At 32.3% G+C, this 59282-nt stretch overlaps 3 protein-coding genes across 4 annotated transcripts; 1 reads left to right on the top strand and 2 right to left on the bottom strand.

Moving 5' to 3' along the window:
* The first annotated feature begins 1078 nt into the window (after nt 1–1078).
* On the top strand, nt 1079–30439 carry Syn1 (Syntrophin-like 1). 2 transcript variants are annotated; one of them, XM_067265683.1, is made up of 6 exons: nt 1079–1552; nt 18074–18477; nt 20995–21137; nt 21207–21418; nt 26838–27016; nt 27100–30439. In XM_067265683.1, the coding sequence occupies exons 1-6, from the start codon at nt 1108–1110 to the stop codon at nt 27190–27192; spliced, it is 1476 nt and encodes a 491-aa protein (XP_067121784.1). In that variant the 5' UTR covers nt 1079–1107; the 3' UTR covers nt 27193–30439. The 2 variants fall into 2 exon arrangements, with proteins under 2 accessions (XP_067121784.1, XP_067121783.1); XM_067265682.1 differs by having other exon boundaries at nt 18050–18477.
* Nucleotides 30440–46135: 15696 nt separating this feature from the next.
* beg (malonyl-CoA-acyl carrier protein transacylase beg) lies at nt 46136–55901 on the bottom strand. The gene is given in 6 exon segments (XM_067265680.1): nt 46136–46763; nt 46842–46978; nt 46981–47058; nt 52111–52198; nt 52421–52633; nt 55522–55901. Coding segments are annotated over 6 exon segments (1272 nt in total). The 5' UTR covers nt 55882–55901; the 3' UTR covers nt 46136–46367.
* On the bottom strand, nt 49188–50116 carry LOC136971209 (large ribosomal subunit protein uL4m-like). The gene is given in 2 exon segments (XM_067265681.1): nt 49188–49804; nt 49807–50116. Coding segments are annotated over 2 exon segments (738 nt in total). The 5' UTR covers nt 50015–50116; the 3' UTR covers nt 49188–49274.
* Nucleotides 55902–59282: the final 3381 nt, after the last annotated feature.

Here is a 59282-nt window from a genome sequence, read left to right as displayed (position 1 = left end):
CCACTTATTTCTTTAAAAGTTTATGCAAGCATTGCACTTTTATTGCATTAATTACATTTATTGATGTTTAGTTTAATACAAAACTCTTTTATAATCATACCTTCTTTATTATTTTGCTATCTGTAAAATACAATGCTACTAATAATCAGGAGACGTCAAGGTATTTTTTGTTGGTTGTAACTTACACTCTTATTCAAAGTTTTTGTGTGTTCTGGTACTTCAATGATAACGATTAGGAGTTTCCAGAAGATATTTTTAGTTCTAAAGATAAGACATTTATTTTTGCTTTCACAATGTCCCCTCCAAAGCAAACTGTTTGCTTCAGAGGGGACATTGTGAAAGCAAAAATAAATTAGGTAAGTCAGAACCAAAGCACTTATACTCTTTGCTCAGGGAACAATTTCATACAGACTTTAATATAAACCACATTATTTCTTAGACGGGTTAATGTTACCCTTGGTGCTAAGATGGCGGCTCGTCTCTGATTCCAGCAAGGAAACGCACGTAGGATGCACGTTCTAACCTAACCTATTCTAATAAATTACCATAATTATTAGCAACCAAATTATTAGAGTAGGTTAGGTTAGAACGTACATGTACATCCCACTGTTTCCTTGCTGGAATCAGAGACGAGCCGTCATCTTGGCACCAAAGGTAACATTAACCCCTATAGAACGTATATTTCACTTCACTGCCATTTGACTTCAAAATATCAATATAACCCTTTCTATTCATTCTAAATAATCATATAATTTCTCATTCACATCATCTTACAGGCCAATACAAAGTACAAATGTTTACTTCGCAAGCCAAATTCGCGAATAATCAAAATAAACAAATCAGACAGCGGTAAACACATCGCACCCCAACAACCGCCATCTAACGTGTCAAATTTTTTAAGTGTTGCCAAATACCAAAATCTCTCACAAATAATACCATTGTAATTATATTTATACGAAATACGTAACAAAAGTAAATACTAAATTAATAACTCCGAAACATATTTAACATAATCGACGAGACAGAAAAATCACACGGTGTAAGTAGTAGCACTGATTACTCGAAGTAGTCACGTGATTTGAGTGCTGCTTTAGAGTAGAGATCGCAATGGCGGTTCCCGGTTTCTCGCGAACGGGAATGCTAGAAGTGTTTACGCGGCAGCAATGGTACAAAGTGCTAGTTACCTTAGAGGAAGACTGTCTATGCATTAATTTAGACGAGAGCTACGACGCTTCGTCGACAAACGGTCCGAGTAACGGCTTATCGGATACGGAACCTCCGGATATACCGGAGAGTATTACAAACCAGAAACGTGTGGTACGTGTTGTGAAGCAAGACAACAACGGTTTGGGAATCAGCATCAAAGGCGGAAAAGAAAACAAGATGCCAATCCTCATCAGTAAGATATTCAAGGGTATGGCAGCCGATCAAACAGAGCAGTTGTATGTGGGTGATGCTATCCTGTCAGTCAATGGAGAGGACCTGAGGGAAGCAACACACGACGAAGCCGTCAGGGCCCTTAAAAGGGCCGGTAAGATCGTAGATTTAGAAGGTGAGCATTACTTTATAATAAGTTAAACCACTGATGAAACTTCTGTATGAGATTTGCAACTAAATCTTCTTAATTATTCCATTCATTTGGTTCTTGTTTTATAACTATAAACAAAATCAGTTTCAATAAATAATATACAGGTTTTGTTATTTACAAGATGATAAAGAGTTATGGAACGGTTGTTAAGATTTATTTACACTTACAACACCATTGATCTTGTACAAATATTTGTTCCTATATCTGATGTTTCGGACTGGTGCTACAAAGTAGCAATATAACAGTAGTAAATCATATTTGCATTGTTATAATACAGACAAATCTTTATTCCTTAAGCGAGGGAAGAGAATTTGAGATTTACTTTGTAAACGGTATTATAACTGTAGAGCGTATAAGAATAATGAAGCGCGATTGTTTTTTTTCTCTTATAGAAATATAGCGGCGTAATTATCAAATTCTTATTTTCGCGGATTATAATTCCAATATTGAATCTAAGAAACTTTATTCTTTCAATTGCATTACCTACACTGTTACGTTTTACAAACGTATTGATGTTATTAACCTTTCGTTTGGAAAGTATCGATACACAGATATTGAAAATAACTTATCTCCTTTTCATATCTTTTTATTATTGAATAAAAAAAACAAATATTCATGATAAAAAAAAATTATAAAATAATTGCAGATACTTATATTATTAGGAATTAAACAGATAAATTCAAATGTTTTTGATTTATATGATCCTATCATTTTATTCATAAAATAATCAGTATTTGCATAGTAGTACAGTTCGTCGTTTATCTTATAAATAAGATTTAATTGAATAACGATAAAAATACATTCTGTTTACGTGCTATAAATAGGATAATATGAATGAATAGACACATTTACATTTATAACAATTAGTAATTCCGAAGGAAGTATATAATTGCTTTGTAGAGATGATGATAATATCTTTCTAAAGAAAATATGACATTAATTATATCTATTATCAAGATTATTAATTAAGTGATTAGTGAAGTCTTTTATCAGCTGCATTTTATGATTAAATTCAATAATTATATAGACTTTTGGATTGTACGAAATGAAAGTTGTAATTTTAGATTATATCTGAAACTTAAGATAATTATATAACATAAAAAAATGAAATAAGATATAAGTCAGAATATTTCAAAAAATAAACATTATTTTATTCACCTCACACTATTAATAAAACATTTGTATTATATAGTTAAAATATATATAAATTCATAATGAAAAATTAATTCTGTGATGCTTATTGTATGTCAAAGTATTAAAGCAGCATATAAATATTGGAAAAAAAATTATTAAACTTATCATTTCTTCTTTTAGTCATATATTTTAAATTCAATATATCTGTTTAATAGTCATAACATCAAACTTGTATTTAATTACTGCCCGATAATGATGGAATTACTAAATAGCTATCACTGCTAAGTATTGGTATCGCCAGTTATGCAATTATATTGAATCACATATCGTTAATTTTTCCCTATTAGAAATTACAAAAACATGTACGGTAATTTTATTGGCATTTTAATTACAACTACTGTAATAAATTTTTTAATTCTTGAATCATTACTATTTTAATTATATTTTAAAAGGAATTGCTCTCCCTATTAAAAACCTATAAAAGACATTTTACTGGTTTGACTACATAGTTTGACTATGCACAATATCCTTACTTGATTTATAAAATTGTTTGATTGTGTAGAATAAATCTTGTTAAAAATATGAATTATTTTATTCATAAATTAACTGTGTTAATATAATTTTATAGTTTGAATTAACTGTTTGCAAGCTTCAATATTTCGACGAATTACTTTGTACGGATCTCGAGAAGGTTTAGCGTCTTAGATATTTTCAATGCAGTAGGAAATATAATCTTAGAAAGAAATAATATGAATCTACTGGTATAATATTTTATTATTCATAATGATTGGCTATTAATTAATAAGTAGAGAATTCACTATTTGATACATGAAGGAAGATGGATAGTTGAAAAGAGCTTGAGTAAGTTTTAAAGTTTTGTTCTGATAAACGTTAGCATTTTTTCTATTTTTGCATGAACGCTGTGCAGTTCTTTTCTGGAAGAATTGTACAGAAGATCGGTCGGACATCTGAGTAGAATAATCGGCAATGCATTTGTAAAGTGCAATTCTTTTTTTTATTCTCAGCACACCCTCTTTTTCCGAGATGACATCTGACTTTTGATCCATTTGTGTACAATAAAGACACGCACAATGTAAATTAAGCTTATCCCTACATAATCCTCTCTTATAATCTTCTCTAGCAACACTTTATTGGCTAATGCAGTATCAATTAGTATTCTTGCTATATTGAATATATGGAGCTGTATATCTGCTAAACGTGTCATTTTAGTTAATTGGCTGAGATACTTAGGGGCCAGATCATCTGTATAAATAGCCGAAAAATAAAAAATTAGCTAGTTAATAAAATGCAGTATCAGATTAAATGAGCGCAATTTTAGGTATTTGACGAGCTTTCCCGACGAGTACCGTTAATATTACAATTTGAACTTGTATACAGTTAACTCAAGATCTTATGCATTTTTAAAAATAATTTAATGATTAAAATATTTTTAAAATAGTTAATATTTAATTATATTAAATAAAAAATATATGTTGTTGCATTTTTATTATATCAAGCCTTTAAAATCATAATTTGAATACTTTTACCATTTAACATTTATTTTTATGATTGATTAAATACATATTAATATACAAGTACTATACAACATATTCAGAGATGATATATAATATTAATATAAAGTATTCAGAAGTATGATAATTGATTTTGAAAAACAGGTGATTTGTTATTATATATATTAATATATATATATAAATATTATCTTTATATTATAATAATAAAAACCAAAATGTTTTACTTAAATGTAGCATATTATAATTTGAATTAAGCATAATTATATGTTAACTTTTTTATTACTGTTAAATTATGTAAGTGATTATGAATGTAGGTATTCACTTTGTTTCCAATTGTTGACTATTAAAGTATAATATTCTAAAGATATACAGTAATAGCGATAATATTTTTTTGTAATTTTTAATAGTTTTAACTTATAAAGAGATGCTTATCTTAAAAAGCAGACGTGATAGATGATCCCTTCTAAAAATCTTAAGGTTTCTACGGAATGTAAGAACAGTGGCATACTTAGACGGGTGATACGGATGTTGGATCTCCCCACAGGTTTTATAACACACTTAATTTTTCTTCATTCTGATTATACTTTTTACATCATCCCTCAGATTGCTCCTAGAGCAAAATCTTAGATATGCCATCGTGTATTTGAATATTTTAATTTTAGACCAATATATTATCGTCGTTAAAGGTTCTTACCATTCCACCGCCATTGCTAGAAAAATCATGTCGATAATGAAATTGGCGTTATATTTTTTGTCAATATATAATTAAAACGGTCCTTATTAACTTAAAATTTTTTATGGTAATTATGCATTAAGCGGTAAAACCGAATAACTAAATCATTTTCCGAATGATAAATAATAATGGTTTGACGTTGACGGAAGTAAACGGATCAATAAATATGTTTATAAGTGAATTGCTACTCGTAATAAGATAGAATACAAAAGCTTGAATTTCATCATTTGTAATTAATGTTGAATAGTGAGAATTGTGGAACATGAACAGATTTCTGTTCGTGCTATATGATATTCAGAAATGCACCGATACATACTCTTTCAATTATATTTCTCGGCTGTTACAACTACTAATATGTCGAATTTCCATATTACGATATAAATTAATTTGTGTCAGCCGTCTAAGAGATTCTCGATAAGAATTAAATAAAAATGATAATAGTTTATGTAATAAAATAATTTTTACTTTTGATTAAATTTCTTGAAATATAAATTAGATTTTAAAAAAAAATTTAATGCAGAGTATTGATTTTTTTTAAACTGTTTACGTATAAATTATAACAAAATCTTCTAAACTATTAAGAAAAAGTTTTTTTAAATGTTTGTTTTTTATCCAGAAGGTTTTCATACCTTTTCCTTAAAGCTGATGGAAATATCTATTAAAATTGCTGGAGAGATTGTTGTTATTTATAACGGTAATTCAACAAAATTTATTAAAAATGGATATAATTTTTAATAAAATCTTTTAAATGCTTTCTAACCTTATTTATATAACCGACGACCTTAAGATAAACTTTTAAATTTTAAATATTTCGTCTCGAACTGTTCAGTCGTGTCTGACTTTCACAGACTTTACAAGCTCTTTCCATTTCTTGTAATTTCTTACAGCTTCCCTTAAAACTTTCCGGGTTAATCCACCATCTTGTTTGATGGTGTCCAAGTTGAATTCGTCCCGTGTTTCTTCTGCATTATTTTAAATTTAAGACAATTTCTTTTTTCCGAAAATCTCTTTTTAAAAATAGTGGCGTATCTTATATTTAAAGAAATGGTATTATTTTCTTCGTATTTTTATCATTAATTTAATAAATATATATTTTTTTCATTATATATATATATATATTACTTTATAAATTTATTGAACGGTAATATAAAGTTAATATATAACATACTGTAAACATAAACAATTTATCAAACTTAACTGTCTGATTCTTATGCCAAAATTCTATTATGTCTTTATAAAATATATATATTTTTTTTAATTGCTAAAAATATGTTTTTTAAAGTACTCTAATTGATTTTGGATTAAAATTTCATATATTAATTTTAAAAACATCGTTTTTCCTTCGGTTTTTTTTTTTGCACTAAAATAAAAAAAGTTATAATATATATAATTATATCAACTAATGGTTTTTTTATGGCTCCTATTTTATGCGAAATTATTTAACCGAAACTACGTATTTTCGAAAAATTAATGTGCTTTTTACTCGACGTCCGGTTATCGGAGACAAGATATCGGCCATTTAAGAAGAAGGAATGTTTAAAAGAAATTTCTATTTTAATTTCTTTATCAACTTAAATATTTTCCAGAGATTTATTCTAAAACACGAATAACAGAAAATCATTTTGTCGAAAGTTTCAATCATTTCCTATTCACTGTCTTCGTGCTTCATCTGCCGTAAATATTGATTTTAATTTTACGGTATGGCATTGTGACAGCAGACTGCATTGTATTAAAACTACAAATTGATGTTTGACTGTTCAAATCTGCAATCATTTACTTTGCCAATAAAAAGTGTTTTATATATATATATATATAAATCTAACTGATAAAATAAAATATAAAGTACAGACCTTCCGTGTATTATCATTCGTCATTTAATATATCTTTATTGATATTAATGTTATCAAACTTTGAGAAAATACATTAAATATTTAATTTTATAATAAAACAGTAAGTAAAATTATAATATATTTTGGTTAAATTTATGAAAAATTTCATTAAAAAATTACAGAATAAAGGAATTATTATCTGTTCCGCGCGCTCGGTATTTTATTTTGATTATGCAAAATGAATAGGTTAAATACTTTGAATGTCTGATTTCTCTTTACAGAAAGGAAAAAAAGAAAACTGTATTTATCATCATAAAATTTTAAATCATGCAGAATAGAAATTGATTTTGTAATTTAAATTTATTTGCATATACAATTTAGATAAAAATAATAACAATAAAAGAAAAAAAAAATATGATTTTTAATGAATCTGCTTTTGAAATATGATTTTTCTTTAACGAGAAAATTCCACTTTTAACTATGAAAAAATAGAAGAGAGTAGCTTAAATCATATCTTCACTGTAATGGAAGAGTACACATCTTTTTATTATTATTATTTTTTTTATTTTTCAAGTGAATGTCTTCTGGATGCCCTTCTGTTCCTGTCATTGGAGACTCATGAGAAATAGAAAGAATGATAAATATATCTTGAACCGATTCTGTTATTTTGATTAACTTTTCCTTTTCATACGCTTAAAAGGAAATAAAAGAAAATTAAATTATCATGTTTTAATTCATCGTAAGATTATATATTCTTACATTTTTTAAGCAGTAATGTAACATTTCTACATCAATTTTTGCAGAAGAGACACCATATATTTAATTTCTACGCATTTTTTTAAATAGTCGAAAGAGCTAATATTTATATATATATTTTTTTATTGAAGAAAATAGTTTTTGTATAGGATTTTGCTAGAACTTCTTAAGAGAAGACTGCTTTATTACATTCTTAATTAGATCATAATAGTTTCTATAAGTTTTACAAATAATAAGTTGGAAAAATTATGGACCTCATTCATTATAATATCATTTTCTAAATATGAAGATAATTTTACCAGAAGGTCACTCAGTATGGTGTACACTTCCTAATGTTATTGTCTATTAACTTTTGGTCAAGTTGCCTATTGTTCAGTAATTGAACTTAAGAATAAAAGCATATTAAAAAAAATTAAATATCTACAATTTATTATTGGATAATCTTAATATATGATGAAGTAATATTTTTCTTCCCTTTGCCATATAAGGTATGAATATTTCATGAAGATTACGGTTCTCATCAGAACCTGTTCTTTTTTTTTTTCTTTTTTCCTTAAACCCTCTTCATGTTTGTTACGTCATCGATGAGGGAATTTTGCCTCCCGGTAATACTCTGCCGCACGATTACACGTTAAGTTTATAGGGAAGTACAAAGTTTTGATTTTTTTTTTAGGTGAGGAGATTTAAGAGAAAAGGTGTAACACGATACACTGTACGTATTTACAAGCTTCGGTTGGTTTATAGCGAAATTCTGCATGTAGTTTACGATCAGAAAACTTTACGATCGGAAGTAGAAACGGGGATTTTTGACTTAATCCCTACAATAAATCTAAAAGCGAAAGCGGTTGTGCAGTGATTTCAAGGTGAAACGTCCCTTATATAGGAGGGTGCTTAGACAGAATTTCAATTTTCTGTACGAGAGGCGCTTTAGGAGTAACATTCTCCGCTCCTATCGCTGAAGGAAATAGCATAATTTTGGCTACATATATTACTTTTTTACATACAGAAAGTTATATTATAATAAATCCCAGTATATACGAAAATAATAAAAACCCGAATTTCACAAAATACACGCGTTTTGGGGTGTTTAAACCGAATTTTTTATTGCGCTTTTGTGATGTTCTTGTTAATATTCTGAACGTTAATGGATTTGCGAAGGAATTAATAAAAGTACCCAAGTAATTCACACCTTTTTACAAAAAATCCGGGGAAAATAAATCTGTCTGTAGAGTTATTGACTGATAGAAGTCGTATTTTTTTAAAAAAAACACGCTGGTTTTTTTAATAATAATAACGAGTTTCTGTATGAAGTAAGTTGACGAAGGAAACATAAATCATGCACTTAAAACGATCAAAACTTTTAATGTATCATTTATTTTCTGTGATAAAGGTTAATAATTGTGAATTCTGTTAATGTGTTTAGAGATATCAGCTGGAACATTCTATAAATTAATATAATGTGTTAGAAAAAAAAGCATTTAAATATTCTAGGTATCAGTTTTTGGTTACTCTCCCCCCTAAAAATAAGTCCAGCCTTTTTACTGATATTGTATACACTTGCAAAGTTAACTACAAGTGTATCGTGTTACTCCGAGATGTAAAAAAATGCATTTGTTCCCGTACTTTACCTAAAAAAAAAAAAATGTTAAAAACTTTGTCTAGATAAGAAGCAGAACGTTGACAGGTGACAGATTCACTGTACTCTACATTCGTTGCACCCTACTGGACTTCATTCCTTTGGGTGTACGTGTTCTACAAAATTACTTTCTTTCTGTTTTAAATCGGAAATTTTGCTTGGAAGGTTCAGAAATAAATTTTTATCGTACTAAACATGTATATTATTTTATCTACTGTAAATAGATCGTTCGTTATTATCACGTAATCGAATGATAGTAAAACACCCATAACAGATGTTTATCGTCCAAAGTTAAATAGCTGAATTTTAAAGTATTATTTATAATTTATTTTTAATTATTTTACCGCACAAACTTAGAAATTGACGAACTTTACGAGCCGCCATTTACTTGGCTGATTAAGTAGAAATTTACATTAAAAAATGGCTCCTTTCAAATATAATAATCCTGTATATATATTTTATCATTGTGATGACAGATACTACTCGTGTTTACTGTAGACACGGTTATAAATACAGTGTTTAGTCAGATGTTTAACAAATTAACAGGCGAAACGTGGGATGACCCACATCCTCCCCCCCCCCAAAAAAACCCCTAATTGATATACTGAGTATAGGAAATGAATTTAAAGGAGTAGAAATTAAAAAGAAAAGAAAAAAAAAAAGGATGTAGTTTGTGGCCAGTCGTGTTCGATTTACAAACTGTAAATATCGTTGGGTTGAATTAAGAGCTTTTAACTGATCCAACCAGATGGATGTAAGTTGGAAAAGTGCCAAGGGCAAACACGTGTATTTTCTCCAAAAAATGGCATCCTGCCAAAATTGGCCGCATTGCAGCCTCCACTATTATGTTTTGTCTTTTTAAATATATATAGATTTAATTAGAATTCTTTTTATAAATTAAAATATATATATATAAATATATTAAAAAAAGTTTTGCTTCAATAGATTTAAGTAATAAATGTCACTGAACTATATTTATTGATGATTTGATGATAATAGGGTTGTGTTTTATGGTGAAAATTCTCTTGGTGCTATGAAATGTAATATTTTAATTTAGATTCTATAGAATTACATATACAAAATGAGTTTTTATAGAGTTGTCTGTTGTATATCTGTATGATTTTTTCAAATTTGAATGCGTGTAATAGTTATAGATGTAATTTTCTGGATCACTTACATACACAGAAATGCGTAAATTTATTTTTCGAAAAGAAATAAAATATAAAATTGCAACGCGTGGAAACATCTGCTGAAAGTTACTCGAGAAAATAAACTAAGGAAACTACATTCGTCTGCCGTGTGTTATATCTTATATAACTGCTTATCTAAAATATAAATATATATATAAAATGATTCCATTAAAAGAATAGAAGATAAATTTTTAATTTAACTTAAATTAAAGGGTAATAAAATATTGTTAAAGAAGTTCTCGGCTGTTGAATACGAAAAAAAAAAAAGTTGTTGTAAGCAGAAATTTATAACTTATTTGCATAAATGATTAAAATACCAATATAATATTCAATACGCATTTTTTTAAAGTTAAATTTACTACAAAAAATGTTCCAATTGAATACAAGAAGTAGATATAAGTCTAATCTGTTCTTAATTACGACTCTCTTATTTATTATCCATTGAATTTTAGGAAAGACATACGTACTTTAAAACCCTCATTCTGTATTGATGAATATAAAAGTAATAGAATTCGCAGTGCACGATGAGTTGTAATGCTGTAACTGTTAAGATTAGAAAAATAAGGAGCTTAGAATTAAAGTTTATCTCTCGACAAAGATTTTATAATTGTGGCTTCAACCGAAGAGGGGAGTATACCTGAAATGTATATCGGGAAGATAAAAGCTATTAATGTAAAAGAATATTAAAATGAATTCTGTGTCCAGTGTAATAAGTCTAGAAATAAAATCGCTATTGAATCAAGCGTTGTGAATTAATACGTGAAAAACTTAACCAGAGAAGAAGCGATACTAGGAAAATAAACATTGTAATGTAATTCTTAAATGAAAAAACAAACAGAAAATGATAGAATTTAAACATTTTGGTTAATGTTACCCTTGGTGCCAAGATGGCGGCTCATTTCTGGTTTTAGCAAGGAAACAGTGGGACGCACATTCTAACCTATTCTAATAAATTACCATAATTATTAGCAACCAAATTATTAGAATAGGTTAGAACGTGCGTCCCGCTGTTCCCTTGCTGGAATCAGAGACGAGCCGCCATCTTGGCACCAAGGGTAACATTAACCAATATTTTTAATAGCAATTTAAAGGAAAATGTAAATATGATTTTAGTTGAACTATTCCAAATTAAAAGCAATGCTCTTAATAAAAGATAATGTTTCATTCTTTAACATTATTAGTATTTTTTTTATCTTTGTTTCTTCAGTTAATTTCAATTTACAGAAAACTGTTCTTTTGTTATCAATAATAAAAATAGTATTCTGAATAAATGAATAATTTCACGATAAAAATCTTAAAATTTCGTATTGGATTTATTTGGGAGAATATCTAGAAGTCATCTTAATAATAACAATAAAATTTGAAATAAATTTCTTTCTTTTTATTACCAGATATTTTTGATTTGATAAATTTATAAATGAAAACGTATTTACTTATTTTAACGTCTGTGCAATAGGTTTATATATAGCGTTAATTTCTCGATAAAAGAAAATTATTGATTAAAATCAGAGTAAGAAAGCATGGAGTAATTTACCGTGAAATAAACGATAAGGAAAGATTGATAAAGAGTCAATAGAGTTAATCAATAGAGTTTGGGTTAGAACTTTCCAAAACAGATCAAACGGTATCGTCTGAGAAATCGAAAAACGATGCTTGCGTCCGACCTGCTTTTTACGAAATGTCTCTACGGTCAATGAGTGTAGTAAATGCAAGTTACAGTATTATAACAGATTTTAATTGTTTTTATGTAAAGATGTGAAAATAATTTTCAATTATGTTTTAATGATGATAGGAAAAAAAATCTCCTAATTTATTTATTAACTGTAGAATTAAGTTTTGTGTTAAGTAAGGAACGCCGCTAGTCTCTAATTTGGATTACAGGCGATCATTTTAAGATATTTATTATCTAGAAGGCTTATAAAAAACTTTCGACAGCGGTAATGCATTTTTATATAATTATTTTGAATTGTTTTATGTAAATAAACAATGAATTTCAAATTATTAATTAGCTTTATTTTCACTAAACTGCACTGGAGAACACTGGGATGTGTAAAATACTGCACACTTAGAACCTATAACCGGTGCGATATAATAATTGAACGAAATCTAATAACAGATAGCACCATACATAATGTCGGCTTTGAGCTAACATATCTAAGTGTTTTTTTAAACTTAAATACATCTTTAAATAGAGAAAATCGTAGTGTATTTGAAAATTATCGGACTTCCTAATGGTCTCATTAACCTCCCGTTTGAGTGCCAAAATAGTTGAGCCAGCTTTCATTTTGTATAGGGAATCAATAAGAAACGTAATTCAGTTTAAGTTCACTGAATTGAGCCAGTAGAACTTGGCTAGAAGGACTTCGGTTCTATTGAATTTGCCACCTTAAATATGGTAAACAAAGTAATTTTGTAGTTGGTATTGGGAACATAAATACATTTTATGTAGTCCAGACTACAAGTGACTTTTGATAGACATTAAATTCTATTTATAATTCTAAATTAACTTTTTCCTATTCAATGCCTTATCTTGCAGTTACTGCAGGTTATCTACTAGTATTATATAAGAGATATTTCATTTCCTATCATCTTATGACTAGTAGCAAAATATTGTTGGGCTTTAAAATATTTTAACGGATTAATTTCACGGACGTTAAAATTACTTGGCCATATTTGATAAAAATCCACCTTGTTCATAAAACAACAATTATGTATTTCGGCATTTCTCTATCATCTCTCTTCTGTTAAATATTCAATTATAATAATAATTAAATGTTAATTATTAATTTAATTTAATGAAAATACCTTTATTTGACTATTTAATAAAGTTACTTTTTATAATTTTAATGTATAAAATGCTAGAAATTCTTTATTAATTTGTGATTTTTGGTCAGATTTAAGAACTTACTTCATTTCGCTTACTCGTGCCGAAAAATAAAATATCTATATATTTATAAATAAGTTAATTAAACAATTTAAATAGATTACGAATGATAAATGTAAAAAAGTATATATTGCAGCAGACATATAATGGTTTGTAACGGCAAAACGTTGCAAGAAAAATGAATAAAATCAAATTTTCCGTACGTCTAAGCATTTGTTACTGTACCTTTTGCCATTAGAAAATTAGACAAAGAAATATATTAATATTATTATTTAATAATGTACCATATCTTCTATGACTTTAACAATTTATTACAACAGTTTGAGTGATTTAAATCTTTAAAATGGAAATTGACGGCATCTGGAAAATATTTAAATAGTCGAATGTTACTATGTTTATTGATGTAACAAAAATATATTTACTTGACAGCAGGAATTCGTACTGGATTCTGTTAGTATATAAATCAAACTTGTTTTTTCTTTCTCTTGTTTTGGCAGCATTAGCTTAGTTACACTAAATTATTATTCAGAGGAAGAGTTAAGGTGTCGGAAAAATATACGACGTTCTATTTTTAATTTTTTAAGGTGTTAACGTGTAGATCCACTCTTTGCTGCATATATCTGTCCTTTCGACGGCAGCCGGTTTACTGCTGTTTACAGTATAGGAATGTAATTATATTGCAAATATACACAAAGATACTGTAACTTTTTTCGGGTATAAGTAGTATAATCATATTGAAATGAAGTTAGCAAATTATAAATAGTCAAAATTGGAAACAAAGTGAAAATATTCGTGTAACGTGAATGTTTGAAGGATTTTATTGTGTCAGTGATGGTGATTTATTTACTTTTCTTAAAAATTGTCCGAAATTTAATTTCCATTAATTTTATTTTAGTGTTTTTTTTGTTGTTGTTGTTGTTATAATTAATTTTTAATTTATTCTGACATTTACTAATTATTATTAACATTTTTATTTTTTAATTTTATTTCTTGCATGAAATTAATTTATTAACCATTCAACAGAATTGTCCACTTCTTTTCAAAAAAAAAAAATTTCAGCGAATATGAAATTTTATAAAGAATTTATTAAAAACATATTTCATTTTATAATAATTTTAAAAAGAAATATGTATTTTTGTGAATAATTATATTATTTATAACAGTAATAATACTTTTATTCATTTGTTTTTCTCATTCCGTGACAAAATTCTCACTTTAAATTGTAAAGAAAAGTAAATGTAATTTGCTAATAAGCAACTTCTAACCAGATTACTGTATTGTTTCAAGACTATACAAGCAAATTCGGTGGCAGATTATCCTATGAGCAAAAAGAGCAATTGCCTGGGACCCTAACTAACAAGAGGCCCCAAACTAATCACTTATAAGAAAATATTCCCTCAAAGAAAATTATCCAAAGTCGACACTGTATATTGGACCCCCTAATTTGCCTGGGTCCCACGAAGCTATAATGTGATACCGAGCAAGCTACAAGATGCAGTTGTTCCAGATTTAGGGTTCCAACTAAATATACAGTAGAGCATCGATTAACTGACTGCGTTCTAGTTAGCAAATTCAAATGTCCGCTAGTGGTGTGGCGTTACAATATTTGGTTATGTCTCGGCTACTTTAATATTATTTTTGTTAAATTTTTGCATGTTTTAGCTGGCAGCACTGGCTCGACCATGAAAGGGAGGCAAATATTTAAACCAGGCCTAATACACTATACTAATAATGTATTTTTTCATACTTTTCGGTTATCTGACCAACCCCAGTCTCCATTTAAGTCGGATAATTGATGCTCTACTATACTTTCAATTATTGTCCAATTTTTCCAAAAAATTCTTTCTAACCTAGGACTGCATCTGAAAATTGATGTAAATGAAAGTTTTATTATTATTATTATTATTTATATGTACAGTACACGCACACACTCACATGTACATCATAATTTCGTGAATTTAATTTATTTAAATATTGGTTTATTATTATTATTATTAAACTCTTGTTTAACTTGCTTTGTAGTACATCCTCAGATCTTGCAACTCAAATTTAATCTACTTCTAATTAAGATAGAAGGCTGAAACTTTGAGGATACAATTAAGTCCGACGACAATGCATTTTAATGACGCTTAAAACATCAGTAAAATTATCCTCCTCATTCTAAGACCCACTAAACATAACTAAATGTAGAATTTAATTGCGTGTCATACGTGCATGTGTGTAATTGTAGATCAGTGCAATACATTTATGATGGAGTGGTCCCACTCTCATTCCTATCCCCCGCATTCAACAAAAGCACTTTATTTAGTGCATATTATTATTTATTTAATGTAAGGCTCAATTACGTTAAACTGCACCAGATGTCAGTAAAAAGATAAATAAATAAGTGTTCAACAAATAAATATAAATATTAGATGTAAAATAAAGTGCACGGGTTAACGACAAACAAGATACTAATACATGCACTGTACGTACAAGTGTACGAGGTTTGTACAGTACATATAATCTATTTATTTGTGTAAATAATTGAATATGGTTTACTGTTTATTTAAAAAGAAAACCTGCAGTTTTATTACGCACAGTTAAATGATGTCAGCAGCTTTCATATTTTATTTCAAATTAACTATGTCGTTTCTGTGACAGGTTTTTTTCCACGAGGCTTTGAGAAGGATTTCCTACTTGCCGCTTTCAAAAGCTGTAAATACGTATCACACAATCTGTTGCGTACATTGGCAAGAAGTGTTGCATGCATTTAATTTCTGCATTTACGTGTTCAGGGTCCATATTGGAGGATTATATTAACTGTTAAGAACCGATATTCATATATTATTATTTAGTAGTATTTTTTTGTCAGTGACTATGTATTTAATTTAAATAAAATATCGAACATCATGACATCATTTTGACTAACACTGTACATCTAAGAATGGAATATGACCTATCTAAAGGTTTATTTCGAGTAAAAGAAATTCAATATTTCAAATATACAAAATATATATATAAAATATTGATTATTTAACAAAAACTTTCAACATCTGTTATAAAAAAAAATAATTTAAATCATATAAAAAAAACTATAATTCATTCAACTTTTAATTATAAAGATGTAAGAAATATTAAAGTTTAATGCCAATTAAAAAATCGGGTCTTTCGTATTATAATTTTGATATTATTTACGCAATTTCCGCATTCAAATAATACGGAAATGTTATTCCGACATAACACCTATGTTAAGAACGTTTTTATATTATATTTGACAGATGAATCATTGATTCTACACGAAATTATATTTTCTCGACTTTAAATCGTTTCTTGATCTACTGAACTAGAAGGATTTTAAAATGCACAATAATTGAACATTTCCTGTTAATTTGCTTGTACGATATTATTATTAAAGTAGCCAGACTGGCTGGCTATAAAAATTAAACATAATGATTAATAAATTCCATTTCAGAAGTTCAAAGCAATTCTAATATCTACTTAGTAGTTTCATAAATTGGTAATTGAAAAGTAATACAGACGTATTTACATAAAAAAGAATATTTTCCTATTAAAAAACAGAAATTGGAATTTAAGGAAGTAGAACGTATATTATCTGCTTTTAAGTTTAAAGTACAGTATTTAAGAGCATTTTGTTTGGTTAAAGTTGAAATTTATATTTTGTTTTTTGAATTTTAAGCTTCTAATGAAACATTCGAGACCAGCTATAATATACTGACATTCGGTATGTATTATGGCTGGTCTTGTTTGGAACTTTTCATTTTAAATAAGTTTTAACTTCATTGTTTAAATGCTTTTTGATATTTATAGTCATACTTAAAAATTATTAATTATAAGAATAACACAAAATTCAGCACAAAGTAATAATAAACACTAAAGTAAACACCAAAGATTGATCACAACCAAAGTAATAATATTGTTTTGCATTATATAACACCACAATGTTATAGTTATGTTTCTATATTGCCTAGTTGTGATTGTTCTTATTTGTTTTACTTCTGTGTTGCGTAAATATGCTTTATAAGGAAGAAAATGTACTGTCTTTTGCTGCTAGATTGTTTTGTTTGATGAATTAAATATGTGCAAGTACTTTCGACATTTCAGAATTTTGAAATGTCGAAAGTACATGCATGTATTTAACTAATGCCAAAAGATGTACAGTTTCTTCCTTATGATATATTTGACATTGCAAGTGAGCTTATAATGTTTTATAAATGTTCTTATAACTCTATTATTTCACTGTCTCTAGTTGGCCAGCTTTTTACTATCATTTTGTTAGTGGATACATTCAGTAAATTAGTATTAATGTATCTGAAAATGATTGACAATTGATTTGATATTTGTAAACATTAGAAAAAACAATACCAATTGTGATTTATGAGTGACAATTTATCAATTTTTTTATAATCACATAATTAACAATACGTTTTCTAGTGTTATGTGTAAATACATTTAAATTGAGCACAAATTAAAAACAAATGAAAGACATCGACGTCAAGTGAGCTGAATATATTTACAAATTCACACGTTGTACGGAAAATTCTGAAAAATCACTCCGTTATATTCTGTTTTATAAAAAGTTTTTAATTTAAAAGAAGTGACAATCTGTTGAAATCTAGCTTTTGAATGCTTAACAAAATTTAAATGTGTGTTGCATGTGTCTTCCTTTTTCCCTTGCATGTCCCACCTCCACATGGGACTCTACTTACTTCATTCGCCATCGCAACATATTATTGCACCCATGTTCCTTCTACCATGATATCGAAGTCGTCTCGTCGTTTTATCTTACAGTGAAGTATTTACGAGAAGTGACTCCGTATTTTCGAAAAGCGTCGGTATTGTCAGAAGTCGGCTGGGATTTCCAGCAGGGTGGATTTCTATCCAGGGAATCGGCTCAGGGTCGGCACAAGATTCCCCGGTCGGACACACGTTACGTACCCCTACTTTTGTGTCATCTGGCAAGAAACTTTACGACTCCGGATGCAGAAAACAGAACCTTTGAAATTCATTCTCCGGATCGTCGTCATGCGTGTGTGCTTCGATGTACTGACAATGTGCAGTGTTCGGCTTGGTTCAATGCTGTTCATTCTGCAATTAGCAGTCTTATGGCACCTGCTGTGGTGGAGGCTAGCAATTTACTAATTGATGTGTTAGATAATGCAGAATTGAAACATATGGGATGGTTAGCAGAAAAGGTAAATGTTAACTAGATTTATTTTATTGTCAAACAAAAGTAAAATTATTAAAAAGTCATAAATATATACAAATGTTTAATGAGAAAATATATAAGTTAAACAAATCATTATTATTTAAAATTTAAGTAAAATCAATGCAATGTATCTAAAGTAGATTCAGACACATTTCTATAAATTAAAATACTTTGGTTTATTAATTTAAAAATATAAGCCTAAAAAGATGATGATAAAAACAGCAATCATCAAATTATAGATTCAAACTCTTACATTTGGAAACTCATCCTTTGCTTTATATCATTAGAATTTAGAAACTTGATTATTTAATTTATTGCTGATTAATAGCTTTTACATGTATTTTGAATAATTTGAATTAATATGATCTGAAAACACAAAAATATTGCTTTGCTGGATTCGAAATGGTTAAAAATTTAAACCATAAGTTCACTAGTTTGAATTTCTTAGGTCCAATTTTAAAGGACATAAGAAGTTTGAAAGCACTACTCATGGGCATCCACATGGAGTCAAATGGGACTCTTGCTTCTCCGGAATCAAGTAAAAAATTCCCCAAATTATAATTGTAAAGGTAACCTTACACTCTTGACCATGGATTGCTTAGTTGAAATGTTGTATTCTATAACCTAATTCTGGAGAAAAAAACAGAAAAATGTTAAATAATTACCGTACTTACTGGCGTATAAGACGACCCCCGACTTTTACAGTTAAAATATAGAGTTTGGGATATACTCACCATATAAGATTACCGTACTTTCCGGCATATAAGACGACCCCCTACTTTTGAGAAGATTTTCCTGGGTTAAAAAGTTGTCTTATACGCCAGAAAATACGGTAAATAGAAATTTATTGATGTAATTATTTGTCTCCAAGTTTTGCCTTATGGAAAATTTTCTATGATATCCATGGTACTAGTGAACTTTTTTATGTTTTAAATGTTTACCATTTATCAACAAAGCAATATTTTTATATTTACTTGAACTCGTGGCATGTTAATGAGTAATCTTGTTTCTAAATTCAAAGTTTTAGTCTTACGTATTTCTAATTTATTTTAGATCAGTTGCAGTTTTTATCTTAAATTGTTGATTTTACAGATATGAATGTGTGAATTGCTTAATTATTATATCACTATACAAATTTATTCAGTGCGAAGTTCTTAAGCAAATCGTGAATATCATCAGATTTTTTTGGGGTTAAAATAATCCAGAAAAATTTATAAATTAAAATATTACTTAAAAATTTGGACTAGAGATAGGTAATGTCATCTTCTCGTGTGTATTGTAATGATAAACTATAAAAGTTAATTCATTTTTAATTTAAATTTAAGGAATAATTCTTGAAATTTTAAGGAAAAATTTTATATTAATAATAGAAATTAAACTTGTAACTCTCACAAAATAGGCAGATATGTTACCAAGTTACACTAACAAAGCATTGAAATAACTTTTTCCATTAAATAACGTATAATTGTTATATCTTCTGTTGACTGTCACTGCTTTCTGGGGATATTTCTGATCACAGACACACTATAACAGTGATGAGCAATCTTTTCTATACACAAGCCACTAGTTTTTTTTGTAGAATTGCAGCTTTAAACCTATCAAGTGTCAACATACTTCATAACTGCCAGTACACTCAATACTAAAATAATATATGCTAACGATAAACGAGCTAATATTATTATGATTTCTAGCTCGCTTGTTTACTACAAGTATTATTATCATATTTTCATTGTAATTTGAACATTCTTCACAAATATCTGCTTAATTAGGGTTGCATAATGGCACGAAGCAAAAAAATAGGGAATGAAATTGTTACCGAAGTCTTGCGGCCGCTCGTTAGAATGTTACAGACCACAGATTGCTCGAGACTTCTCTGCATTGCTCATTTGGCCATAACGTTCACTCCATCTTATAAGAGTTACAAGTTTAAATCCTATTCTAAGTTATCGTTTTCTTCTAATGTTTATAGCCACACTTCTAACAGCCAAATTACTTTTCGACTAGAATTAAGCTGATTATTGATTAAACCAAATTCTATAGTTTAACCAAAGTTAAGTAGTTAAATCGGCCGTCTTGTGCCGAGATTCATAATTATAAGTTAATTTGGATTATAATTAAATGATTCAGGAAATTCAGAAAGAAAAGATAGAACAGAAGTGAGACGCTGCAGACGTCTTACTATTTATGGTACCTGTGTTAATTTAATTAAAATTCTAATTATTAAAGAATTTGAAATGATGCCTACGTCTAATGCAAATTTTTACGATTTTAACGTGAAATAATTTAATCAAAAATTGATTATATGTTTTCATTACTAGCTTGAAAATCCTAAGTATAATTTAGATTTGGAGATAGCAATTTATGTAGATAGAAAGATTTATCGATCAAGTAAAAGTTTAATAAGAGAAGCCGATAGTTCTTCCTTTAACTATTGTATTAGATCTTAGATTAAATTTTATTCATATTTTAATCGTTTATTTTTGAAAATAATCATCATTTTTAGGCAAATGATGAAGGAGGAAGTGTTCAATGGAGACCTGTATTTGTAGCAATAACAGATCGAGATTTATTATTCTATGATTTAGTTCCATGGACAAAGGAAGCCTGGGCAGTTCCTGTACACAGTTTCCCATTAGTACAAACAAGGTTTGAAAATTTTCTGAATAAATTCTTTATAAAATTCTTTATGATATTTATATGTGAAATTTCTTTCAGATTAGTACATTCTAGTAGTATTGGACGCCAACAGGGCGTTGTCGTTCCAGGAATTACAGACATCACAACTTTTACCGTCCGGCTAGGCACAAGGCAGGGTATCGAATCTCGAGTGATGAGGGTAGAGACTCATAGAGATTTGGCTACATGGGCACGGCATCTTGTACAGAGTGCACATGCAGCGGCCATTTCTATGAAAGAAGCTAGGTTTTGTAAGTAAATTCAGTCTGTTTAGTTGATTAGAATGATGATTATAAAACATATTTTTAATTAATGACTTGAAACCGTGTTGTGCTTGATTCTTGTTAACTATGAAACACAATATAGTGATCGTCAAAGCACTATATTGTGTTTCATAGTTAACAAACATATTTTTAGTGATTTTTCTTATGATTAATTTAATCTTCTGAAAAACGGTCTACACACACAAGATGTTGCATCAGGCTATATGTTGCTTCTGAAACATGTTAGTTAAGTACAAGTGCACAAGAATATATATAATCCAACCACTGCCGAATTATCGGGCTAGAAACGGCTATAGCAATATTAATAATTTTAAGATAATTTGGTACTAGAGTTAGGCGTTAGGTGCCATCTCTTGCTAAATTTAATAATTAGAATTTTAATTAAATAATTCTAAATAAATTTAGGCTTTAATGGAAGAAAAGAATCGGCCCAAAGCAGGACTCAAACCCTCAACTTCTGCTCACTGTGCAGATGTGTTGCCAATTACGCTACCTGGACCTCCACTCCGATCTCCTCTTCCAGTATATATGGGAGGACGTGGGCGCTTAATGTGTCCCCAGCCGGCATTGTAATGGCCGTCGATGGTCGTAACGTAAGCTTATATATACAGGTATACCTCGTCTTACGTCGGTAATTGGTTCCAGGAGAGGCGACGTAAGTCAAATTTACTTGTGTAGTTACAACATAAGTCGTAGTTTCGACTTACGTCATAACTAAACGCCAATAATGGAGGAAACACCAATAATGAGCACTTAAAGATCGCTAAATAAGACGACAACACAGAAACACAGATGTTTTCATGTTTTATTCTCTAGGATTTATGATGATTATATTAACATTTACTGTAAATGTACATATTTTAATATGATTTTATGTGCTTTTAACGCTTTTCTAGTGATATTACGACTTCAATGTTTGTGGCGGATGGATTTAAAGTCGAATAAACTGACTTAAACTTGATTTTTATTTTTCCATATATTTTTTTGACAAACGACGTATAATCGGGAACGACGTAACTCGAGGTATACCTGTACTGGAAGCGGAGATTGGACCGGAGGTCTGGGTAGTGTAATTGGCAACGCATCTGCACGGTGAGCAGAAGTTGGCGGGTTTGAGTCCCGCTTTGGGCCGATTCTTTTCTTCCATTAAGGCCTAAATTTATTTAAAATTATTTAACTAAAATTCTAATTATTGAATTTAGCAAGAGATGGCGCCTAACACCTAACTCTATTGCTATAGCCGTTTCTAGCCCAATAATTCGACAGTGGTTGGTGTCTTACTTTATGTATAACGGATTAGTTGTTGTTTATTTATATATAATCCAAAGTGGACTATTTGATGCAATTGACCCACCCTTCTCGTTGCACCAAATCCTATCTTGGCTCCCACAAAAGACAGCAGCACAATTTAAATTACAAAGTTATGACACATCTCAAGATCAGTACAAAATGTTTTTTGTCTGGTTAAAATACTCAAAGAGGAAGTGGATGGGGAAAAATCTGTGTAAAGCTTCTCTGTGTGGCTTTCCACACTCACTGCCACACAGTTTCTTATTTTATTTTGATGGCATCAAGTATAGCTACTTTCCATTTAAATATTTTAAGTGGACAAAAAACAATTTGTATTTATCATCAGAAGATTTTCAACTTTGTAATTGAAACTGTGCTGCTGTCTTTCGTAGGAGTTGAGATAGGATTTGGACCCATCAGGGTTCATGACAACTCATTATCAAATAATCTACTCAATATCAATTAACTATACTTTCAGACATTTGTATTTAACTAATACATAGTAGAAGCAAGGTATAGCCTGGTACAATGTTTTTTTGTCTACGCCCTGTATATCGAATAGTTACAGATTTAAGTATTTTGATATTGCTATATCAACTGAACAAATAATGGAAGTGTCTAGTAATCACCTGATATCTTGAGACTTTCTTTCCTAAGGGAGATTTTATTCAGAAAAGAATCGCAAAAGATTACCAGACAGTTATCTGCAGTTAATTATAATTTATGATCAAATTTATTTTGGATTTAACACAGTTTTGCTTTGCTTACATTTTTCTACTCTAGGTTTCTTGCTATTTTAAGTCAAAATTCATATTTGTTTCAACTGCTGTTCCACATTAAAACATCTTCATTTCTGTTCTGTCATCAATTTGAATGCTTTGTTGATTTTTTAAATAATTCACAAAAATATTAAAACAGTAACTTGTTGTAGAAGTCAAATTTAATAAATACATTTATTTCATGCATATCAACACTGTTTTCCTCAGTAGAATAACTGCATTTTGACAGAGAAATGCTCTTTTTTTAAGAATAAGAAATATACAGGGTGATTTTTTTTAAACTGACGGTACTCAGAGACATCTGTAAAGCAATCTAACAGCCGGACTGTCGCCAAATTTGGGAGAGTGACTTAAGTACGACATGGGAAAGAGATTCCGCAAAGAAAAAAGTAGTGCCCAAATTGGCCGGTAGGGGTGGATTTGGCGCTGTTGCAGTGAAACAGCAAGAAATGTCAGAGCAAATGTCAACCGTGTAGCATTGTCATTTGGTTTTAATTCTTGCAGGTGGCTTATCTTGTACGGGTAGAACTTGAGAACTTATCGCAGAACTTGCCATACCGTTGAAGGCGTCATTTCCAATTGTGGTGCCACTCCCCAGGCGCTGCTAACTACCAGCAACAGTCCCTTGTGAATCTTCAACAAGTGCAGTCTGTGAACCTTCAACAAATTCTTAGCTGTTTCGCTACAACAGTGCCAAATTCACCCCTACCGGCGAATTTGGGTACTACTATTTTTTTCTTCGCGGAATCTCTTTCCCATGTTGTCTTTAGTCACTCGCCCAAATTTGGCGACAGTCCGGCTGTTAGATTGCTCATATATGTCTCTGAGTACCGTCTGTTTAAAAAAAAACACCCTGTATATAATTACTTCTGTTCATACAGGGAAAATACATTTTCAGACATAAAATTACTTATTAATTGTTCTGTTTGTGAGCTAAAAACAAATAGATTTAGTAAAAATAAGACAATATGTTTCTAATGCATTAGAGCCTAAATTATCTTCGGGAATAAATGAATAGAACAAATACAGTTGTCGCAACAACGTAACAGCATGTTGTTGAAATTAGAAGCTGAATTTAACTTAATTAATTAACCAAATTTGCTAATTGAAAAAAAAAATTGGGTACTGGTTAATTTGATTAATTAATTAATTTAAATTTAAGTTTTTCTTTCAGTTTCTGAAACAACACATTGTTACATTGCCACAACAATACAGTATTTACTCTGTTCATTTATTCCTAAAGGTGAATGTAGACTTGAAAGCACTGAAATAATATAATTCTGTATTTTTTTTTTTTACTTAAAATCTTTTTACTTCTGGCTCGAAATAAAGCATTTTATAAGTCAAAAAGAAAGCTTCTCTGTCTCAATATGATTGTTTTCTATTAACAGACCTGAAGATAATTGTAATGGATGTTGATAACGTGTTTTACAAAATTTGTTTTTTGTAGCAAGATATAATTTTAATATCTTCATAATCAGTTTCATAATAATCAACTAGACACTGAAATTCTTTCTCTTTCTAAAGTTTTCATAGAGAATAATTTTGTAGGAGTTATTAAAAATGTTCAGGATTGAATTATTCTCTATCTCTCTACTATTTATATGGAGGTTTTAGCCTATTGGCATTCTCCTCCAATCCGGGAACCAGTATTATTTACACGAAATGACCTATTTGGCAGATGAACGTCTCCAGGGCTGTGGTGCATCTGCCAGAATTTGCAGTTGGCCAATATAGAGTAGACAGACTAGACATCAAAGTTCGGTTTATTGAAGTATAGAGCGCAGCTTGATGGGTCCGTTGGTAATGCGAGCAGACAAGCCAATAGTGTGCTGTCGTTTCTTCTTCCCACAATGCGGACGGTCAGGCAAAGAGGATTAATTAATGATTCAAGTTACTTATTACCAAAATTTTCTGTTATCGAACTTTGCATTTATACAATATTTTGTTGCGTCAATAACTTAGAAGGCACATTTCCATTTATTAAAATTTTATGGCAAAACTTCAGCATATTTAATAATAGAACGTTTGGTTTGTACTATAAATTTTTTAATTAAGAAAAGATTATCTATCTCATTCTAGCGCTTGTCAAATTAATGTAATTCTTTTATATATTTATATAAAATATATTATTAAGCAGGAGGACATTAATACATTGAATACGTTAATGACCTACTAATTTAACGCTAGCTATGAATTCATTTATAAATTGACTAGAACTCTTTGTTAACAATTAATAGAATCTTACATTGCGATAGGCAAGTTGCCATGTATTGCCTTCTTTAATAATTAGATAATTAAAAAAGTAAATTGAATTTTAGGAAAAAATTAATTAAATAATTATTTATATCATATTGATTTAAATTTCATTTAAAAGTTTAGCTTTCGTTTATTTAATTATAATTGTTTCCAAATCTACTTTAACAATTAGTTTAACCTCGTTTATAATTCGTAAAATTTTATTTCATTAACATTAGCGATTTTCAGTTTAAAAAATTAATATTTTATTACTATAACGTAAATTTATATGCAGTATTCATAGTTTAATTTAATTGCTATATTTTAACAATGTAACGCCAAAAAAAAAACAGTTATACTGTTAGTTTTTTCTGCTCTCTCCTTTTAATTAAAGGGGAGCTAGAAGAATGATAAAAAGAAAGATAAGTTAACTAATTAATTAGAATGCTTTTGCCAAACGTAAACCTAAATTGCCGCATTGTTTTCAAGGTTTATTATTAATACTAATTAAATTAATTTAATTGTGAGTTTGAATTCCTCTCTAGATCAGTCCTTTCCACCAAAATCTGTTATTTAATTAAGTAATTTGGAAATGATTTCATTTATTTGTTAAATTAAATAAGTCTTAATATATTCTGGAAGTAATCTACAATTTAGTCTCTTATATTCAGCTATTGATTTCAATTTAGACATCGATTGTGTTGTATATTAGAATGCTTTTCTTTTTATTATTCGTCTAATTTTGGTTAGTGAATTTAGTTTTCTAAAAGTTATGTTTTATATACGCTTAAAGGTCTTATTAGAAGATTTGTATTAAGATCCTTATGCATTTATTTCTAATCTTCTAAGATCTATCTATCCATGAAAAATTTTTCTTGTAATGTAGGAAATATGAAACAATATTATTATACATTACTAAGGTTTATACTACAAATTAAAGTAGTCTGAGCTGTGCGATTAAATTAAAATGTCAATAATATAGCACTTTAATTAATTTAGAATTGAAATTTTGTATAACACAAATTAATTTTTATCGTGGGATAATCTGTTTAAAACTATCTTATCGGTTTATTTTGCAGCATGTATTTATCAAGGTCAAGACTGTGTTCTGACTTTACATTATGAGAATGGCTTTATCCTCTTGGATTCTCGCCGACTTACCGTCATGTGGCAGTTGCCGTACGAGAAACTCCGAATGACAGCCGACGACGGCATGAGACTTGTTTGGTTAGATTTTGGAGGAGAAGATGGTGAAAAGGTACTATTTCGAAACTTATGACACCGTATAATTAAAAATTATATTTATTACAATATTTGTAGTCTTTTCTTTTGTTTTTTTAGGAACTTGATATGCTCCAATGTCCAAAACCTTTTGTCTTCACACTTCACACTTTTCTGTCTGCCAAAGTAACAAGACTGGGACTGTTGGCATGACAATTACAACAGGCTGAGGAAGCCAATCGAGGAGGAGGTATGACATGGCCTCTCTTGCAAAATAATCCTCCCAATTTCTCAGCCTTTGGCTGGCCCACTCATGGTTAAAATTTGCCAGCAACCCGATTTTTCCACTTTCATTTGTTACTTATTCCTATGAACTGAGAGGTTTACTAAGTGCTGTTATAAAAAAAAATAATAATAATAATAAGGAAAAGTTGCCGATAGAACTCGATGGTATTATCATAAGATGTATCCCCGTGATAATGGGATTTGTGCTGCGAATGCTCCTCTTAAATATAGACAAATACATTGATGTCTTTGGCCAGTAACCTGCATTTTCCCATAGTTCATTGCACATCAATCGGTCATTAGTCATCTCAGTTTTTTAAAAGAAGAAAATGGTAATCAAACTCATTACTCGGAATTTAAATAGTGTAATAATGTTTACCTGTAAATTTTTTATCTGTTTTTATTTAAAATTTTTATTAATTTGTACTAATTTGTGTTGTTTCTAGTCTATTCCAAGATATGTTTTTGCAGGTTAGGCTAATGAAGGTTTGCAAAATAAATAAAGTGTATAGGGATAAATAATTATTAATTTATAATAATTCAAGATTTATTACAATGAGAATATTTGTATATGTTTAAAAATATATAAAAGAAAATTATTCAGATCAGTTTAGTAACTTAAATTCCCTAATATTCTTTGATGTGGTCTCAGACGTTTCAAATTTATATCTAAAAAAATGGGCTGGTTCAGAAAAAGTCCTAGACCTAAACCACAATTTAGACCTGCCTCTATTCGTGTCTAGGCTACGGCTTTTGACACAATCAATAATAGTCGACAATGGTCAAGTATACAGTACTTGCCGAAGGATAAAGAGAAAGGATAGTCTAACTTGCGGTTTGGGTAAGACTTTGCTTCTGTCATCAGCTCAAATTGGTAAAATTTAGATAAAAAACTTCATAACTGTTTAACCAAGTACACAAATTAGTACAAAATGTTTTTTGATAAATTTATTGGATGTATTTTCCAAAGTATTATTCAGTACCGCATTTAAATTTATCTAGTTGACTTTCTAATCGGATCCAATCGAGTCTGTTTTTCCAAACTTCTAATGCATGAAATTATTGATTAAATAATGACAGAAGTGTGAAAAATAGTTTACGTTGGATAATATTTCTGTCCATTCATTCAGTATTTGAATTGTTAAATATGTGTGTTGTTATTTAGGTTGCCATTTAAAACATTTTATAAAAATGTTGCATTATAGCAAGGGTCTCAAACTTTTAACAGGTTGTGGACCACAAACGGTTGCAGAGCAAGATGCATGCCATTGATAACAATCTACCAATTCCAGATTGCTTTTTAAGATCTTTATTATACTGGGCGATCAAATGAGAGGTTTACTTGCAAGGAACAGGTGTGGCAATACTATTATTTTGCTACTCTTCTTATTGTTCTGTCATGCATCAATTTTGAGCGTTTAATTACAATAGATTTGAGGGATAACATTTGGAAGTGTGTGATGCGATAGTCAGTCGTCATCAAGTCTATTCTTTGCAAGTAAATTTTCATTTAATTGCTCTAGTTTTCTACTTATTGTTGTTCTTGTAAAAAGGTTTAACTTACCTCCAGATTCTGATGGAAATTTCATTGATTCATACAACAAAAATTAACATTTTCATAAATGCGAGTATTCGTATGGACGATCATAAATTAGTCTTCACAGTAGGTAAAAGTGAAATTGCTTCTAGATTTCACTAACATTATCATTGAGAAAAAAAATATAAGTACTATATCCATTTTTTAAATTGTTTTTTAACGAAATTTCTCCGAAGGATCGACAGAATCCAATTAGGCGGACTGCACGTTTGAGACCTTTGCATATAATTTAATTACATTAATTGTTTTTGAGGATTTATAGAAGAAGAAGAAGAAAAAAAAATCTTCAAATCTTTACTATAATTCATAAAAATTGCCTCCCATTTATTTTCAGTTTAAAATATTTTATCAAAAGATAAATATACAAAAAGTAATTATATATAAATAACTAAATAATGTAATTACTGAAGCTTGTTTTTAATATATGATTAGATATTATAGAAGATATTTAGTTACGATGAAAGATTTTTATAGCATATCAAAACTAATTTAACAAAGTTTTGAAGTTCGCAGCATGTCTGCATTACCGTTACAATAAAATCTTTCAAAATAAACATACATATCATCGATGGCAATATAATTCTGTTAACGGTTATAATTTTAGATCCTTCCATTAACAATAACTTTTTTTTTTAATGTAGTTATTCACTGTACAATTCTGTAACATATATAGGATGTTATTGCACTTACTATTTACAAAAAAAAAAACAAAAAAAAATGAAAATACTGCACATAAAAATGTGTAACGTCTTCCTGGATTTTATAAAGAAAGAGAATACTTTTCCTCAATAATTCGAAAGAATTATTTTACATTTGTAATTACACTTTTTTTAATTTATAACTTTCGGTATTTCCTAGTCTAGAAGTACAAAAAGAAATCTTTAAAAACATTTTTACCACATATCATTATTCAAAAGTAAGTCTTAGAGAATGAGCAAAGATGTCAACGCTTTCATTTCGGACTAAATTTCTGTTTGATAAAATTGAGAAGTGCAATATAATTTAATTCGTAATTAGCTTACGATTAATGGTTTATAATTTTCGGATTAATATCAAAATGCGTAGGAAATATTCTGAATTTTCTTCCGGTTTTATTTTTTATTTATGATTCTTAGAAAATATGTTTCTTATAAACAAAAATCAACTAAAATTTTGCAATATATTTATTCATTTTAATTGCCTTTGAGTTTATGCATCCAGTTGACCTTTTCAATAACTTAATATTAAAAGCTGCTTTATTACAGCCGAATGATGCAAAAATCCCACACGTTTTTGGAGCTGTAGACCATCGTCGGGGCAATCAATCTAAACCTGGCATATTTTAAATACCGAAAAACTTTAAAATTTAAAAACTAACGAAAAGAGCAATATTGTAATATCTCGTAAATATACTAATCGTCAAACTTAATCAGATTATAGTCTGCATAATTAAGTAAAGAAGAATATTTGCATTAGTGGAGTTTAGGGTCGATTTACACACAACAGTGACTGTTTAGTGCATAAACATCAATAAATATCACACATAGCCAATCAGAGTTTCATCTACGACACGTGATCTGTATTCTGTCAATCATACAAGTGTCGTACATCGATATTTATCGATGCTTACTTCACTGTGCCGGCATGTCACTGTTGTGTGTAAATCAACTCTTAAGATGTAAAACAGAACATAAAAACAAGGGTGCATTTCCTAGTAAAACTGTTTAACTTTTCCTTTGTCATTCATGATTTAAGGTGATTTTGGCCAATCTGTGTTTAACTTGCTCTATAAATTAGCCCATGCAGCTCTAGTACAGCGAAGTTCGAAAGTGCCGAACACGGAATTCAAGATGGCTTACCAAAAATGAAAAAGTATTTGAAAAAATCGTTATTGACCTTCGGTATTATAATTTTTCATTATTTCTGAGTGAAATTTGGTATATATAGAAACAGTATTTACAAACAGTGAAGCAGCAGTAGTGGAGCCGTTTTCTTTAAAACTATAAAAATCACTTAAACAAGTTTTACAAGGCAATATACCTGTGACTTCTAGCACTTTTGGACATATCAAAAATATTTAGTTATAGAATTAACATTCCTTGAAGTGTTCCGGAGGTGTTAGAATCTATATATTTTTGTTTTTTGAATGCCATTAAAGCAAATATTTTTCTGTATTTTAAATTTCTTTGGTCTTCTACAAATAATTGAACAGTTTAAATGTTAGATTTAAGTATTATCACATATTTTGTTACATTTTGATTTAATTGATTTTGGCAAGTAATTCGGTTTAATGTTTTTAAGTTGTTATGTTTAAGAAATAATAAAACATATTTTATTTTCTTTAAATTATGTAAAATATGATAAATGTATAATGGGATTGTTTATATGTGGATGTGTTTTGAAGTTTCGGTTCTTTACTAAAACAATTTCAACTCTTGTATTCTTGACAAATATCGATGTAAAATGGACCCAACATGTACAGTACATACATTTAAACAGCAACTTATGTTTCTAATATTTTAACTAACGTAAAGCATATTAGCGAGGTCAAGGCCGAAGTTTTAAACGCAAAACGTGTACGTCGGACATTTGGCGCCGCTTTCCTGTAAGCATAGAAGTTTGACAATGGTGTTTGGATAGTCAGTGGAATCATGCTAGACATTCCAAACACCATTGTCAAACTTCTAGGCTTACGGGAAAGTGGCGCCAAATGTCCGACGTACACATTTTTGCATTTTAAACTTCGGCCTCAACCTTACTATTGTTAACAAATTGAGATCCAAAATATTAATATTTTTATTTTTTATATTTTATGGATTTATTAAAATTATTTCTCTCAAATAAATAACAAGGAATGAAAACAAACTCTGCATTAGTTTTTATAAATTTGATTAAACTGCTCTCTTCGCGAGTGTAATTTCCACTCGAGAAGAGAACTTTTTAGAGAACTCGAGTGCTTTTGGGCTTTACGCATATCAGCAGGTATCGACAGATTTCGACGCGTGTCGAGCTTGAAAGTGGTTGAGATTTCTGAAGTATTTTCGAAAAGCATTTGAATTGAATTTGCGTTCGAGGAAGTCCTTAACGATCGACACTCGATTAGGGTGGTTCAAGAGTCAGTTAACTATTGAAGAAATAAATTTCTGCTTTATAAAATATTTCATTACTTTCATTTTACAGAAATTAGGAATCTGTCGACATGCCACTTTACAATGCTTTAACAGATTCAGTTTACAATTTATATTCACAGATATGCCCAGAACACCTAAAATAAAACACGGTTAACTGATTGTATTTATTTTTGAAAAATCTTATTGCTATATATATATATATATTTTTAATCAATTTAATTTTATATAAACGTTGGAATATTATTCATGTTTTATTGATAAATCCTAAATTATCCTATTGCAAAATAAAATGTCAAATTTAAATACGAACGACAGATTTCAATATAATTAAAAATCATGCTTATTTTTTTCCAAAGTATAATTACGCTGTATGATTTATTACAGTACGCTTTAAACTAGCGATGGCAAAATTTTGACCCACGTGTCAATTTCAAGGTACCTGCACTAAATGCTTAGAAAGTATTAAAAAAGATATTTGATAGATTTCAAAACTGCATGTGTAGTCTGAAAACAGAGCCCTAAGGCTGTCGTGAAAAGCCCAGAAATTATGGACCTAGATAAAAAATTATATATATATATATATATATATTAATAACTCGTAACCCGATTTAATTAATTAAATTCGAATTAATTACGGTAGATTTCTGAAAACTTGACATTCCATAAAGCGTACGGTTAGTTCTAAAAAAAGAATTTGTGTAATATAATTTCTACCTCTAATTTAACACCGGGATCAAATAAGTTATCATCGTTCTTCACTGGCGGCGCTTGATAATAGCATCAATTCCAAATGATAACAAAGAATATAACTTTTTTTTGTAAAATGCAATGATGTGAATCATGTACAGTACAATCACATATTCATTTTGAATTTATAATTGTAGAAGTGGCATATTAACATGTTGTCCTATTTAAAAGAGTTTGGATTCAAGTTGTATTTAGAGTAAGCTATAGATTTTATCTTCAAGCGTTGTCTTCTTAGTGCAGAAAGGGAATGAAACCAAAGAAAATCGCATTGTGCTTCACGAGAGAAATTTGTGAGTCTAAAAGTGAAAAATCTTTAACTTTGAAGGAGAATTATTGATATAAAAACAAGCGTTATTATAAATCAGAGTAATTAATTACATTTATTAACTTTAAAATGAACATAGTTTATGGTTATTTTTAAAACTGAATTTACTTTATTTTATATTTGAAAATATTTAAGTTATTCAAAATAAGGATATTTAGGATTTATAACATTAATAATATCTTATGTAAACTTTTATTTTGTAACTTAATACAAGTTCACAGCCATTTAACATTTTCTCTACTTGTTGGGAGTGTCAACGCTGCAACACCGCACGTGCTGAGCCCTCTTGCGAGGGTCATAAACATCTGCCGTTTCTCGCTCGGAAAATTTTATCATCTGTTTTTAAGAAAAAAGTTGTTTTTATTGTTTGTTGTACACTGCTAAAAGTATATTTTACATAAATTTTTTTGATATTTTTAACATGTGTATAAGTAAACAAAATGCAAAAAATAGTTTTTGGCACACAGCTAAAGTTATTGATCCCTACGGGTATGAACATGTTAAATTACAGTATTTGTAGCTTTAATAATTAGAGAGTAACTTATAATTTTTAATTTGGCTTATTTTTTTTATTATTTTTAAAGTTGATTATAATATACAAATAAATAAATAATGTACAGGTAGTTCATGGTTAACACATTTTCATTTTAATTAATTATGGACAGTTATTCGACTTTATGCCACTGTTTTGGTTCCAAAGACAGTAGGGAGGGTTCACTTAGTACATTGCTATCAAGAAATGTATTGTGTTAGCCAAGAACTGTGTATACAATGAACTCCCTTATAACGTGACGAAAAAATTGCAACTAGTACTCATACAAAATTCAGATTTTGTCATAATAACGAACAACTGCATACCGGAATTTACTAAACAAAACATACCTCAGAAACCTTTTGCGAATTAAGATTTAACAGTACAAACGTTTTCAAACCCCTTCTGGGTCCTTCCTCGAGTAAAAACCGTTTGAAACAATTTTAAAGATGAAAAAATAGTCGTTTAGAATGATTTTTAAATAGGAAAGATAGAACGGAATCATGCACTCAACAGTTCCGAACGTAAAAGTTTCTACATAATATCGAATGTCATTTAAAAGTTTTTCCCTTTTTATCCATATATTGGTCGTAGAACCTTGATGTCAAGCAAAAAACCACATCACATAAACACTGGCTCTAACCCCTTTACTCTCCTTCCTTTAGGTTTATAATGCACTTAATCCTCCTGCTGCATTAGGCCTGCCAAGCCAAAACGTTTGTACTGTTAAATTTTAATTCGCATTTGTTTAAAGGTTTCTGAGGTACGTTTTGTTCAGATTTTGTCATCCAGAGGTATATGTTTTCTTCTTTAACTGCTAGGCCTAGGTTTAAACTTGCATAAAATCATCTGATAATGCAATTTCCTATAACATAGAACCTATCCTTAACATTTACAGGACTCCACCGTATATCCCCAGAGTTGCGGCAGTGTTTTTAGCACCATAGGCAAACCTTTCACATTATTATCCACATAGCTCAATATAATTTGTACCTTGTCATTTGGCACTTCAGATATACGCCTACGTTGCCTCCCTATCACGACACCACTTACGTAACACGAAGGCGGATCAGTAAATAACCAGCCATGTTTCTTTTGTCTGGTTATTTATTGATCCATCCTTATGTAAATGACATTTATTTTTAAGAAACTGTTTCTGTATATATTTTAATTACTTCGTATAATGGCAGTTGTATGTAATAAGAAATATTTATTAATAACATATAAATTGTATATGCATATTGAAATTAACATTATGAAGTGCTAAAATATTTTTTTTTAAAAATGATTTATCTATTCACAGAGAAGCTTTTAATTTCAGTTTAATTCAATTAAATATTATAATATTGATGATAATATAATAATATAGTAAAGATCATATATTATTATTATTATTATTATTAATAATAATAATCTCCTTTTATTACAAATTTATTTCATTTTATGACTTACATTATCAGCGGAAAATTGTATATAATTTGGTCGTCATCGTGAACAATTTCTGTTTGGGTCCTAAGATTTAAACTAGAATTGTTTGCGATGATGACGAAGACATTTATTTTTTTATGTTATTTTATAAGAAATTATTTTATTACTTCCTACGTGGTTGTTAAGGCCGATGCATGCGGTCGGCAAATTAAGACAATGTCGAATGTTGACGACGGGTTAAACCAATTGCCCATTTTAATCGTGAAGGACGAGAAACGATCGGTAGGACCGGTCGTTGATGTTAGGAGATGAAATTAAAGTGATGCTAAACATCAATGACTGGTCCTACCGATCATCTCTTCCGTTTTTTGACAATTAAAATAGGCGATTGGTTTAACCTGTTGTTGACATTCAACGTCGCCTTAATTTCACCACCCACATTCGTCTGCTTTTAAACGAATGATGTATATATGATATTTAATCTATCGAGATTGCTTTTCTAATAAAAGAAACTTCAAAATTAGTTTATTAATTATAAAAAAAAAAAAAATGATACTTTTGTTTAATGATAAACTATATGAGGCTCACTACTAAATATATGTAAAATAAATGAATATTTAGTGTCTGGTGGTGATCAGATAACTTTGCACCTTTGAAGCAAAATATGAAAAGGTCAATTGGTGAATTTATATTTTGTACGTCGAATTTTATTTAAAAATTTTTCATTTTTTTAACATTTCTGCCCTTGATTTAATTTGTTTTTTATTATTTCATAAAAGTTAGTGTTGCAATAGAATAGTTAGTGTATTCAAAGTGCCAATGTGTCAACCGAAGAATCAAAAAATTAATAAAAATTCAGCTCACAGCATGCAAAAATAATCAATTAAAAAAAGTTATTTAAAATTAGCAGCACCAGAGAAATTATAATACAATAATAGACTTTATGGAAGCATTTCCCAAATTTATTTTTCTGTAACATAGCACGTAGCATCAAATACTATGTAGCTTATAGTATAAGCACAAAATTTGCCTTCTTGCTACAATATAATATGTATAGTATTTTATCATCTTATTTAGTGAGTTACACTGGATATGTGGTAATTATCACTCTCTCATCTAGTTGTAGAAGAGCTTGTACAGATAACGTAAGCGAGATTCTGCCACTCGGAACTCGCAAAAGTTAAAGAAACCTGCGTCGATAACTTTTACGTCGTCTACCGGTCTCGTTTACCGACTTTTCCGTGTCGTATAATTTAGCCGATCTTCCCCGAAGAGAGTTTTGATGTTTGAATTTTATATTATACGGATCCGCTCGCATCCCATTGCCACTTACGAAATATATTTATCTTTTATGCAAACATTATAAAGATTGTTTTAATGGTCTCATTGCTTGTTAATATTTTTATTTACCAGTCATGTGAAATTGTCAATATTGGAGTATTTTTGTTCATAGAATTTTTATTACTCAAAACTGTACATGTAAGATGAATGTTATACTCGATAAATGAGTGAAATGTACAGTCTGTATCAGTTTTGTAATAAACATATTCTGCTGTTTTTTTAGTACTGTCTCTGTGATTTATTTAAAGTATACACCGACTTTTACCATTAATTTGGTTTAATTGAAACAAGAATTGGCACACAAGTACTTTCAACGTTTCATAAATACATTCTTTGTGAAACGTTGAAAATACTTGTGTGTCTATTCTTGTTTGAATTAAACTAAATTAATGCCATGTGACTGCATCCATTGCACCTGTTTAACTACAGCATTGGGAAGCTACTTCTAAAGCAGAATTTTATTATCAGATACACAACAAAGAAGACATTAAGTAAATTATGTTAACCATGGCCATTTCACATACATATTACTGGGATCAAATGAACAACCAAATTAACCTGAAGTTTGTACTTGAATGCTCATAACAAGCACTAATCTGGAATTAATTGTGGAATTTCTTACATAATGGGGAAAAGTATAGCATATAGTCACAATGAATAATGAGTAACACCACCTTTGGCATTACAGCTGTGATGTGTCCACATATAGATTTACAGTAGTCTACTGAAATCTATGACCATAGCTGCAGATAACTGCTGTAGTTGTTAGAACATATCGCTTCACCTGTATCTTTGACCAAAAATTTTCAATTGGATTAAGGTTGGGATACTCTGAGACCAACTCAAAGTGGAGATGCACAACATCGTAATCTTCACAAGGCATGATTGGAGACAGGATGCATCGTCCTGAAACATGTTTTTGATATATGGTATGAGAAATCTATCCAGAATCTACATAAACAGCTTAGTCGCCTATTGTCTTCACAATGGCCACTTTTTCACACACTGTTTCCTGACATACAGCCCCATACAAGAAGTGGCATAGGATACTTGAATGTAGGTGTTATGTATCCCTTGTATTGTTCATTTCAGCGTCTCCAGATAAACATGGTCATTGTCACCACATTCAACATGTATACATGTCTCATCACTTAACACAAGTCATCCACTTCTCTAGAGTCTCTTTAGTCCACTTCATTCACATCTATTTTGTCTCTCTGTTAGTGTAGGTTCCTTTTTTCTTTCCTGTACCCATATCCTATTTTGTGAATTCTATTCCTGATGGATTTTGTGCACATAGCTGCTTCTGCAACATCCTGGTCAGTGTTGGCAAATCTGAAGGGGGTCAAAATGTAATTTTGAAATTTAGAAACTGTAAATTACAGGTCAAATATTTAATTTGAGTAATTTACTTTTACTTTATTTAACTTCTTAATCTGTATGAGAAAAATAAAACAATAAAAATATGGTGAAGTGTCAAAAATCATTACTACTGGTAATACGGCTGGGTTTCATCTGAATTTTCAAATGTAAGTGTAAATAAGCATTTTAAGCATTGTAAACTCCAATTACACTGTAAATCAAGTTTAGATGTTCAAAGCTCAATCCAGTATTTCATAAGAAATGTAAGAATATTTACAAAAATTCAAAATATAATTTACAGAATCACTATTGTGAGGACCAAATTGAGCCGGTCCGAGTTAATTTTTCATTATTTCAATCCCCTCGGGAGATAACGATCAAGCTTCGAAGGATGTACAGTCTTCCGCCATCAAAACCGCTTCCCTCCTTCTCCGGATCCCACCTGAGTCATGGAACTCAAGTCACCACCCTCCATCGCGATTGGTGATCGTTACGGAAGGGACCGGAGGTACATAAAGGGGGAAGATATCTAAGAAGGAGGTCGGAAGAAGGGGAACGACCCGCTGACCCGAGTCCTGTACGAAGGCCATTCCAGACGCCGGAGCCTCTGCCTCAAAGCCGATCTTGCCGCTCACCGCCAGGCAAGACGCTAGAAGAACCTTCAGCAGACCCGAAGAACCTTCTCGATCATTAGCAATAACCGAGAGGTATGAATCCCCTAACAATTGTGAGCTCTCTCTCTCCCGCGATTAGGGACGGAATGCGTCGCTGCGATGTAATCGATTCTCTGTTCTAATAAATCTTATCTGTGTTGTCCTGCTACTACGGATATTGCCATTTTCTTATCGACGACCCCACACTTCCTCCACTCGACCTGACTATTAAATTACCGATCCCGATAAAACGGGATATTGCGATAAATTTAGCCATCTTTGACAGTGGGGTGGGTCTTACCAACCTGAACGCCGAGAAAAAAAAGGGGATACGACTTCGTCTCCCCCCGGCGTTTCCACAAATTGGTTTTTCAGGAGTGGGGTTCGACTTTTTCGAACTATCAGTAAGAAAACCAAAAAGGCCATATCCGTACAACGAGGTCGATTTCAGGCGAGTTAGGGCCTTTCTTATAAGTACCAATCATGGAACCCAATCCTCAACCCGCGGCAGGGCCTGCTAATCCAGCGCGTCCAGGACCGAACCCCCTTACGTTAGGCGGTCTAGGCGGAATAATTCCATTGCTGCCCGTATTCTCAGGAGACCCGCAAGGCCCCCATGTAACGGACTTTTTCGATTCTTTGGCAGATATTATGAAGGTTGCCGCATGGTCGAAAGCGCAAATGCTGGCAGTAGCGAAGTTAAAACTAGCGGGGATAGCCCGGGAATTCGTACGAAAGGATCGGCGAATCAAGGAAGTCGACGATTTCGACGAATTCAAGCGACTTATGCTCCAACGCTTCGATCGAGTGCCTCTCACTTTTAGATTAAATAGATTTTATTCTTGCGTGCAACAAAGGGATGAAGATGTTCAAGCATATGCCGCCCGGTTGCAAGCGCTAGCGATAGAAATAGAAATCACGCCAGAACCCGGTGCGGATGCGGCGGAAACCGCTATCATCCAGAGAGTACAGAGAAAGGAATTGGACGAACGCCTAAAGGTCCAATTTTTAAACGGTATTACACCAAGGATACAACAAAGGGTAATGAGTCATGCCCCAAAAACCTTCGATGAGGCCTTAGATGCCACATTAATGAAGAAACGATTGAAGAACTCACCGCGCGTTCACGCGGGAACCTGCGGACAATTAACCTGCGATCAACCGATCATCCTCTATTAGACGATTTAACGCAATTAACAAAGACGCTGGAAGAACTTAAAGGTAGAGTGGACGGGCTCACTCGAGGTATAACTCCACGCAATTATTGGACCCCCTCAGGGAGACAAAACAATCGGGGAAGTTTTGCGAATCCCACCTATGTCAATCCCAACCGCAGACCCGACCGACCGAGCGACCAAAATCAACACCAGAACCGATATAATAACAATAACGACATAGGAAATGATAGAAATAGAGTTCGATTCAGATCCCAGTCTCCAGCAGAGGATCGAGATCGCTGGAGAGGCCAAGTGCGAAGTGTCAAAGGTCAACGACCTCGAATTAGACCTAAAAGAAATCCTATAGTTGAGCGGAACCGACGATATACTGATTCCTGCAGAACTTTTTCTCCCCCTTATACCGATTCGACAGGAGAGGAGAGCGACACGAAATGGAAAGGCAGGATCGGATTAACGAGAACCTCTTCCAGACCTAAACCTATCATTTTAGTTTACATTAATAATATTCCTGTGAAGATGCAAGTTGATCTCGGAGCTGAAGGCACGCTTATATCAACTAATCTAGCAAACAACTTGAAGGGTAAAGCGCCCGTTAAATTTGGTATCAAAAGGAAGATGGCAGGTTCACAGGGAAATTCCGTTCCGACCGTAGGCACGGCGGTTCCCATCTTTAAATTAAGGGGACACAAGTTCCCTCAGTTTTGCAGAATCGTTCGAGCAGAGATCACCTCTCCGTGTGACGGCATAATAGGGCGAGACATTCTCGAAACGGTGCGATTGAATCTCGATTTCCATAATAGCCAGGTGATTCTACCGGATGGAAAGGTCGTTCACTTTTGTTCACCTTCCAAACCCGTAAAACGGAAGATAAAAGGATCCAAGAGTCAGGAGAAACGTCCTCCCGAACCAGGGCAAATACGAACGCTCCGAGCGCCTTTCACCAGGGACGCTATAACAAATCGGAAAAAGAAACGACGAAGAAGTACGGCCCATAGGAAGATTAAGCGACCGAAAATACAGCGGAATGACGCTGACATGACCGTCGATCAATCGGAGGTATCACAAGGAGAAGACACATTAAGGATCACGCCACCACCTAGCGAACTACCCGACCCTTGGGATGAAACTATTCTGGCCTCCGTACTCCCTCCACTACCGAAAGAACCGTCAGAACCAGAAAGCGAAAGCGAGTTAGAGGAATCCGAGCTAGAAAGCGAAATGTGTGAAGCGGAAACGACTGGGGACCAAGAAATCATGCCCCCATATGCCCTTCGAAGTCGCGGCCCGGTGGAAGACCCACCATGGGTTATGCTTAGACATAACCGCATACCTCGATTAATTTCGCCTGCCACGAGTCGATCGTCCTCTCCTTAAACTTTAAATTGCCTATTGAAATTATCGATAACACTATAATCGCATGCGGAGCGTAGAAAAAGGTCGATCGAATTCTAGTAAACAACCCTTCTATATATATATATATATAGTCAATCATAACCTATCTCCCACCATTGGAGAACCATTACTCCCCAAAAGGAAACGGACGTTGATGCTAATACCCATATTTCCCTATTTTAGGGAGGAAAGAAGTTGACTCGGGAGAAGTGCCCTGATCAAAGCGACCATAGTCTACTCCCTAGACATCTTGTCAACTCCATCAGCCTTAAATTCAGAGATAGAAGCCATAAAACAAAGAGGGACTAATTCATTTATTACGATACAGTTATTACAATCTCTTCTAAACGGGGCCTTAACCATAATATATATCCACCAACTTCCGGAAGGTTACGCGATGTTCGAACCTATACATCCGATTTCGCTATTTAAATATTATCCAGGGTAGTCAAACGCGGTCGCCCTAACTGTCAATTTAAGCATCTTTGCAAGTCGAGACTAAACATCCAGGTATCGCGCTATCTAGGGACAGGCAATCCTATATGCTATGGCAACGTCACGACTTAACTACGTGTAAGACCACTTACTTCCCTATGTGCCCATTAGACTGCCCCATACAACGCGAGTCGCAGAAAAACTGTGAATATTCACTATTTAGTAGCAAGGAAACCAAGGTCAAAGCCAAAGCAAAATTTTGCGATAATTGTTAATCTCATTGAGGGTTCCTCCATAACCCCACTAACCCAAACAATTATCCATATATGTATATTTTTAGCGCTTCTCGTATTCATAGTTTATATCTTTCTAATTAACATAGATTAAAGTATTCGTATATTCAAAGGACTTATCGGAAATTGTCATTCGAATTATAAAAAATTTTACTTATTAGAATGTGTTTGAATGTTAGCGTTCAGAGAAATGTTTATATTTTGTTATCTAATAATTAGCTATAATTCTCCGAGAGAGAGAGTAGTAAACCCCACTTTACCTATATGTTATCATACCTCTACCTATAACAATGAACTTATTGCCATTACGTATATTTTAATCTTTATTTTTGGATACCAAGACAGTATCAGCTATCAGCCACGCCAACCGGATGTCGACTTATCCAACGTTACCACCATTCGCCATTCAGCCCACCAAAATCCAGCCATCTACTCCTCAATCGAGGACCGATTATTTCTTCCTCTTAGAAACTTTACCAAAATTCTATCAAGAACTTACCTGCGATTTTCATCAACCATCACCATCTAATATCCAGTAGTATCCCATCAGTGTACGAACCCACGAACGACCTTTGTCTTCGACCTCCAGACCTCCAGCCAATCAACGGTGTTCGTTACAACTCATCAACAGGCATCCGTCCACAGACATTGACGAATTACCATTGTATCAATCCGATACTACCAGACAACAGAACGACCCGTTTTAACTCAGCCTATATTTGTACTCATCCTATTACTGTATCGCGATCAACTCTGTACCGCTTAATAATAATGTATCTATAAAATGAGTACGAATTATTTCTCAGCTATCCGAGAGAGAGTAACCCTCCATAAAAGCGAACGCCCGAACAGTAAATAAAATCAAACTGGTCCCGTTTAGGACCAAGTTCGATTTCGAAAGTCCGAGGCAGTGTGAGGACCGAATTGAGCCGGTCCGAGTTTAATTTTTCATTATTTCAAATCCCCTCGGGAGATAACGATCGAGATCGCGATAACATCAAGCTTCGAAGGATGTACAGTCTTCCGCCGTCAAAACCGCTTCCCTCCTTCTCCGGATCCCACCTGAGTCATGGAACTCAAGTCACCACCCTCCATCGCGATTGGTGATCGTTACGGAAGGGACCGGGGGTATATAAAGGGGGAAGATATCTAAGAAAGAGGTCGGAAGAAGGGGAACGACCCGCTGACCCGAGTCCTGTACGAAGGCCATTCCAGACGCCGGAGCCTCCGCCTCGAAGCCGATCCTGCCGCTCACCGCCAGGGAAGACGCTAGAAGAACCTTCAGCCGACCCGAAGAACCTTCTCGATCATTAGCGATAACCGAGAGGTATGAATCCCCTAACAATTGTGAGCTCTCTCTCTCCCGCGATTAGGGACGGAATGCGTCGCTTCGATGTAATCGATTCTCTGTTCGAATAAATCTTATCTGTGTTGTCCTGCTACTACGGATATTGCCGTTTTTCTTATCGACGACCCCACACTTCCTCCACTCGACCTGACAATTAAATTACCGATCCGAAAGTCGGGATATCAAAATTTAGCCATCCTTGACAGTGGGGTGGGTCTTGCCGACCTAAAAGCCGAGAGAAGAAAGGGAGTACGACTTCGTCTCCCCCCCCCCGGCGTTCCCACACTATTAAACAAAAAAAATACACTAATTATAAATTTGGAATTTAAAAAATTCTGAATTCTGAATGAATGTTAAATATCAACAATTTGAGCCAGAGAACAACAATGAAGTTACTGTTGAAAGGGGTTAATATCCATTTTTCAATGGCTGAATCTGGATTTAAGACACTACCGTGTTCTAAACATTCATTACGAGTACCTTGAAATCGGCAAATGAGTCTGTGCATGACCTGTGGGTCATGGGTTTTGTGAAGATCCTAAAATTGCACTGGGATTTCAATTGTTTACAAGATTGCTACATCGGGAAATTTCGGAAGGTCAATCGGACCGAGAACGCGTGTTGGGCTACAAATCCAACCAATGTAAAGTATTTTTTCTAAAGCAAACGCAGCACGGTAATAAACAACGAAGGGGATGTCGTGGTGCTCGTATATAAGAGCCAGGATGCAAACAATCAACAGAAAAGTGGAGAAAGAAGAGAGACTTATGGTCAAAGACACCTGTTAGATCACATGAGCCTGGGACCGTCTCGAAAGGGGGGCGGCCACAGAATGTTTAGCTGATCGGCTCAGCCAGATGTCCGTGAGAGGGGGGGCAGTGTAAATTATGTGAGTAGCTGTCAACGTTCGGGCGCTGTCCCCGGCCAAACTTGGTTTTCGTCTTGCTTAGAAACAATAGACTGACCAATCGAGAAAAGGAAAAAGGGACCCAAGACCAATCAAGAGGGGAAGATTCGAGGGAAAATCGTATAAAAACCCCGAATCAAGGTCGGGGGAGGAGACGACTGAGCTTTCTACCAGGAAGTGAACGACAGGACTCCAAACCGCCACCTACTCTTTCACTGACGTCTGTCACTGATTCCTCGGACTCTTCTGCCTGAGTGCCCCGGGGCTTCACAGACGACTCCGACAGCACTCCCCGATTGTCGCCATCCGGAGCTCCTTCTGCCGCAGACGATCTAGATCGCAACACGTATTGTTCTTTTGTAAGTTTGCTTTGATGTTAAAATAAACGGTTATTGTAAGACACTTGTCATCTTTGCCTCTGCCGCCACCACCCATGTACGATCGGTCCCTGGGTTTTTCCTGACGGGCAATTAACTAATTGCCCCCATATGTCGGCAACTTACAGTTTTTCCATCGCTGCCAACATTAAATTTATTGTAAAGTTCATCTATGATGTGAAAAATCACTTTCAACTGTATCTGTCTTCTACCAGAATATTTCATTTTAACCACTTTTCCCATAATATATTTCTTTCACACTTTGGAAATGGTAGATGACGAACAACCACAATATGCTGCAACTTTCCATGTTGATTTCCCTTCCTCAAGGATCTTCCAAGATTCTGTATAATAGACATTTCGTTGTTTGCTTGCTAGAGCTACAGCTATCTTTTGTTATGTGCAGACATGCTGCAGCTTTATATGTATGATTCTTTCACTTGAGCTTACTTGCAAATTAAATAATTCTGTGGTTAGTGTAATAAACATTACATTTCCCCATTATGTATGCAATTCCACAATCATTCCCAGATTAGTGTTTGCAATGAGCATTAGTAGAAACTTCAGGTTAATTTGGTTGTTCATTTGAGCCCAGTAATGTGTGTAAAATAGTCATAACTAACATAATATACTTGATGTCTTCTTCATTACTTTGTCATTACTTATATTACATTACATTTTCAGTTGCTGTAGTTAGAAAATGTTTGTCTTATGGATGTTTTCTCAAACCTTTCTGTAACCTTAGTTTCAATTTTTTATTAAAATTATAAGGATAATGATTCGAAATTTATTATTATTAAAAGTGGAAAGCAGTGATTTAGATAAGATATGAAAAGGTGATAACAAGCAAGAAGTTCCCTATTTTAAAATGACAGCCAGTGGCTAAAATAAGGGCATCAGCCTACTGCTCTGGGGATCAAGATCCAACCCAGATAACTCTGTAACCATTTCAGGTAGGTCAATAAAATCTTTCAGCAATCAATTCCTTGTGAAATTACGACCCTAAATTACCATTTCACGTGACCCATCTTCTCATTTAGTTTCCGAGTTGCATTCAGTTTGGCCACCTTCAAGATGGCAGCCATGCATAACACATCAATCTGTTTCCCCTGTAGTCTAACGTGTTCCTGACATGAGCAAATTAATTTTGGGTACATTCTATATTCTGTAGCAGGGGTGTTAAGTGACTTTCTCACTCTATATTTTAAAACATTGCATAAATCATTAAATAAATATCAACTCCTCTTATATACAAAGTGGTGGTAAAGTTCTTGTGCTTAAGATTGTGTCCATTATTTAATTTTTGAAAGGATACCAAAGAGCATGAATTCAATGATGATTTTGCTTTGGCAGCATTGTGAAAGAAATTCTTCACCCAGCCTCATAATATCAATAGTTGATATCTAATGACAAATAATGGAGGCTGTTTGAATGACTCAATCAGCATACATAACCAGAACATGTATAAAAATTAAAATTTGTCAGAGAATAAATAAAGAAATACAGGTATTTTATAATTTATAGGAACTTTACTGAGGTGAGTATCCAGAGTAGCCATGTTTTTTTGAAGATTATTAGAAATTTAAAAGACATCATAAAACAGTTTTATCTAAAATTTCTTTACAGAATTTTCAAATATTTATAAATAACAACTAAATTCGGTTAATGTTACCCTAGGTATACAAAATGGCGGCTCGTCTCCGATTCCAGCAATCAGAAGACAGGGAACAGTGGGGACGCACGTTCTAACCTAACCTAACCTAACCTATTCTAATATTTTGGTTGCTAATAATTATGGTAATTTATTAGAATAGGTTAGGTTAGAACGTGCGTCCCCACTGTTCCGTCTTCTGATTGCTGGAATCGGAGACGAGCCACCATTTTGTATACCTAGGGTAACATTAAGCCTAAATTCTTTATTATGAGAAGTACAAATGAACTTTCTTACTGGTGAAACTATTGCAAATTCAGGTATTGTTATTAAAATATATCTTGTTATTCGGTTTCATGCTAAAAGCATTTATAGAATTTTTTTCAATGTCCTTCTGTTTTGGGAATGTTCAACATTATTATTAAAATTATGTTTCGACATGCTTTGAACTCTTCCAAGCTTTTAAATTCACCATCCTCAATAGTGTTTGAAGCGAACGATCGGGTCCACAAATAAAACTATTTGGAAATGGAGTATCTGCAGGTCTTGTGTATAAAATGTGCAGAGTCTGTTCCCATTTGACCGGCTTGCAGACGTGTTTGCAGAGATTTTTCCGAATGTCGCTTGCATCTTTGTATGGCTTTCCGTCGACATTCGAATGAACCGGTATTAGAGGAGAATTAAAATTTGTATTTTTTAATGCATTTTTCAAAACTTCTTCTGCAGGTTTCATGAGTAGTGTGTGGAAAGCACCACTAACAGGAAGATATTTTAATTTCTTTATTCCAAAATCAGAAGCATTTAATTCTATAAATTTCAAAGCCTGAAAGATAAATAGAAAAAAATAAACTAATCAGTAAAAAAAGTTCAATTAATTTAAATAAATGACTAAAGTTTTAACCTCCGTATTTCCGGCGATAACTTTACACTCCGGGTAAAGATAATTAGCAACTGTACAAACGGGATCTTCAATTCCTTGGCGTTTACACCACTGTTCAGCAGCTTGACATGCAAATTTAATTTTGGCATTGGGACGAAAAAAACTGTCATCATCCCGCTGGAAATCTGTTCGGATGCTTCCTGCATAGCTTGTCCTCTGATTTTTACTAATCTAACAGCTAAAGAAAATTTAGTATTATAATTTACCTTGGTACATATATACAGATTTGTAATTAAATGATGTAAAGGTACTGATACAAAACTCAAATCTATGATCTTGAAAATACTTAAAATTATGCAATATAAAGCATTTTTCATGACAGACAGAATTAAAACATCTTTGGCTTACTTTTTATAATTAAATACAAAGTCAATTTACATACAAAGTAAATGCAATAAGTGAAATATATCAACAGATTTCATTTGGATATCTCACTAGCACTATAGAATAGGTGACAAAGAACATGGTGGTTCTCTTTAGGAAATGTCGTACTGTTAAATAATGAGACTGCAGACGGATTTTATGATCACACTGTATAATGTCTTAACTACACAGTTTCTGACTGCACTCATATATCCAGAAATATGTCATGTTAAAGCTCTTTTTATATGTCTTATGTAGATGGTTTCAGGGAATTGTACTACATATATAGATTCTTTCGTATGCATCTATGTTTATTATTTCAAGAAAATAAAATAAATTTGTTATAATTTTCATTTATGTATAGTACCTGCTATTTAAATATTTATTTAAAATAATAGACTATACTTAGCCGAAGTAAGTCTCATTTAGTATGTACTGTAGAGACATTTTAAGTTTAGGTTGCGGATGACATACTACAGGTATACCTCGACTCACGTCGTTTGTCAAAAAAGTATGTGGAAAAATAAAAATCAAGATTAAGTCATTTCATTCGACTTTACATCCATCTGCCACAAATATTGAAGTTGTAGTATCACTAGAAAAGCATTAAAAGCACACAAAATCATATTAAAATATGTACATTTACAGTAAATGTTAATATAATCATCATAAATTCTAGAGAATGAAACACGAAAACATCTGTGTTTCTGTGTTGTCGTCTTATTTAGCAGTCTTTAAGTGCTCATTATTGGGATTTTCCACCATAGTTCGACTTATGTCGTAACTACACAAGTAAATTCGACTTACGTCTCCTCTCCTGGAACCAATTACCGTCGTAAGGTGAGGTATACCTGTATTTTGGATTTAAAATTATATTAATATAAAATAAACGCATCATTCGTGAAAAATTAGTGAATAATAGAAACATAACTAAACAATTGCCTAAATAGTCGAGCTATAACTCTGCTAATTTAATGATTAATATTAAGTAATTTGCTACTAGAGAAGATGACACCTAATGTCTACCTCTAGTAATAAATTACTTAGTATTAATCACTAAATTAGCGGAGTTATAGCCCAATTATTTAGGTGATCGTTTGGTTACGTTTCTATATACATATTGGATTTCAAATGTTTGATACACTTAGTGGATAATCAGTTTTATGTTTAAACAATGTATAAACATTGGTTTCTATTGTAAATTATTTTATGTTCATTATAAAGTGTTTTAATGTACTTGGAAAATGTTGACAGGCTTACTTAATAGTTACATTGAAATCTAGTACAGTATAGAGTCGTTTATCCGAATCAGTTGGGGACTGGGGTTGTTCGGATAACCGATTATGTACAAAAAAATATATTAACCTGTCCAATGTTGAAATTTTTCTCCACTGCGTGTCGCTTCGTGTTGAATTTTCCTCGATTTTAAGCCTAACAAAAATTTTTATAATAATTGAGACTATTGTATCGTTAAAAATTATTTCTTTATTTTGTACAAACAAAATAAATATTTTGAAAAATATAAAAACATAAAAATTATACTTTAGAAGTAAATCTAGTATTAAAAAAGTTTGATTCAGCACGACACAGTCTGACTGGAAAGCGTTTGGATAAATGACTCTACTGTAGTAGTATTTACTGCACTTAATGTTCTTTGAAAATTTGCTTTCTAATTACAAATTATTGCAGACTATTTTACATTTGAATTATATCTAACTACAAATGCTTTAAATAAATGGAAAGATGCAAAGTTGATATATCAAACATTTAATTGCATCCCACTATTATAGATATGTTTAAAATTTATGTGATATATTCAATTGTTCTCTACACCAAGGATTGTTACTCCTATACTTCAAAAATTAATTATTAAACATTCCAAACTCATCATTATTTAAATATTTCGTCCGACATTCGAGTCGGAAAACAACTCGACACTAAAACGACACGTTTTCGTCAGACTTTCTACACGTAGGGTATTAACTAGTCATCTAACGTACTTTTAGACATTACGGCAGGCAGATAGCCAAATTAGTGAAAAAGATTCTTATATTTCTTTTGAACGTCGCAGATGTCGGAACGATTGAGATTAAATAATAAACGTTCTTCAATTTTTGCAAGAGCGGCAAGAGTCAGAACTACGGTTTCGTGCTTTAACAAACTATAAACGTTAACTCCGTAGACTGGCATCAGATTTAAATGTCCGATCCCGTCGGCGGCCAGGGCGACGTTTCTCGGCACCACGTCGGCATCGTCGACGAACAGGACGGAGGGTCCCCATCGGCGGCACTCCACCAACTCTTCCAGGTATTTCGGATCGTCCGTGGGCAGGTCCAGACCGTCGACAATCTTCAGGTCGTCCTGCGCAAATTTTACGGAAAGTGCCACGACCAGACCTTTCACTCTGACGAAATACGGCAACATAAAGAAATGAGTGTTGGGTCCGCGGGGTCCGTGAGCCACTCCGTCGCCTTTCCAAAGGGGCGAACGAATGCTTCCGTGTCTGGCCCGTCCTAGACTTTTCTGGGGCCAAGGTTTGCGTCCTCCGCCCGGCATTTCGTTCTAGTTCGCACGCACTTCCAATCAACTCTTTGATACTTCATTTGCCACTGGACGTTGAACTGTAACATATCTCGTCTGGGTGGAATGGCAAATACATCTGGATGTAGATCAACTGTACCCAATTTTACACTTTCTAAAGTATCCAGCCCTTCTACCCACGCTTGACGAGGTTTGGTATATTTTGGAGGATACTGTAATTTTCGAGACATTATAATAGGAAGGGCAGGACGAGGGGGAATCGGTGGGACCCCGGACGGGTCGTGTAACGAATCGGTTTGAACTAATCTAACCTGCTGGCCGAAGATGGTAGAAGGAAGATGACCGTCATTTAGCTTCACAGTTTTCGTTAGAAAACGTAAAATCTTCAATAATTATAAAAATACCAACCGATCACCAGAAAATTACCTCACCTAATGAATTCATAATATCATACACATGATGACTGGATGGCCAAGGCAGTTAAGGCCTACCATTGTGGGGACTTGGAATTGAATCCTGCTGAACAAGTCTCCATGAATTTTTCAGGGGTGACAACTCCCAAATGTTATGCCTTGTCCTTCATCTAGCTTTCTCCATTGTGGGTTTGAAGGGGCGGAAAAACTTAAAAAAGTATAACATATATTGCATCAATATGTTGCCAGCATTTTTCTTTAAATGTTTTACAATTTAATAAGTTTTATTTTTATGTTATAGTAATTTTACATACTGATGCACGAAAAAATTACCTTTGTTGTTGGGATCCCTGGCTATTTATTCCTATTAAATAATTCTTGAAAATTTCATAATCCAGTGTCTGCAGATGTATAAGAACATTACCAGTAATTCAGTGATCCAAAACTTACAGTTTAATAATATTTATTTTGGTTGATTACATACATAAATATTATTAAACTAAGTTTTGAATCATTGAATTACATTCCTATACACCTGCAGGTTCAGGATTACAGAATTTTCAACAATTATCTAATGAAAAAATTACTTTTTAATGCAATGAAACGAGAACTGCTCAGGTTCAGTTTTAATTGCACAGTATACTAAACCTAAAAGTATAAATTACACAGTAATAAAAAACAAATTGACCATAGCATATAAACAAAATGCTATTGTATTCACTGCTTAGAAACAACAAAGATCCTCGTAATAGTTATGAACTTTCAGGAGTCTATTCTATACCAATTTCAAACAGCAGTGTGGGGAGCAACTAAAATACATCAGGGCAATGTCACAGCCACTACAACACCTACAGGAACATCATATGTCAATCACAAAAGTACAACCTACAACTGCATTGGTCACCTATGTATCCAGCACCGAGGTACAGGACCACATAGACAAAACTAATACATTATTTGAAACAACCTTCCAATCTCAGATATGAAGAAAAGTGGAAATATTCAAGGTCAAAAGAAATAACTTGGCCATTAATTATAGGGACAACGATACCCTGTCAACAGCCTGGAGAGCCCTATATGAAATCCAATAAAAATAACGGGGACTTTTGATACATCATTTCTCAATGTCCAACCAGACAGTCTTTTTAAAAGAACTTTTTAAACTTTACATTCGATAACGCATCATATTTGAATATATTTATAAACCCGAATTTTGTTTAAGATAATCAAGAACATTCGTTTTTACATTAAAGATTTTAAACTCCTGGATTTTTCGTGTGTTTAAGAAGACATCCAGTTAGGTGAGGTAATAAATCTACTTAATTCGTTATCTTAGTTCATTCCATAACTAAATCAGCTGTTGCACTGCAAAAATCATTTATGGGAATCAATAAAAACAGATGAATTAAAGGATCTTAGAATTTTACATTGTGATAGAAATTCAAAATAAATAAAAATTACATTAATTCGAATATGTTATTTTTCACTTTAAAACTGATATATAGAAGACTTTGTTTAAAATACAGTAGAGAGTCGTTTATCCGAACACTTTCCAGTCGGACTGTGTCATGCTGAATCGAACTTTTTTGATACTAGATTAACTTCTTAAATATAATTTTTATGTTTTTATATTTTTAATATATTTATTTTGTTTGTACAAAATAAAGAAATAATTTTTAACGATACAATAGCCTTGATTATTATTATAAAAATTTTCATTAGGCTTAAAATTGACGAAAATTCAACACGAAGCGACACGCAACAGAGAAAAATTTCAACATCGGGTAGGTTAAAATATTTTTTCATGCATAATCGGTTATCCGAACAACCCCAGTCCCCAATTGATTCGTATATGTAATTATTAATAATTTTATGGAAGATTTAAGTTTAATTAAAATCCAGAATCTACCAACCATCTTCAAATGATAATGCTCCAGCAAATACTAAAGCAGCATACTCTCCAACACTGAAACCAGCAGTAGCCACACACTGTTCTATGGCCTGAAAATTTTTTAAATATATATATTAATGTTTTAAAAATGTATCAGAATTTATCAGAGAATATATAATCAGTTAAAATATAAAATTATGAGGATAATAAGAATGCTGAAAAACATTTATGAATTTTAAGAATTTGTTCTAATAACATATTTCATCCATTTAAATACTCTATATTATATGAAAGAAAAAACAAATCTATAAAAATTGTATATACACAATTACCTCTGGAATTTCTTCTTTTAACCTTTCTACAGCAGCTAACGATGTAACGACGACTGCCAACTGACAATGATGTGTCTTATCTAACTCCTCTTTTGGTCCAGTAAGACATAATTGCAAAAGATCGTAACCTGCAATTTGACTGGCAATTTCATACATCTCTTTCACATTTTTATACTCAAGTAATTGTTTTCCCATTCCAACATATTGTGAACCCTGTAGGAAAATTATTTTAATTAATTGCTTATAAGTTCTTATATGCTTAATTAAATATAAATATATATATATAATCTAATTAGTAATATTAGCGAGGTTGAGGCCGAAGTTTTAAACGCAAAAACGTGTATATTGGACGTTCGGCGCCGCTTTCCTGTAAGCCTAGAAGTTTGACAATGGCATTTGGAAAGTCAGTGGAATCAAGCTCGACGTTTCAAACGCCATTGTCAAACTTCTAGGCTTACAGGAAAGCGGCGCCGAACATCCGACGTACACGTTTTCGCATTTAAAACTTCGGCCTCAACCTCGCTATTGTAAAAAATCACTATCCTCAACTATTGATCAAATTATTAGTTTTATTTTTCAAGATGGCTGAACAATTTATTATAGTTATAGACATTTTTATGTATTAAATATAATTAAAATTATAAATATTAATAATTATATTTGCCAGCTGGATAGTCAAAGTGATTAAGATGGCAGTTTATCAATCTAGAGACCCTGGATCAAATCTGAATGATCAAATATTGTAGGAATTTTTTGGGAAGTGGTTTATCCCAAATATACTGGACTCTGTCCCCCACTATTTAACCATCCCATTGTTGGCTTGGCCATGATAGTCTCAAATAAAGGATTTCTTACTGCAGAAAGCATCTGAATATATATTATACAGGGTGTCTGCATAGTCTGTGTGCAATTTAAAAAGTTTATACCTTTATTAGTATTTGTGATAGGAAAAAAATCTGTAAAAAGTATTAGAAAGCTTAATGTACCTATTTTTAACTAAAATACTTTAGTAGCAAATGTTTTTAGAAATTGGAAAAGGTGGACCATTTTCTTAGCCTCCACATTTGCCAAACTTGACGCCATTAGATTTTTTATGGAGACACGTGAAAACAATAGTGTATATATACAACCTTGATCATTAGAAGACTTGAAAGCTAAAATAACTAATGTGATTTCAGGCATTACTGTAAATCAATTGGCAAATAGTTTTAGAGAACTAAAAAATCATATTACCCTTTGTATTACTAATGATGGTGGACATGTGAAAACTTAATAAAATACAATAAAACAATTAAAAAAATATAGCTTTTCTTATTTCCAATACATTCTACATAATTTCTCTATCCTCATTAGTTTGAAATTTAGGAGACAAAATATTCACAATTTCAAATTATCCGAGATTTACATATTTCCGTATGCATGTGTCTGTATGCAAACAGCATGTGTCTGGTAAGAACCTGACAAGTTGTCACATAGGTTTTATAAAACTAATATAGAATTCTCAAAATGTAGCCCAAATTATTTTTAAAGTGGCCCAAAAAATAGTAGCCTAGATCCCTACAAATATCTAAATCTTTCAATCCTGAAACTTAGCCATATTTTATAAAATGAGAAGAAAGGGGTAGTCCATATGTAAGATGAAACCCAAAAATGTGTTACTGTAAAAGCAAAGTCATAGTGACCAGATTAGAGTTGTTATTGGTCTGTTGTTCTCTTATGGATGCACTTTAATCTAAACAAATGAGTTAACATATGCATATCACAGTTTGGATAGAATTTTCACTTCAAATTGTGAAGTAGCCATATTTTGAACTAACCCTGACCAGGAAAAAAGTACAGTAATGAACTAACAGGATTTTGAGTTAATGATTTCCTGTATACATGTAAAGGTAAAGAGATAAATCACCAAAACCAGAAGAACAGCTCAGCATCCAAAAACTGGTCTGATAACTAGAACAAAAGAAAAGAGGTCTTCTCAAACAGTACAAGAAAAGACAAAATGACTGAAAGTTTAACGACAAAATTGAGTGACTAGAAAAAAAACCTTTACAAGCTGACAGGATGCAAGTCTTTGCAGGGATACCCATTGGATGCTGTATTTATGGACATTAAGCTCCAGAACTCAGACTGCCAAGGACTTCACGAACTTAATAAACAGTATTATACAAATACAAAGACCAAAAATGATATTGGCAGACAAGGATGCAGGAATTAACTTAAAAGAATTCATATGTTTTCTAGGAAAACAAGAAATGAAATTAACATTTATATCTTCCAATTATCTGGCAAGTAATGACTTATGTAAAAGGATTAATCAAACTATTGTACCCAGGTAGTGATGCAAGATGAATGAAAGTAGACAGGGTCAGTTGTAGGAGTAAATTTTTAAAAGCAATAACCAAAGAACATAACAACGCTCCTCACTCAGTAATGGGTTTTCACCAAAATATCTCATGTTCAGCATTCCACCTTTTCCTCAATCATACCAAATGATTTCCCTCCACTACAGAAAGCTAGAAAATGACTTACAAAAGTACTCAAAGCAAGCAGGAAGCAAATAAGAGTTATTTTGATTAAAAAAAAATACCAGAAGATAATGTTAAACATAGGGGACCTCGTCTTAGTTGAAATAAAGATGCAATCAAGCGAAAAAAATTAGAACCTCTGATGTCTGGCTGGCCCTTATAAAGTAATAAGATGAGTATCAAATGTCTTATATGAAATAGAATGGGAGGAAAAAGAAAAACTATCAGATGTCAGTCATGTATTTAAGTTACATTTATAAGAATAATATATATATAGATCATTTGAATATGTCAAATTATCTATGCCTAAATCATGTTATAGATCTGAGCAATCTAAATTGTTCAGCATCTTCTAACTTCAGTTTTGGGAAATAGCATAATAAATTTAACATAATTTGGTCTCTTGTGGAAAAAAATCTGTTTAAACTGTTTGATATAATTGCTGATAAATATCAATTCTTGATATGACGTTCACGTTTTTCCTACTATTTCTTCCAATAAGAAAACAGCATCTTTCTCAAACGATATTTTGGCAAGTGAAATATTTGCTTAACAATTTAACAAAGAAAAATTTACTTGTCCTGGAAACAGAACAACATTAGTAGTTCTAGGATCCACTTTCGGCCTTATAGAATGGACAGCCTGATCCCGACGTGGATCTGCGTTGATAGGATACACAGGAGTAGTCCAAACATCATTTTCACTTTGCAAATCTTCTTTGAATTCTGCAGCATTTTCTAACAATTCCTTGACACTTCGACTTCCAAGTTCGATTTCGCTCGAAGGTTTACTGTTATTACACCGGTAAAATATTGTAGAATAGTTGATACATCGAATTTGATTCGCTCTTAGATTAAAACACGTAACGTATTTACGGTATTTGCAAGTCAATAGAGAACGGGCAAATAAACAAACGTTCACCTTATTCGACCACATGTTCGTACTTCGTATCTAAACACATGTTTCGATAAAGTGTTGCCAGCTATTATTTTCTACAAAAATAAAAATTAAACGTATGGATGAGTTGTTACATTTATTAAGAAAAAAATTATATTATTTAATAATTAGAATAAAATGTAAAAAAATAATTATTATTAAGAATTATCAATATCGACTTATGCAAAGCAATATCATAGTCTTTTGGAGGCGATATAGCAATGACGTCATGTTTCGCATCGCTCGATACACCTCTTCCAGAACAATTATAATAACTATAAATTTAAATACATCGCTTTTAATTATTTATTTATAAAATTTAATACTTAATTTTTATCGAGTCGGAGCGTTGGCGAAGCCTCTTCTATCAGCCTTACAAAATTGCTTTCGTTCTCGAAACTCGTTCCATCGATTTCGATTGAACTCCGCCATTTTCCATTAATTTGAACGAGGAATCCAAAAATGTGGTTTGCCACTCCCTTTTCAACATACGGTTGGGTTTAAGCGACGATGTTCGTGTTGCCCGACGCGATCGAGAGTGTCTTGTGAGATTTGGGTGGCAAAAATGAAATAATAATAATAAAAAAAAAACATTGAGCGTGCCTAACGAATTTTCAATTCCAATTTTGAACTAACCAAATATGTAAATTTGTATATCCGCGGCCGGAACAAATAGTACAGTTCGAATATACGAGAATTTCCTGTATTAGAGCAAAATATGCACTGTCCTAATTACTGATCGAATAAATTAACTTTAACTATAACAGTAGCGTGCCGTGACATTTGATGACAGGGAAGCTGTTTCTGTAAGAAGCCGACTTCCAGGGGCAATCAGTTAATTGCGCGCAGGGATGGTCTAGGTTCCATTTGTACGTGCGTGGTGGCGGAAAAGACAAAGACGACAAGTATCTGACAAAAACCGTTTATTTTAACATAAAATAAGCATGACCTATGTACAAAATAGTTTACTTTAGGACAATCAGCTGTTCCGACATACTGGGCGTCGATGTGGTTCTTCGATGGTCGATGGAAGGTGGTCCCGCGACAGTGGCGTTGACAAGTCTGTAAGGCACGGGAAGACTTCATCTGTTGGCGTCGGGGACACGGTCTAAGTCCGAAGTGGCACGAGTTACAGGTTGGCACAATACACGAGAAATTGTTTTTTTTTTTTTTTTTTTTTTTGCGCGTTGACACACGGCGTTTTGTTTATTCGGAACGTTAACAGAGTGCCAGGTGTCCTCGATTGTCGGGGATTATATCAATCTCCGTTCTTTCTTTCGTCCATTTTGATTGGTCGTTTTCCCTCAATCACGCTTCTCGAGTGGCTGGTCCCTGGTTACTAAGCGTAACGCGACTTCTACCTGGAGCGCGAGAAAGGTCAAAATCAAAGATGAATTCCATCTTCCACCGATCATAGGACGACTTCCATCCGCGATTTATGGTTTCTGCCTCGCAGTTTGATATAAACAGTGGATGTCCGACTACAAAAGATTTTTTTCTATGTTTTCTTAAACTAATAAATTCTCTCTAAATTAACCGTTTTTTCGCGTCTTTTGTGACTGGTCAGACCTGTCTGGTACATGACATTTCCACAAAAATTTTAAACATACCGGAAATGATAAAAATAAACAATTTATGTATTTTAGTTCTAAAATACAAATAATACACACATAATACAAATTGATATGATACAAAGGGCGCGTTTTTTTATGCAGCGAAAGTGTAGCGAAATGACGTCACGAGCAGCGTTGGCCATTTAGAAACGGGTTTCAGAGGATTAGCTGTAAAGCGCTTCTCGAGCGCAGCATAAAAAACGCGCCCAAACAATAATAGAAAAACTTGTTTTTTTTATTTTTTATAAATTAATCCTATTCGGCGATTTTTTCCGCAAAGTCGTTAATTACTTTATCATAAAAGTCGCTGACCGTCGACTCCCTCAACGTATTTGAAAGCTTGGGAATACTATAGATTACCACCTATGGAATTTCGGGTCTTTGGGTATATATCTGAACTCAGGAGACCGAGACGAGTTCAACGATACCCTACTTTTAGGACCGGAGACGAAAAATAATAAAGTTATACTTTTTTCCAGCGATCGCGCGATGATAGGGAGTCGCGTCGCTCTCTCCGCTAAGTCGGCCTCGCTATCGCGATCGGGAGTCGCGTCGCTTGCCGTTAAAAATTGCATTTAGTAGACGTTTTCCCCTGTTTTTTTAGTTTGTTCAAGAACTACCGTGAATCAATAACTAGTGACGTTTAGCACATGGCGTGCCGGCGGCCGCCATGTGCTAACGCCCTCCGGGAGGTCAGTCGGGAGCACGAACAGTGGGAACGGCCGCTATGTTCGCTGCCATAAGTAACATTAACCGAAATGGCGATCGCGCGATGATCCGAAGTCGCGTCGCTCTCTCCGCTCTCGTATCGCGTGTTTAACCCACCGGGAGATAACCGTAGTCCGACGTCATGGTTTGCCGCAAGATGGCAGTACTACCAACTACGGTGCCGTCTGCATGAGAGCATTAAAAAAGTATGGTAACTTAAAAAGTATGATAACTTTTTTTATTTTTCGTCTCCGGTCCAAAAATAAAATATCGTTGAACTCGTCTCGGTTCCATGAGTTCAAATATATAATCAAAGTCCTGAAATTCCATAGGTGGTAATCTATAGTACACCCGAAAGCTCTTTTTCTATCGAAAGCAACAATTGCGACGACAATGTTTCCTCTGACTGAGTGTTCTTGGCCGATGTATGAATTTGATTCATGGTCAAAAAACTGCGCTCTACAGACCCACTGGTAGATAAAAATTAATCATATTAATTAACAATACTGTACTGAAAACTGCACTTTGTCGCTCTTTGCTTTTCGAAAAAATGGCAATAACTGCTAAGTTTATCATTACTTTAATTTTAACATGACTTGCATACTGTGATAGTTATTTGCACTCTGTTGGTTTTATTCCCTTAGAAGAACTTTCTGGGGATATTATAGTAAGAGCAATTTTCTGGATTATTTTTAATGACTGAAATAAGTAAAAATAACTACAATTACCTAGCAAAACCAATGATTTTGACTAAAAATCTTTCTTTTACATCAAATTTGCAATGTCTATCAATGAGACAGCTAAGCCTAATAATACAAACAAATATATACTGTATATAGTTTATTGAATATAAAAATAAATGTATAGAAGTTTAAAAAAAGCTTTTAAAACTTTTTAAAAGCTTGCTCCTACCCTCAAAATAAGCTGTATCTTTCTCTAACTTTTAGAAATTATAATTGAAAACCATTAGGCTTCCTTTCTGGATGTCTACCTCCTGTTCAAGTGTCACGAAAATTATGCAAGAGTCAGTGCCAGCTTTTATAATCATAGTATGAATTAATTCAAACAAAAATAGCATCT

The sequence above is a fragment of the Centruroides vittatus genome, unplaced genomic scaffold (assembly GCF_030686945.1).
Source record: "Centruroides vittatus isolate TY-2023 unplaced genomic scaffold, ASM3068694v2 contig_2359, whole genome shotgun sequence".
Lineage (NCBI taxonomy): Eukaryota > Metazoa > Arthropoda > Arachnida > Scorpiones > Buthidae > Centruroides > Centruroides vittatus.
Note: the sequence above shows the minus strand (reverse complement) of the source record. Positions and strands in the feature narration are given on the sequence as shown.

What these genes read in the sequence shown, in the direction of transcription:
- Syn1 (XM_067265682.1), top strand. Translation starts at nt 1,108, where the DNA reads ATGGCGGTTCCCGGTTTCTCGCGAACGGGAATGCTAGAAGTGTTTACG. An exon ending in TAAGATCGTAGATTTAGAAG is followed by an intron (nt 1,553 to 18,049) that starts GTGAGCATTACT and finishes ATGATATCGAAG; the next exon opens with TCGTCTCGTCGTTTTATCTT. An exon ending in TATGAAAGAAGCTAGGTTTT is followed by an intron (nt 21,419 to 26,837) that starts GTAAGTAAATTC and finishes TTTATTTTGCAG; the next exon opens with CATGTATTTATCAAGGTCAA.